The sequence below is a fragment of the Hylobates moloch genome, unplaced genomic scaffold (genome assembly GCF_009828535.3).
Source record: "Hylobates moloch isolate HMO894 unplaced genomic scaffold, HMol_V3 SCAFFOLD_9, whole genome shotgun sequence".
NCBI classification, from domain to species: Eukaryota; Metazoa; Chordata; class Mammalia; order Primates; family Hylobatidae; genus Hylobates; species Hylobates moloch.
In genome coordinates this window covers 61753336-61814283 of record NW_026652284.1, presented here as the reverse complement: position 1 = coordinate 61814283, position 60948 = coordinate 61753336, and the positions used below count along the sequence as shown (strand labels likewise).

Here is a 60948-nt window from a genome sequence, read left to right as displayed (position 1 = left end):
GCTACTGAAGACCCCTTCCACAGCCCTAAGGAAACACTCTGACCTGGTGTGTGCATGTCTATGCTGTACTGGGGTACGTGTGAATAAAAGTATAGTCACCTCTGTGGGAATTCTTTTCATAGTCAAAGGCAAATTGTCTCCTATGCACCTTGTTTCTGAGTACTAAGCCCCTCCAAAAGGGAAGGAGTGTCCTATATACTTTCTATATTGTTTCTCAGTATCTTTCACTGCTACCCCATTGTCTCATTTCATTGCCCTTGCTCAGCCCCCATCATCTCCTAACTCTTGCCTTCTGAGCAGATTTACATCTGCTCACTCTATCCTTTATAATCCACTCTGCCTAGGACCACTGGATTCATTGTTCTAAAACGGAGACAGGAGCCCATGGGGGATTTTAAACACATACACGAGCATTAAGCATGAATATGTAGTTTAAATCCATATCTTATTCCTTTTGTTAATTAATTTATTAATTCAAGTATTTGGTGAGGAACCAGGTGCCAGGAACTTTAAGTCATGCATGGGATAAAGTTCGGGAAGGAGAAAGGAAGTCAGGAATGAGGTTAGATCGGGAATGCGGTGAATGTATCTCTTATCTTGTATACATTACATGCTAATGAAAGGTGATAAAAGTGTAAAAAAAAATTGGAAGAGCTACAAGTGCCTTCTGTACAAAATATGCTAATATCAAGAAGACTATCTAAACAAAACACCTTTTAAAATGCTTTGTACGTTATTTTGGTCCCAGGCTGGTAACTAGAATGAGAACATAGATTACAAAAGAGAGACACAAATTATGTCTTATTTATTATTATATTCCCTTACCCCTATGAAGTACAGTGCCTTAAGCATAACAGGCTTGCAAAAAAAAAGATTTTTTGTAAATTATTTGCCAGCATAAACTTTATACAATGAAACTATGTTTGAAAATGCCAATAGTATAATTTCTACTAGTTTTCAAGAAAGGATGACCACCAAAATTTTGATGAAGTCCAGATTCTCTTCATTAATGCTTAGCGATGATTTCCTTCACAGAGCATTGAGGCCAAGGTCGTATAATATTGAATTAGTTTTTTCATGTGATTCTCCTTATTTTGTATTGCTTCATTCACATAGCAATCCATCAACATTGTGATGAAAGACGATAGTAATTTGATGAGCGAATATTCAGTTTTCTCCATGTCAACAAGAATAACTCTTAGGTATTAAGATAAAAATAATTTCTTTAGGAGCTGAACAGTTGTTTACATTCCTGTTTATACTGCAGAGCAGGAGTTTTCGGCCTCTGCATTCAATTTCTGGACAGCTTATCATCCAGAAAGAGTTCTCTATCCTACACGAGACAAAACCTAGTGGACCTTTGCATAGTAAGAATATTAGTATTCCACAACATGTTTCATGTGTTTAGGATATACATTGAGCTGCTTTTAAGGGCAATATCTCTCAGGTAAGAAACTCTGCCAAGCCTTGTTACTCTTTTTTTTTTTTTTTTTTTTTTTTTTCTGAGGCAGAGTCTCACTCTGTCGCCCAGGCTGGAGTGCAGTGGCGCAATCTCGGCTCACTGCAAGCTCCGCCTCCCGGGTTCACGCCATTCTCCTGCCTCAGCCTCTCCGAGTAGCTGGCACTACAGGCACCCGCCACCACCAAGTGATCATATGAAAGGTCTTCCTGTGGACTCAACTACCTTCTCACATCTTACTTCTCTCATTGCTGTTTAAGTTACCAAGATCCTTTACTATGAGTTACTACTATTCTTGTTTATATGAACTCTAAAAGAGCCAGTAGTTGTTTCTAGGAAATCTCAACTATGCCATTTCTCCAATGATGATCGGGCACTGAATATGCTGGTATAGAAGATAATGCTACTGGCCTACAAATATATTCTTCAAGGTTTTTTTTGTTGTTTTTTATAGGCGTGCTGGTGGACTCTCACTAACCAATCGAAGAAGGATTTCCTTCAGGCATTTTATTGAATATGTAATTACTTTGTATCTAACAATGAATTAATCTGAACAAAAGTCCCTTCCTTAATGGACCTTGGACTTTGCTCACCGGGAACATATGTCTGTACATGTCAGGATGGCTGCGTTTGGGTGAAATTGTTCTGAAAGGTAATGGAACCAGCAGCTCCTGCAGTTTCCTGTGCCGGAAACAGTCTCTTTCCTGATCTTCCTGTGGCTGTCTTCTTCTCATCATTCAGCTAACAGCTCAATTATCTACCTTCTTTGACAGACTTTCCCGGATTGCCCCATCTAGTGCTCCAACCCTCACAGTGGTCATTACATCAGAGTACCCCATTCTGTCTGCTCTAAAACACAGCACTACCTGTGATTGGCTTATTTATTTCATATTTCATGCACAAGGTCTCTTTGTATATGACCTTCTCCAGTACTAGAATATAAGCTCCATGAGAGCAAGCAAATGCCTGCCCTGGCTGGCTCACTGTTGAATCCGCATTGGTTAGCACAGTGCCTGATCACATGTTGAGTAAATAAGCGAAGCTTGCTGTTACTATGGTACTCTAAAACTGCACTGCCCAGGAGAAATATAATCTAAGCCACATATATAATCTAAAATTTTCTAGTAGCCACATTAGGAAAATAAAAAAGAAATAGGTTAAATTAATTTTCATAATACATTCTATTTAACCTAACATATCTAAAATGTTGTCATTTCAACATGTAATCAATGTAAGAAAATGAATAATATAGGATATATTTTTATATTATCTTCAAAATCTGGTATATATTTTATACTAACAGTTCATCTCAATTCAGATTCTAAATTTTCTTTTGAAATACTTGTCCAACATTTAGATTTCATAAAATTTACAATTGAAAAAGTAGATTGACATAGCCAGATTGGTTCAAACATATTTAAAAGTTTTTCAATAACTGAATTGAGGATCACTTCTTACATTTTAATTAAAATTAAGTAAAATTAAAAATTCAATTTCTCAGTCATACTAGCCACATTCTAAGAGCCACATGTGACCAGAGATTACACTACCAGACGGTCAATCTCTAAAACAATTATTCACAATAAAAAAGTCATGGAATCAACCTAAGTGTCCATCAATGGATGACTGGATAAAGACAATGTGATATATATTTACCATGGAATACCACTCAGCCATAAAAAGGGATGAGATCATTTCTTTTGCAGCAACATAGGTGAAACTGGAGACCATTATCTTAAGTGAAATAAATCAGAAACAGAAAGTAAAATACTACATATTCTCACTTATAAGTGGGAGCTAAACAATGTGTACACACAGACATACAGAGTGGAATAATAGACAATTGGAGACTCCAAAAGGTGGGAAGGTGGGAGGGGGCAAGGGATAAGAAATTACCTATCAGGGCCAGGCACAGTGGCTCACTCGTGTAATCCCAGCACTTTGGGAGACTAAGGCGAGTGGATCACCTGAGGTCAGGAGTTCAAGACCACCCTGGCCAACATGGTGAAACCCTGTCTCTACTAAAAATATGAGGAAAAAAATTATCCAGGCAAGTGGTGGGCTCCTGTAATCCCCGCTACTAGGGAGGCTGAGGTAGGAGAATCTCTTGAACCTGGGAGGCAGAGGTTGCAGTGAGCCAAGATTGCGCCACTGGATTCCAGCCTGGACAACAAAATCAAAACTCCATCTCAAAAAAAAAGAAAGAAATTACCAATTGGGTACAATATACACTATTTGGGTGATGATTACACTAAAAGTCCAGACTTTATTACAACTCAATATACGTATGTAACAAAAATGCACATGTAGTCCTAAATCTACAGAAACAAAAATTTTAAAAAACCAAATTGCAGTGTTACAGTAAACATAGTATGTATTCAAATTCAATCATTTAAAAACCTGTCTGAAGCAAATTAATTTAAAACATTATCAAAAACATCCGTCTATTAAAATTTGTCGCTTTTATTTACTTTCCATCTGAATAGTCTTATTCAATGGAAAACAGGTGGATCACTAATAGCAAGCCCACCTGGATGGTACATCACCACAGTCTGTGTATCTATGCAACAGTCCAGAATAGATGAGTGTTATTACTGTGCCATTAACAAATGCAAAACCTAACTTTATCAGGCTTTCATAGCAACTTGCTTTCCTACAGAAAATCCTGTTGCTTACAGAATTTCCTGCCACAAACATTTTTGGGAAGCCCTCAGGATACTTATGCAGGCTTGTGAATCAATCACATGCTCAGGAGGTACTGTTCAGTGGGATACACAGTGTAGAGATGCATCACTCTGAAATATTTTAGTTTCTTTTTTTTCCCCTAAATCTGGGTATGTTCGTGGGAATTTGCAGCACATGTGAACAACTTCCGTCATTCTTGCATGGGGCAAAGGGAATTGAAAACCACGATTACTTTAGAAAACTAGTTTCACAGATTGGTCACTGTATAAAAGAAGGGTATTGGTTTTGGTAGCTTGCGACCACACCACTTCTGATCTGAATAAATTCGGAACTTATAATACAGTTCAGAAATTGAATGCACTTTCTCAGTATGAGGAAAGTATTTTAGAATGAGGCCTATTTTTCAAAGGATCTGTGGAAATCAATGCTATGCTCTCATTTAGGAGGTGGAAAGAGTGAGGTTAAATTATCATTTCGATGAAATCTACAGTCCAGATTACTGGTGGATGAATTGAATGTACTTTTTTATTCATATAAAACATTCAAAATCAGAAATCTGGATTACTTTTAAATCCCATTATTTATTTTGTTTTAATTGCCAGGTAATTCCTGAGACAGTACTATCCCAAAGAGCCTTTGCAATTATGTAAGAATCTCCGAGGCAGTTCTTAGATTCCTTAATTCAAAAGAACCACATAACTGCAATTTAAATACCCCCCCCAATAAGGTCAAAGTTTATCTCAAAATAATTTCCCCTATCTACACTGGGATAAATATGTATAGGAATAATAGGGGGAAATTCAGTGCACTGAGCATTAAGCTGTCAAAACAAGAATGTTTAAAATATCCTGTTAGTGGTTTAAAAATAATTTGTACTCTAAGTCCAATGACTGTTTGCCAGGGAGAACCAAAGTTGAGAAACTTCTATTAAAAAACATGACTCAGAGAAAAAAATGCAGAGGCCGGTAATGAAGGAAATGATTGGATATCATTCCCAATTGGTCATTCCTAAGGTCACATGTTCTGATCATCTTTAAAAGGAAGTTATCTGGACTCAAGAGGATCACAGCACCCTCCTGAAAACTGCAGCTTCCTTCTCACCTTGAAGAATAATCCTAGAAAACTCACAAAATGTGTGATGCTTTTGTAGGTACCTGGAAACTTGTCTCCAGTGAAAACTTTGATGATTATATGAAAGAAGTAGGTAAGGAAATGCGTTGTGGAATGACTGGATTTATAATATTTTCTTTTGGGAAAAAGAGTTTATAGCTGTGTTTATAGCAATGTCTGGAACCCTGACCAGAAATGAAAATGCTGCTTTCTATAGAAAGGCTGCACACATAGCAAGTGATAATCATTTGTTTCTAGAGAAATTCGGAACCAAAGCTACAACTAATGCTTCCTAAAGGTGTACCAATATAAAAAGTGTCTAAATGAAATGTTTATGGTCTTTAGAAATGATAAGATTTGACTTTAATTGCAAAACTTGGGTATCCTTGGTTTACTTAGCTTTTTGCCTGTTTCTCTTTCATCCCCTTTTGCATATAAATTAAGCAATAACTTGGAAAAAAGTCAATATGCAATAATTTTCATTTCAAACTGAAAGCACTCTAGTTCCCTTAATGCAAGGTTCTTTTTCAGTAATCGTATGTTAGCCAATTATTTTCTTGTCTCAATGTTAATCTATTAAAATATGTGGTTGTTTTATGATAGACAAAAATTTTAATTTCAGAAAATATGTTTCTTAAATGGCTTAAATACTTCTTTTGACTAGAAATGACATAGTATGCCATAGAATTATCAACAAATTTAAAAGGAGAATGTTACGTATGTAACATACCTCTTCTTTGACAGTAGAGGTTTTTAATTTTTTAGACGCTCTTAACTTTGTCAGCGTGTCATTGGATGAATGTCTCTCAGATAACTATGGAGGTAAAGCAGAAGAGGCAACCTCTCACTCAGGCAGCTTCTACTTTGAAAGCCTTTCTCCCTCAACCCCATGCGTGACAGTCCAATAAAGTCAGAACTGGGGTTAGCAAACTGGGGAGGAATTTTATGCAATCTTAGGGTTTAGAATGTAATCATCAAATCTCAAAACACTTAACCCTCCTGTAAATAATACAGTATATATTTTTTTGCTTGTCTGTAATTATGTTTCTTGTTTTCAGATGATAGGGAAATTGGTGACTTCAGCAAGAGACTTTCTAGAATAAACTAGAGTGATTCAATAAACTAATTAATATGCACTGATGCAGAAAAGCCAGGATTTGGGGCCATTTAACTATTTATTTTTAGAAAAATGTTATACTTTTAATATTTATATTTTCTAATAACACTGTTTTTAAATTATAAAGGGCTGATTATAATTAAAGTCAATAAAACACCTTCTGCATGAAATTAGCTGCTGTGGGCAGGTATTGTGTTCATCGTCAAATAGAAGCAAAATCAAGCAAATGGAGACTGGTTTTTCCCAAGGTCAACCATTCTAGAATCACACTCAGTTTTGCCTCCATTCACGAAGTGGACTCACTCCATACATTTAATGTTATATTTTGTAACTGAGCCAGGACTTGAAGACACACCTGTGGCCATTTTTCAGACAGACAGCCAAATTGGAGCCTCAGTATTACTCATTTTGCACCATATATCTCTCCCAGTGCTTCCCAATTTCTTTTTTTTTTGTTTTGAGACGGAGTCTTGCCCTGCCCCCCAGGCTGGAGTGCAGTGGCGCCATCTCGGCTCACTGCAAGCTCTGCCTCCCGGGTTCACGTCATTCTCCTGCCTCAGCCTCCCGAGTAGCTGGGACTACAGGCGCCCGCCAACACGCCCGGCTAATTTTTTTTTTTTTTGTATTTTTAGTAGAGATGGGGTTTCACAGTGTTAGCCAGGATGGTCTCGATCTCCTGACCTCGTGATCCGCCCGCCTCGGCCTCCCAAAGTGCTGGGATTACAGGCTTGAGCCACCGCGCCCGGCCTTCTTCCCAATTTCTAACCATTGGTTGCCTTTAGTCAAAGAAAGAGCTTAGATTTATATGCACGTTTAAAAATTTCAACACATCTATGACTGTCATAAACTCTGCATGACATACACAGTGTCAGCAAGTTACTGCTATGTTAGGCTGTAAATTACTCATTCCATACCTTGCACAAGAAAATATATTCTCCTTTTAAAGAAAGAAAAAAGTTCACAATTTAGGTGATTGGAAATCAAAGTATTGGCTTCTAACCTATTCTAAACTAAGAAATGGTGATTTCTTAAATGTTAAAGTTTTCACAATTTGATGACTAGTCCCTTTTTAAATATCCCCTATAAATTATTAGCAATGATATCACCACTCTAAAATGTTATAAATGTAGGAAACATTTTGCCTTTTGTAGAAATTCATGAAAATCTTCATTTCATCGTGGAGTAATTTGAGAAAGAAGGACAGAAAAGTAGACTTGGCAACAAATGCTATGAAATGTGACTTTTGTCACACATCAAAACAGACGAAACTTTAACTAAATAACTCTACATTAACCCCCAAAATTCTGTTGAAAATTCTGTCTTTGTGCCTTCTTAAATGTAATATTGAGTATCTGAGATGGAATGGTCAAGTAGCCTCAAGTATTTTATTAAGAGAGAAAAATAATAGTGGCTAACATTTTAAATATATATCTTCCCAATGACTTAACCTTTATACATATTTTTGTTGAAAATAAACAATGGGTCTCCTGAGAAGTTGTATCCAGACCAGAGAAAGGAAAGTTTAAAGAATAGGCCTACACCTATTGTTTCTCAGAGGTTGTGTTTTTGTTTTCTTTGTGGGTTTTTTTTTTGTTTTTTTTTTTTAAGTATTAGCCTGATTTTATCTGCAGGAGCTGTTTAAATTAGGCCTTTAAGAAACTCACTGTGTCTTCTTCCTCTTACACATGCACCTGTGTGCGCACACACATTCTCTGACTTGGATAAGTACGTGACAGAAAATGTAAACCTGACATCTTTTCTTTTCCTAACTGTAGGAGTGGGCTTTGCCACCAGGAAAGTGGCTGGCATGGCCAAACCTAACATGATCATCAGTGTGAATGGGGATGTGATCACCATTAAATCTGAAAGTACCTTTAAAAATACTGAGATTTCCTTCAAACTGGGCCAGGAATTTGACGAAGTCACCGCAGATGACAGGAAAGTCAAGGTGAGAAATAAGGAAGTGGCACAGAGTACATGCCTGGTTTCTAAATCGCCATTGCTATAAGAAATCATTTTATGATAAAAGGAGGGAAACCATTCTATCATAAGCTAGAGATCCCTGAACTCCTACATCTAAACTGTGTTTCCTTAGATACAGAGTTGGTGAATTTTTCCCCATTTTATTAAGTTGTCCTCATGTTAAAAAAGTATTATTATTTTTAGAGACAGGATCTCACTCTGTCAAACAGGCTGCAGTGACATGGCACAATCATAGCTCACTACAGCCTCGAATTCCTGGGCTCAAGTGTTTCTCCCACTTCAGCCTCCTGAGTAGCTGGTAATAGAGCTGTGTGCCATCACACCCAGCTAATTCCTTAATTTTTTTGTAGAGACAAGAGTTTTACCATGTTGCCCAGGCTGGTCTCAAACTCCTGGCCTCAAGCAATCCTCCTGCCTTGGCCTCCCTAAGTGCTGGAATTACAGTTGTGAGCCACCACACCTGGCCTGTCTCCATATTAACAAAAAAATTATTAACATAATTTATTTGAGTCACACAATACATAGAGTATTTAAAGTGAATTAAAATACTATAACAATGTATGAGAATGTTTATAAAAATGGAAGAAAGAAATAGAAAAACCACCCATACTACCACCATCTCAATGTAAATTTCTTTTTCATATTTCTTCACAGTATTTTTCCAATTATGTAATTTGTATAACACTCCGGGCATAATGTATCTATCAGTGGTTATGTTGTTGTTTTTGAGACTCATTTTTTTCTTGTTGCAATATATTCTTGTCATTTAGAATTACTAATGACCTCAAAATATTCCTTTGAACAAAGGCACTCTATTTTAAATTTTTTTCTGCCTCCATATGCACATTGTCATTACATTTTCTTATGCCTACAGAGCACCATAACCTTAGATGGGGGTGTCCTGGTACATGTGCAGAAATGGGATGGAAAATCAACCACCATAAAGAGAAAACTAGAGGATGATAAACTGGTGGTGGTGAGTATCTTCTAGCTACTTAATTCTGGATCTTACTGCTAGTCATCTCATGATCACTATTCTACTTAAGGAAAAAGATTTTCCTTTTGATTATCTAAAACAAAAAGAGGATTTTATTGGAATTATGCTTCCACTCTGGCATTTGCCCTTCATGCTTTTGAGTTCAACAAAGGCATGCTGTCTTGTAGGAAGCATTCTCTGCCTGCTTCCAGGCATCCTAAGGCTGTCTCCAGTGGTACCTCCACCACATTGTATTACCTATCTCTGCTTATGTTTCTCAGTCACTATACAGATTTTAAGGTACCTGGGGGGGAAAACTTGTATTTTCCTGGAGTTTGTATCTCCCTACCTTATTACAATATATGGGTACATATATAGGAGTCCAGAAATGAATATCTTTTGAATGAATATTGTTTTATTCCCAACATTGAGAGAGACAATAAATAAATCCATGGTTTAGTCCCAGTGATTGACCAAGAATTGTTTTTTGTGTCTAGGAATGCATCATGAAAGGCATCACTTCCACGAGAGTTTATGAGAGAGCATAAGCCAAGGGATGCTGACCTGGACTGAAGTTTGCATTGAACTCTACAACATTCTGTTGGATATATTGTTCAAAAAGATATCGTTGTTTTCCACAATTTAGCAAGCAACTAATTTTCTCCCAAGCTGATTTTACTCAATACGGTTATGTTGGTTAAATAAACTTTTTTTAAGATTTAGAAGGTGATGTAATGATATATTCATTGTGCTTATGACGTATTCTTAGTCATAATTGAATGAAAGAAATGGGAAATTTGCATTATTTCTTTGTTCTGATATAAATAATAACATATTTCATAATAATTCAAGGTAAAAAGGGATATCTATGAATTTCCCTAGGTAGGAGATAACAAGTATGTACCATCACTGAATATTAAATCCTTCTTTATCATAGCTACAGTTAAGTAGGTGTATCTCAGAAACCTAAGGTAGTTTTAAATGTAGTGAAATTGTCCACAGCCTGCTGGCCCAAGTGCTCACGTTTTATACCTGCTCTGTCTTAGTGCATTGCAAGAGAGGAGTATATACAGTAGTTTCCCCTTATCCACAGAGGTACATTCCAAGATCCCCAGTGGGTGACTGAAACCACAGATAGTACCGAATCCTATAAATACTATGTTTTTTTTCTAAACATAAATACCTACAATAAATTTTAATTTTTAAATTAGGCACCATAATTAATAATAAAACAGAACAGTTATAAAAATATACTATAATAAAAGTTACGTGTATGTGATCTCTCTTTCTCTCTCTCTCTCAAAATATTTTGAATATCTCTCCAGAATTCAGTGCAAATAATTCCATCATATTCATTTCAGAAAAGTGAAGATAGTCTTGTACATGAGTAGATTCAAATTTTATTGTCGTGGTTTCCAAAATTTTATTTTTCTCACCAGTGGAACTTTTGATTCAAATAAAATATCCAAGGGATTTCAGCTTATAAAACACACAAAAGTGATAGTGAGTTTTCCAAGGTACTGTGTGTGTGAATGCGTATGTCTGTGTATGTGTGTGTCATCTGTATGTTTTTCCCACCTCTTGTAGAAGCTATGAAGCACCTTTCCAGATTATTGAGGTTTCCTGTACGTGGACTGAAATTTACAAATCACATGCTTACATTTTATAGTAAGACAAAATCTGCCAAAGTGTATATTGCTGTTGATATAATTCTGTTTGTGATTCTCTCTTTAAAAATAAATCCAAAGATTTTCATTTTCTGCATACTTATCCTATACATAACACCATGATATGGAGAGGCCAGAAGAGATGGACTAGTTCCCTGACCATAAGAATTTACTTTTTTAATAAAAACATAGAGTTAGACTCTCACTTTGGGTTTGAGGAACCTAAATATAGAAGATGTATAAGCATTGATTAGGACAATTCTTGGTAAACAAATATTTATTAAGCACTAATGATGGTGCCAGGCACTTTGCAAGCTTTAAATCATTTGTCATCAAAATAATCTGACAGGAGGATTTGGATTTCTGTTTACAGATAAAGAAATTGCGGCACAGAGCTTAACATCATAAAACCAAGTGAGAAATAGATATAAGAATCTGAAATTCAAGAGAGCTATCCTGTCTTGAATATAGACCTGGAAGCCATAAGTGTCCAAGTGGTAACTTCATTCAGAAAATGTGATAAAGTCAATTTGAAGAGGATTCTGGAAGATGGCAGAGTAGGATGAGCAGGAATATGTCTTCCTACCTACACAAAAAATGCACTGGCAGAATCTGTCTAACGTATCTATTTTGAAAGCCTGAAATCTATTGAATCCTTGCAATATTCAGGGGAAGTCTTGGATGATAAGTTGCAGTTAATTTTGGTCAATTTCAGCTCTTAACCCAGTTGCAGATACTCATACCCACCCACAACCCTCATAGGAGGCCACTGTGCACACGTTCCTGGAGCAGATTGCAGTCATCTTGCAGGAACTAGGATGGGCAATAAGAACCAAGTTTTCCAAATGTTATGGATCTGTGTTTTGATTGATGATTGCTGCTTCTGATCACAGAAGTGCAGACACATTGGCCAGCAGCTATTGTTGCACACATACACACACACACACACACACACACACAACACCCCTTATTGTTGTAAGTCATTTCTTCTTGGGCTAAAGCAGCTTCCAGTATATTTAAAAAGTCAGCTCCTTCCCTACTTCTCACATCATATATTTTTTTTCTTTTTTCCTTTTAGGATCCAGACATTAAAGACGAGGACATTCAAGCAACCACATGTATGAGGAAAATTAAAAAGTCAGTATGCATGCGTAGGGAAGTCACAGGCTCAGAAAGAGCCTGAGAAGACCTTAATTTTATTCCTTAGGCTAACTCTGTAGATAGCCTACAACAATAAAAAATTAAACAAAATAAAAACTGCAATTCTTCATGTGGGGAAGAATCTGATTACCAGAGTTATCACAATATTAGATTCAGATATTCAGTTTTCAACAAAAAAACACAAGACATACAAAGAAATGGGAAAGTATGACCCATTCAAAAAATAAATTAATATACCAACAGAAACTCTTCCTGAGAAAGACCAGATGGTAACCTATTAGACAAAGACTTTAAAATTACTTCCTTAAATATGCTCAAAGAATTAAAGGATGACATAAAGTCAAGAAAATGAGGAATAGACAAAATGAGAATATCAGTAAATAAATAGAAAACCAAAAAGGAAACCAATGGAAAATCTAGAGCTCAAAAGTACAACAATGGAAATAAAAAAATCCACTAGCAGGATTCAAAGACACATTTGAGCAGATAGCAAAAAGAATCAGTGCAATTGAAGATGGGGCAATGAAAATTATTGAGTTTGAGGAACATTTAAAAAAATTCAAGAAAAATGAACAGAGCCTAAGGAACATGTGAGACACCACCAAGCAGACCAACATATGCATTGAGAGAGTCTCAGAAGGAGAAGAGAGAGAAAGCGGCAGAGAGAATAAGAGATTATGACCAAAAACTTCCCAAATTTGGTGAAAGGCATGACTATAAACATCAAAGAAGCTCAACAAATTTCAACTAGAATGAACTCAAAGAGACTCATACTGAGATACATTTTAATCAAACTTAAAAAGTCAAAGACAAAGAGAGAATCTTGAAAGCAGCAAGAGAGAAGCAACTCACCATATTCAAGGGATTCTTAATAAGATTATCAGCAGATTTTTTATTGGAAACTTTGGATGTCAGAAGGCATTAGACTGATAATATATTCAAAATACTAAAATTAAAAGAAACTTGTTAACCAAGAATCCTGTATTAGGCAAAACCAGCTTTCAAAGTGAGGGTGCAATTAAGACTTTCCCAGAAAAACAAAAGCTGAAGGAGTTTGTTACTCTTAGACCTACCCTACAGATGCCCTACAAATGCTAAAGGAAGTCCTACAGGTTGAAATGAAAGGATACTCCATAGTAACTTAAAGCCATATGAAGAAATAAAGATCTCAATAAAGGTAAATATGTGAGCAATTCTAAAATCGAGTATTGTAGTAACAACAGTTTGTAACTCCACTTTTTATTTTCTACATTATTTAAAAGACGAATATATTTTTAGTCTAAAACTAAAAATATTTAGACTTTTAGCCTAAAAACTAGTATTATTTTAGCTTTGGTTTGTGACTCTATATTTTGTTTTTTACATAAAGAAACTGATGCATTTTTAACATTATGGTTTTTGCGTTTGGACATACAATGTATGAAACTGTATTTTTCTGACATGAATAATTGAACCAGATAGGACAGAATTGTAAAGAAGCAGAATGTTTGTATGTTACTGAAGTTAAATTGGTATAAATTCAAATTACAGTGTTATAACTTTAGGGTGTTAAATGTAATCCCCATGGTAACCAGAAAAATATAGTTATAGAATATACACAAAAAGGAATAAGAAGCAAATTAAAGTGTTCACTATAAAAGAACCAAGTAAACACAGAACAAGACAGTAATGCAGAAGACGAAATACAAAAAGCTATAATGCATATAGTAAACAAACAGCAAATGACAGAAGTAAGTGAATGGATTAAACTCTCCAATCAAAATGTAGAGATTGTCAGAATAAAGTTTTAAAAAAGATCCAACTGTACACTCTCTACAAGAGACTTATTTTAGACCCAAATACAAAAATAGATTGATAGTAAAAGAATGGAAAAATAAATTTCATGCAAATGGTAACCAAAAGAGAACAGGGGTTGGTATACTAATATCAGATGAAATAGACTTTAAATTAAAAAAAAATTACACACAAGAGACTAAGAAGGGCAATATATATTAAGTTTCAATACATCAAGAAGGTATAACAATTATAAACATTTACTCACCTAATGACTATAAAAAACATAAGCAAAACCAAACAGAAAAGCAAACAGTTCTACAGTAATAGTTGGAGATTTCAATAATACCCTCCTCCTCCAACCCCCATGGATAAAACCAGACAGAGACAAGTAAATAAATAGAGGATTTAAACAATAAAATAAACCAACTAGATACAACAGACATATATAGAACATTCCACCAAATAACAGCAGCATGCGCATTCTTCTTAACTGTAAATGGAACATTTTCTAAGATAGACCATATGTTAGGCCACAAACTAAGTCTCAATAGATGTTATAGGATAGATAATATGCACAGTTTCTTCATGAAGTCAATAACAAGTAAAACTAAAAAATTCACAAAATTATGTAAATTAAGCAATACTCTTAAAAAACCTTTTATTTTAAGTTTAGGGGTACAAGTTCAAGTTTGTTACACAAGTAAACTTGTGTTATTGGGGTTTGTTGAACAGATTATTTCATTAGCCAGATATTATGCCTAGTACTCATTAGTTATTTTTCCTGATCTTTTTTCTTCTCTCACCCTCCACCCTCTGAAAGGCCCCAGTGTGTGTTGTTCCCCTATATGTGTCCATGTGCAACACACTTTTAATAAGTGGATTAAAGAATTAATCAAAAGGGAAGTGTGAAAATACTTAGAATTGAATAAAAATGAAAACACAACACACCAAAACTTATGGGGTACAGTGAAAGTAGTGCTCAGGAGGAAATGTAGAGCTATAAATACTTAAATTAGCAAACAAGAAAGATCTCAAATAAAAAATGCAACTTTACAACTTAATGAACTGAGAAAGAACAAAATAAACTCAAAGCTAGCAGAAGTCAGAAAATAATAAAAATTAGAGCAGAGATATACAAAAGAGAGATAGAGAAAACAATAGAAAAAAATCAATGAAACCAAGTTAGTTCTTTGAAAAGATTAAAAAAAAATTGACAGAGCCAGGTGCAGTGGCTCATACATGTAATCCCAGCACCCTGGGAGGCCGAGGTGGGCAGATCACTTGAGGTCAGGAGTTTGAAACCAGCCTGGCCAACATGGCGAAATGCCATCTTTACTAAAAATACTAAAATTAGCCAGGTGTGGAGGCACACACCTGTAGTACCAGCTACTTGGGAGGCTAAGGCTGGACAATCGCTCAAACCTGGGAAGCAGAAGTTGCAGTGAACCAAGATTACGCCATTGCACTCTAGGCTGTGTGACAGCGAGACTCCATCTCAAAAAAAAAAAAAAAAAAATTGACAGAGATAAATGGACTAAGAATAAAAAAGAGGGAAAACTCAAATTATTAAAATCAGAAATGGAAGTTAGTATATTACTACCAATTCTACAGAAATAAAAATTATTAGAAGAAAGAATGATAAAAAAATTGTACACAAATGAAATAACCTTATGAAATGGACAGATTTTGAGAAACACAAAACTTATCAAGACTAAATTATAAAGAAATAAATTTTAAAATCTGAATAGACTTATAGCTAGCAAGGAAATTAAATAAAAAAATCTTTCAGTAAAGAAAATCCCTCGACCTCCTGTCTTCACAGGTGAATTTTGCCAAATATTTAAAGAATAACTAATATAAATTCTTCTCAAAGTTTTTTCAAACTATTGAAGAGAAGGAGACACTTTCTAACTCTTTATATGAAGCCAGCATTACCCTGATGCCATATCCAGACAGACACACTACAAGAAAATAAAACTACAGAGTAATATCCCTTATGAACATTGATACAAAATCTTCAAGAAAGTACTAGCAACATAACCAAGCAGGATTTATTCCTGGAATTCAAGGATGGCTCAAAATATAACAATTGATTGATGTAATACATTCTATTAACACAATGAAGGACCAAAAAACACAATTATTTCAATTGATGCAGAAAAAGCATTTCACAAAATTCAACACCCTTTCATGATTAAAAAAAAAAAAAACTCTCAAAAAACTAGGAATAAAAGGAAACTACTTCAACGTAATAAAGGCCAATTATGACAAGCCCATAGCTAACATCACACATAATGGTGAAATACCTGAAGGCTTTTTCTTTCAGATCGGGATCAAGGTAAGGATGCCAGCTTTCACCACTTCTATTCAGCATAGTACTGGAAGTCCTAGTTAGAGCAATTAGTCAAGAAAAATAAAGGGGATCCAAATTGGAAAGAAAGAAGTAAAATTGTCTCCACATATGATCTGATCTTATGTGTAAAAAACCCTGAAGATTCCGCACAAAATACTGTTAGGAAGAATAAATAATCTCAGCAAAGTTTCATGTATAAAATTAAAGTAAAAATCAGTTGTAATCCTATACACTAACAATAAACAATATAAAGGAAATTATGAAAAGAATTTCATTTATAATATCATTGAAAATAATAAAATATTTGGGAATTATTCAATGTGATGAAAAACTTGCACAATGAAAGCTGCAAAATTTTGCTGAAATAAATTAAGACATAAATAAATGGAAAGACATCCTATGATTATGAATTGGAAGACTCAATACTGGTAAGATGTTAATACTACCCAAAGCAATCTACAGATTTAATGTAATCCTTTTCAAAATTTCAACAACATGTTTTGCAGAAATAGAAAAATCCATACTAAAATTCGTAACATTTCAAAGGACCCCCAAATGGCCAAAACAATCTTGAAAAAGAATGTATTTGGAGGGCTCAAAACTCCCTGCTGTCAAAATTTATTTCAAAGCTATAATAATCAAAACAGTATAGTCTTGGCAGAAAGGTAGACACAAAGACGACCTTAGTCCATTTAGGCTATAATAAATCAACACAAACTAGGTAGCTATACATAATAGAAATGTATTTACCACAGTTCTTGAAGCTGGGAAGTCTAAGATTAAAGTGTTATTCAATGTCTGGGAAGAGTCCACTTACTGCCTACTCATTGTGTCCTCACATGGTGGAAGGGATAAGCTACTTCTCTGGGGTTTCTTTTATAAGGGCTTGAATCTCAATCAAGAGGGTTTCACTCTCATATGTAATCAACTCCAAAAGGCTTTTCCTCCTAATACCATCAACTTGGAGATTAAGATTTCAACATATGAATTTTGGGGGCACACAAGCATTTAGACCATAGCAAAGAAGAAAACATAGAGCAAAATATTCATGCCATTGGATTTGGCAATGATTTCCTGACTATGACACAAAAGGGACAGGCAACAAAAGAAAAAATAGTCAAGTTGTACTTTTTGAAAGTTAAACATTTTGTACATCAATAGACACTATCAATAGTGTGGAAAGGTAACCCATCTGTAGACCTGGAGAAAATATCTGTGATATGATATGATATGATTGATATGAAAATATCTGTGATATGACCTGTGAATATGATATGATTCACAGAGATGTGAATCATATCTCTGAAAAGGGATTAATACCCAGAACAGCTGGGCACTCTGGCTCATGCCTATAATCCCAGCTACTCACTTTGAGGCTTCAGTGAGCTATAATTCCACCACTGCACTCCAGCCTGGGTGACAGAGTGAGACCCCATCACTAAGAAAAAAAAAAAAAAAAGAACATCTAGAGAACCTCTAAAACTCAACAAGAAGAAACAAACAACCTGATTTACAAAATGGGCCAAGAACTTGAATAGACATTTCTCCAGTGAAGTTATATAAGGTAGGGTGTGGTGGCTCACACCTAAAATCTCAGCACTTTGGGAGGCTGAAGAGGGCAGATCCTTTGAGGCCATGAGTTTGAGACCAGCCTGGCCAACATAACGAAACTCCATCTCTACAAAAAATACAAAAAAATTAGCTGAGCAAGGTGGTGCATGCTTGTAGTTCCTGCTGCTCAGGAGACTGAGGCATGAGAATCACTTGAGCCTGGGAGGCAGAGGTTGCAGTGAGCTGAGGTTGTGCCACTGTACTCCAGCCTGAGTGACAGAGAGAGATTCTGTCTCAAAAAAAAAAAAAAGAAGATATATAAATGTCCAATAAGCACATGAAAAGATGCTCAACATCCTTGTGACTATATGAAAAATATGATATATATATATATGTATAAATTTATTGTTGTCCATGGTTCTTGGCTGAGAACTTCCACAGCCTTGTTATTTCATAAGTAGCTAGGTATTCGGCCTTCTGTCTTTGATCCCTGAAGCAACTTCTGTAAGTGTCAGAGCAATAAACATGAAGGACCGCCTTTTGTTATAATATTGGCCTCAGAAGCAGGCCTCAGAAAACAGAATCTCTGTCTCTATCTCTCTCTCTGACCTTTTCCTGCCCTCCTTTCATATGCTCCTTTTGTGGCAGGCTAGGTCTCACTAATGCAGGCCTCCATTACAACTGTCCCAGCACTGACTGAGTAACAAGGTTAAACATTAAAAGATGATTGAGCCAGTGCCCTTATACAAAGGCTGCAGTGTAACAAAGAGCCCACCAAGAGTTTTTGCCTAGTCTTTTCCTGGGCCTTGAAGCATGACAAGATAATGAAGGAATTACTAATAGGACCCTTTTAGGATTTAACAAGTTTTATTGGGGGTCTGAAGAAACACCCCAGGCCTCCACAAAAAAAGTTTATTGGTGTCTAAAGGAACTCCCTAAACCTTTATGATTTAGCAGGAGACAAGATAAAGGTAATCACCCCAGCACCTAGACCCATTTAGATTCAGTAAACTAAGGCTCCAGAAGAAGGTCTTCAGGACTCAGACCTTAGCTATAGATTAAAAGAAGTTACTCACTTATGTCTTTAGATGAATGCACACTTACACATAGACATATAGCTTACAAGGTATAGAAGCTCTGGAAAACTTTGTAATTTTGAGTTGGTCTGGCAATAATTTCCAGGCCTTCTCCCTGTAACTGGTTACAGAAATAAAAACTTTCTTCCTTCCCACTTCTTCTGCATCTTGTTATGGGGCCACGAGAAATGGCAGCTCAACCTTCGGTTTGGTCCGGGAACATTTTTTTCTCCCCAAGGCAGGTCATAAAAGCTAAAAATATACTCTCCTCTTACCCCACCACTCTGTGTTGGAGCTGGCCATGAAGAAATGCTCTGACTTACTTTGTCTGATTGTAGGTCATCATAATAAAAAATCTCACAACAAAGATAATCTCTGGACCTCTTGGCTTCACAGGTGAATTTTACCAAACATTTAAAGAACTACACCAATCCTTCTCACATTTTTCCAAAATGTTGAAGAGAAGGAAACCCTTTTTAATTCATTCTACTAGGCCAGCATTATCCTAATAGTAAGGCCAGGCAGAGACACTACAAGAAAGGGGTCCTGCTCCAGGGGACCGAAGAAGAACTAAACAGGTAGGCCTCGCTGGGTTTCCTCACTCAGTCTTTTGTATTTTAATCATACTTTTTTGGTCCAATTACATTTCTACATTGTTGTCTATGTTTCAGTCATGACTGTCCAATGACATCTGCTTAAAGTCTGAAGAGATGGGTTACAGAGAGCTTCCAGTAGCTGAACACAGGAGGTTTCTGGAGGGTGGAGTACCTGGGGAGGCTTCATGCCCCTGACCCCATACCTCACCCTATGCATCTCTTCATCTGTATCCTTTGTAATATCCTTTATAATAAACCAGTAAACATAGTGTTTCTTTGAGTTCTGTGAGCTGCTCTAGTAAATTAATCAAACCCCAGGAGGCGGTCATGGAAACCCCAACTTGAAGCTTGTTGGTCAGAAGTTCCAGTGGCCTGGACTTGCTACTGATGCCTGAAGTTGGGGGCAGTCTTGTGAGATTGATCTTACCTTCAGGGAGATTGTGTCAGAATTGAATTGAATTAGAGGACACTCAGCTGGTGTCTGCTGTAGAACTTATTACTAGCTTGTTGGTGGGGAGAAATCCCCACATATTTGGTCACAGAAGTTTTCAGTGTTGATTGTTGTAGTATGAGAGGAGAGGAAAAATAGTTTGTGTTTTTTCCACTCAGAATCACTAATTATTAGGGAAATGCAAATCAAAACCACAATGAGATGCCTTCTCACACCTATCAGAATAGTGACTATTAACAAAAATTGGAAAATAACAAGTGTTAGCAAGGATGTAGAGAAATTGGAACCCTTGTACACTGTTGATAGAAATGTAAAGCCACTGTAAAAAACAGTATGGCAATTCCTTAAAAAATTAAAAATAGAATTACCATGTGATCCAGCAATTCTGCATCTGGATGCATACCCCCCAAATTGAAAGCAGGGTCTCAAAGAGATATTTGTACACCCATGTTTATAGCAGGTTATTTGCAATAGCTAAAACATGGAAGCAACTCAAGCATCCACCGACAGATGCATAGATAAGCAAAATGTAGTATATAGACACAATGAATTATTATTACTCAGTATTAAAAAGAAGGAAATTCTGACATATGCTACAACACAGATGAACCTTGAGGACAGGATGCTAAGTAAAATAAGCCAGTGATGAAAGGGCAAATACTATATTATTTCACTTACATGAGGTACCTAGAGTAGTCAAAATCACAGATAGAAAGTATTAATAGAACCATGGTTTCCAGGGTCTGTGGGAAAAGGGGAATAGAAAGTTACTATTTAACAGGCATAGAGTTTCAGTTTTGCAAGATGAAAAGAGTTCTGGAGATGGATGGTGGTGATGGTTGCACAACAATGTGAATGTACTTAACACCACTGAAATGCATGCTTAAAATGGTTAAGATAGTAAATATTTTGTGTATTTTACCACAATAACTCTCCCACCAAACAAAGGTGATTATATAACCAGAGGAGAAGGGAGAGTTGAAAAGAGTTAAAGGTGTACAAGTTGATGTCCCTGGCCCCTAAACCCAAATTTATCATGAGCACTTCCTTCCACCCTCTCCCTTAAACTTGCTCCTCACTCTCTTTTCCACATCTCAGCAATGTCAGAATGTTCCATCTTATTTTTCATTTCAAAAATCTTAAAATCATTCTTGAATAATCCTCCTTCCTCACTCCATAACATTTATTTTTTTAAATATTGATTATATTAACTTCAAACTTCTTTACTATATTTGCTTTCTTCTTCACACCACCAATATTACCGTAATTTTTTCTTTAATTACTTCAGAGTTCTGTCTTTAGGTCTCTATTACCTCCAGTCTTTCCCAAGCCCTGTAGACTTTATGAATGATTAGATAATGGAAATCTGACTGGGACATTCACTGATTAAAACCTTGTAGTGACTCTCATTGTAGGCAGAAAATGTCCAATCCCGTTAGCATGGCATGTGGAAGCTGTCTTATGCTTGCCTTTTTTTAATCAAACTCTCCAGTTTTATCATGTCTCTGTTCTCTTCATATTTCTTGCTTCCATCATACCAACATGCATCTTCTTTCTTGCCTCAAGGTTTCTGTTTGTTTTGTACTTTACATTCTGCTTCTTCCTGGGCAGAATTCATTTTTTCCCACTCCCTTCTTCTCGAGCCTTCCTCATCCCTAATGGTGCCTCTGTGCTAATCCTTTACAAAGTCCATTTATGTAGGTATATTTGTGAATTTAGTTATTTTTGAAAATGTAGTCTTCAAGTCTTATTATTTTTCAATTGGTGTGGAATCATAGAATAAGAAGATCCAGTTCAATATAAATTTGATAGATAAGTCAAATTCACGTTCCTATATTTTCACCATAAAACTAAGTCCATAGATACACCCAAGAAAGATCTTCAAGTGACAGCTCCCCAATTTATCCCATTTACCTTGCCTGGGATCTCTGTGAAGCTCATATAATTTTCCACTTTTTGACATTGTTTCTATCAATACATACATAGAGGCATAGAGGACACTGTACTCTGAAAGGAAGAGAGGCAGGATTAAGTGGGTACCTCTCCAAAACCCACAGTGTGGTCATAGAGTCCATCTGTATCTTGAAGCAGATATGAATCGTCCAAAAAGCCAGTCACTCCCTCTTTAGAAACATAGGATCAGGTTAAGTAATGAGCTAGGTATCCTCTCTTCCCTAATTCCCACTCTAGCCATCAAGGGGCTACAATTTCTGATTTAGATATACTCCTTTCAAAGTCTGAAGCATTACTGACCTCAGTTTTCATGTAAAAATTACTTGTCAGTTTTTAGCAGATGACCCAGCCTCTTGCTTAGAACAGTGATTTTTTTCCCAGTGTCTCCAGTACTAAAAGACGAGGAATGACTAAAGATCTGTTCCTGATTGAAGGAGACTAAAGAGACGTGATGGCTGAAAGCAACGCATGATCATGGATAGGATTCTGGGTCACAAAGGCTGGGTTTTTTCCCTTTTTTTTAGTAGGAAAAGGAAAAACTGTCAGGACACTTGGTAAGGTTTGAGTGGGGTCTGTGGATTAGATAGCAGTATTGTCATCAGTGTTGATTTCCCGATTGAGATCCTTGTTTGGAGAGGAGTGGGGCAACATTTCTCAACTTACTCTCAATGACTGAGCAACAAACAGCTTGCTTCTTATGAAGAGAGAGAGGGAGGGAGGGAGAGAGAGAGAGAGAGGTAGGGACAAAAGTGTTGGAATGTTGACAATTGTGGGATCTGGGCAAAGAGTATACATGGGAGTTTTCTGTGTTGTTAGGGAAGTGTTTTTGTAATTATTTCAAAATTAAAAGGTAACCAAAAAGAAAAAAAACCCAACCAAATAGAATAAAGTTAGGGGAAGGAGGTGGCATAAAACAAGAGAAAGTATCAATTGCCAAAAAATGAATTTGCCTAAAAATTCTTTACATGTTAATAAATATGATATGCATAACTCCTTAGAAAGAAATTGCTGTTGTTTAGCGAAGACTTGGAACTAACCCAAATGCCAATCAATCATAGACTGGATAAAGAAAATGTGGCACATATACACCATGGAATACTATGTAGCCTTAAAAAAGAATGAGTTCATGTCCTTTACAAGGACATGGATGAAGCTGGAAGCCATCATTCTCAGCAAACTAACACAGGAACAGAAAACCTAACACCACATGTTCTCACTCATAAGTGGGAGTTGAACAATGAGAACACATGGTCACAGGGAGGGGAACATCACACACTGGGGCCTGTCAGGGGGTGGGGGCCAAGGGGAGGGAGAGCATCAGGACAAATACCTAATGCATGAGGGGCTTAAAACCTAGATGACATTTGATAGGTGCAGCAAACCACCATGGCACATGTATACATATGTAACAAACCTGCACATTCTGCACATGTATCCCAGAACTTAACATAAAATTAAAAATAAAAAAAAAAAGAACAGTCCTACTACAGGTGAATTTTCAAGGTGGTCAGCCGCCTCCATATGCCCTTAAATAGTGAGCACTTCAAATAATAACCTTCACCAAAACAAAAGAAATTGCTGTTTTTATGTATACTTATTAAGTAGTAAATAATAGATAAGAGACGGACTTATTTCATAACTAGTAAAAATGAACTGGAAGTTGTCATATTAAAAGAATTATTTGCTCAGAGTTAATTTGGTATGGTTGTTTTAAGTAAAATTTTTATTATAAGCGAAGTGATCTAGGAGTAAAAACAATGTAAAAATTCTCTTAAAAGCCCCATATATAAAAAATTATTGGAAAAAGTGATGTTTTAAAAAAATATATCATTTATGTTAAGCAAAGTCTCTTGAAATTGTAACATCAATTTCTCTAGTGTAGAAAATACTAGCAAATGGAGAACTATTTCAGTGATAAATATCACATTCAGACTATTTATTAACCAAAGTTAATTTCAAAATACTTGTTTTCCTTATTGGATAATATAATATCATCTTAAAAAGAAAAATTTTAAATAATTACTTTTCAGAGTCCTAGATTAAATGTACACTTTGAAAAGTTATTATATTATTGCATCTATAAAATTGAAATCGGATGATGAACACAGTAAGGAATGTGATACTTAGAGGTGTCACTGCATGTGGAAATAAGAATCTTAGATGCTTTATCAAATCCAGCTAAAGTACTATATGTGCAGCAATAAATTATCAGACATATTTCTGAATACTTGTGTAGCTTCCAGTATATGTTCAACTTTACCAGTATCCATCGTCAGTGGTGACCATAGCATCTCAAAATTAAAAATTATTAAAAACTACTTGATGTCTTAAAATGTCACAAGAAAATCAATACAGAAAACGAGATGTTGAAAGATCATAGAAAAATGACATATTGGAGAAATAAGCCTTGAAACTGTCATAAAAACAAGACATGTGACTATTCTATAACAGATTACAGTATTCTACTTCCTTTACTAGGATTCACATTAGGAACAATCTAATTTAAAATTTTTTTTCTACTTGAGGAAATGGTGCTCACTTTTTTTTTATAATCAAACCAAAGTGCCAAAGGCTAGCGGTGGTAGCAACAGAAATAGCAGAGAACTTTCTTAGCTGAGAAGGGAGACTTGTGCTATGTAACTGAGAAAGATGAAGAGAGTCTGAGCATCCCTCCACCATCTGATAATGACCAGAATAAAAGGCCTGTCATAGGACCAAGTCAGGAGAAGATAATGTACTAAAACTCTGTCTTTAGTCACTGTTAGAGAGATAAAGAACACTAATGAGAATTACCAGTTAAAAAAATACTATTTATTTCTTTGGTCACTCATCCATAAAACATTTATTGAACACTTATGATATGCCAGATACTGTCTTAAGGATACAGAAGTGAGTGGAAAATATTTTCTTTTTTTGATATAGAATAGCTCAGGAGACAGCTGGGAAATAGCTATTTGCAGTACTATGAAATAAGCTGTCTAATATACTTCTCTTAAATGTTTATTTCTATCTTCACGCCATGGGGATTATCTAGCTCTGAACCAGACTCACAGAGAAAGAGATGTTTGAGTTGGTTTGGGAAGATGGGTATGTGCTGTCATGAGGCCAGCTCTATGTGATTCATGCAACTGGTTGTTGCGAAGGTCCAAATTCACCATTTGGTGAAGCTACTCACAAAGGCATAGTAATTATGAGGACTTCTTCAGCAAGTAACAAAAGCTCAGAGACAAAACTGTTTAAGTAAGAATGGAATTTATTAACTAACATAATATGAATTTTTGAAATAAAGTGGCCTTCAGTTCCTTCCACGTTTCTGCTCTGCTATACTCAGTTCTGGCCCCATCTTTGAGGAGGTAACACAATGGATGCAGCAGTTATAAATATCATGTGAGATAGAAAAATGTGTAGAGGCAAAAGAGAGACTGTCTCTCCCTTTGGTTCTCTCCTAGGGGTGGGGAATTTTACAGAAGCCAGAATTTTTATTTTATTTTAAGTTCTGGGATACATGTGCAGAACGTACAGGTTTGTTATATAAGTAAATGTGTGCCATGGTGGTTTGCTGCACCTATCAACCCATCACCTAGGTATTAAGCCCCACATGCATTAGCTATTTATCCTGATGCTCTCCCTCCCCCCATAGCCCTGGCCCCAACAGGCTCCAGTGTGCATTGTTCTCCTCCTGTGTCCATGTGCTCTTATTGTTCAGCTCCCACTTATAAGTGAGAACATGAGGTGTTTCTCTCTTCCTGCATTAGTTTGCTGAGGATAATTGAAACCAGAAATCTGATGTTAGCTTTTGTCTCATGGGCCAACTGAGTTCTAAACGGACCACAGGAATATCATTCTGTGACAGGAGAATCAAAACAACAAGGAAGATTATGCTCATGGGAGAACTTTGCTACACTACCCAGCTGGCCAACAGGCATAGCAATGTATGCTTGCTTTCTTTAAAGCAGACAGTGCATACACATCTCGAACCAGTTAAGCAAACGTTTAACAACTTGCTCTGTATTTGAACATCACCTCTGAATGCACTTGCAACTGCTGAGGCACTTATTTTGAGCTTGGGTCTTAGTTTCCTGAAATTAACTCCAGGATTTTCACTTACCCTGTTTTGCACTACAGATAATTTAATAATTGTTCCACCTATAAAGATACCACATTATATGTTTCTTCTTTATATGTTTTCATCAAAAACAATCCTTTATTCCACTTAAGTTACTGTTTTATAGTACCAAAATATCAACCTCTTGTTTATTTTGTTCACAAACAATATTTTCTGAATTAAATAAATAATTCATATAAAGCAGGTAAAAATATAAATACATACAAAGCAGGTAAAAATATAAATACATAAAAAGCAGGTAAAAATGTAAATATTCTTCTTCTGGTCCCTGACACTAACTTTCCAACATCTTCTAAAGTTAACTGGAGTTCAAAACCGTAATGTAAATTGACAGCTACTGAATCTACTCCTTCTTACTAAACTCAGTACCTGCAAAGTCCACTTCCATTATTGGGGTTGCAGAAGGTGGTTTCAGAAGTAATTGCACAGAGATTGAAACTATTTGCTGCCTTTGTCTTTCTTTTAGAATGCAGATTCCAAACATCTTTTCTACATGAGACTTGCCAAAATTTTTTCTTATAATTTAAAATATCTTTTAATGTAGAGTTTACTTTGTAAGCCTGAAAGACGAATTTTCTAGGCATTAGCTCTGCTTCCTTTTTAGAGCTTAAATCATATACTATTATTCAATGATAATTGTCACCTTTCTTTTCTGTCCTCAATTACATTTGATTAACAACAATGATAATATATTAATAATACCCTCCACTTCCCTCCAAGCAATTATAGGCATTTCAGTTACGTTAACTAATATCAACCCATCAACCCTGTAAGGAAGGGAAGGGAAGATATTATTATAATGAAGAGGATGTTTGAGCATTGTGACTTACCCAAACAAAAAACAGCTGAGGTGGACCAAGGAAGGATTTCTTGTCTTAGGTAGGAAAACATCTCAGCCAGGTGTTTATCAATTTGTCAGGATATTCCTTCAGGGTTGACTCAGTATTCAGTGTTCAAAAACCTGATGTCTATTGAAAATTGTCTCCGTTCCACAAGTAATAATTGTCAGGTGACTTGGGTGTAAATCTTTTTGCTAGAAGCTAAAATCATTGACCAGTATTTAATTTTACGTGCTAATTTTCTGTCTCTTAATTTGGAGGTAAATAAAATGAGTCAAATGCTGGTGCCTAGAATCTTTAGTCTTGCTGTCATTGCCCATTGGCCATTTCAGAAGAGTCACGTGATGAAGATGCTCTTTAAATTAAACTACTGGCAGCACCGTAATGCCTGTATTTCTTTGGTTTTCAATTACGAGTGGCTCTTCTCAGCAAGTGTTCCATGATGGTTGAGCCCTTCTTGGGAACCTGGAAGCTGGTTTCCAGTGAAAACTTTGAGGATTACATGAAAGAACTGGGTGAGAAATACCATTACAAATTTGGAAATTGGCAAAGCATTTTGTGATGTGATTGAGTTTGTACTTTACCATGAATTTTCCTACAATTATCTTCCTTTTGTGATCCTAGGGTATATTCCTATAGACTAACATAATTTATGCTTCTACTTTTGCTTTTTTAAATTACTAGTAAGGATTGTCTCTTTGGAAGACTAGGCTCACAGACACCTCTGTCCAGTCATAATCCATATATTTAAGCCCATTTATCCTTTTTGAAAATACTTCACCTAACTTCTAGACAGAATTTCATTTTAGCTTGGTCATTTCATTTAATAACATTTTTCCCAGCTTCAAATTTATAGACAGTAATCGCTACCTACAATTAAATTGATCAATTAAATTTGTTTCAAGGTTTGCTTTAAGTTATAGCTTTAAAACAGCAGTATCAACAAACAAAATTTCTAGTTGGTTAATTTTTAGAGTTCTCATACATGTGAGAGATATTTTACAAACATGATTTTGAAGAATTACAAATCTGAAGAAACAGAACATTTTTACCCATTGAATGTCTCACCACTGGATAGTCCTCAGAATTATAAACCCTACCTATCCTTTAATCTCTAACTCAAGTCATATAGTTACACATTAATTATAATGATTTGGGTGTATAATAGCTAAACTGTTCTTTACTAATAGAAGAACAGCAATTATTTCATATTTTCCATGTTTAATTAAGAGAAACCTCCCTTGCAATAGTAAACTGTATACAAAGCCAAGGACTTTCTTATCTTTACTTTTTTTTAACTTACATAAAATGCTCAATGGATGCTTACAATTATTAATTATGTTTACTCATTCTAGACAATAAAATAACAATACCTTATCCCCATAATAAGTCAATGTGCTTATAAATGTAATATTTATTTGTTCCTCTGATGTAGTCAGTATTAACTTTCTCAGAGGGTCATAAGAAACAAGTTTTTCTATCTCTTCATAGATTTATCGACTCACTTGTTTTGAATAAAAATTGTGGGGGTATATAAAAAACTTGGGCCTTATGGCCAGAATAGCACTTGTGTTGACTGGGAGCTGGGTTTAGGCATAATACAATCAAGAATAACAGCTGAGCAGTTTCTATGTGCCAGTACCATGCTAATCCCTTTCATTTAGACTTTTAAAACATCTGCTGGCTGGATACAGTGGCTCATGCCTGTAATCCCAGCACTTTGGGAGGCCAAGGCAGGCAGATCACCTGAGGTCAGGAGTTCGAGATCAGCCTGGCCAACATGGTGAAACCCCCATCTCTACTAAAAATACAAAAATTAGCTGGGCATGGTGGCATGTGCCTGTAATCCCAGCTACTCAGGGGGCTGAGGCAGGAGAATCGCTTGAACTTGGGAGGCAGAGGTTGCAGTGAGCTGAGGTTGTGCCACTGCACTCCAGCCTGGACAACAGAGCGAGACTGTCTCAAAACAAAAAACAAACAAAAAACCTGCGAGGTTAAGTGTACAGTTATCCACACTTTACTATTGAGAAAACTGAAGGTTAGGAGAGGTAAATAATATGGCCAAGCTAGCAAGCGGCCAAGTTAGAGCCTGGGTTTTAACCATCTCACTCTTCTTTGTGATGCAAATGTCTAACACTGCTTCTCTACAGTGAGATGTGCCATATCAGTTCCACAATCTAAATGTGAAATGGAGTTTGATACCAGGACAGAGGAGTCAGCTCTTCTGCCCACCAACTACAGGAGTCAAGTTTGACAATGGGAAATTCCCATCCAGAACAACAGGGCCAGGCTCTAAGTCAAACTCCTCCCGCACCCACTTGGTTGTCGTAACATTCCACAAGGTGAAGTACAAGCATTTGATCTCTTGAAAGGCACCATACAAATTTACATTTTAGAGGAAGTGTAATAGTCTCAGAGAGTGAATTTAGCTTTTCAAAATGTCACATATATACCTTATGACTGGGAGGATGTAGCTCAACCCAGATATCACAGAAAACATAAAATAAGTTACTGTGCATTATCCACAATTTCAAAATAGGTAAAGTAAGCATTCTTTGAAAATCGACTTCCAAGGTGATTGTTAACAATGTCTTAATAAGGTCCAAGGCTGTCTCTGTCTTATAGGAGTGAATTTTGCAGCCCGGAACATGGCAGGGTTAGTGAAGCCGACAGTAACTATTAGTGTTGATGGGAAAATGATGACCATAAGAACGGAAAGTTCTTTCCAGAACACTAAGATCTCCTTCAAGCTGGGGGAAGAATTTGATGAAACCACAGCTGACAACCGGAAAGTAAAGGTCAGAACTAATTCTTCCTGGTGTTCAACAATCAGGAAAAAGTTAGAAGGTGGTTAGGCATGGTTTACTTTGTAATTTGATTTATCACCAAGTCCGTCTGGGCTTGTTCTGTCAATAGTCTCACATCTCTAAAGTTAATCCTTTTGCTAATTATTTTGATGGTTAACAATAGGGCTAAAAAATTCAAATTGTTTTCATTTCATTTTTTCTTATCTCTTTGTCATTATATGAAAGAGCACATAGAAAGAAACAATTAAACACAAATAACTTATGCATTGTTTGCCTAGGAAAGAGCACTAATTGAATCATCTCTTGAGACTTCTTCTAGTTTGATAGTACTAAATCATGACAAACCAAAGTGAGGATTTTTAGAAAAGAATTTCAATAGAAATTAAAAAGTAGATATGTGGTCTCATGTAGGTTAGAAGGTAGTGAGTTGCTACTTCTGATTTCTTTATGCATTTACAGAGCACCATAACATTAGAGAATGGCTCAATGATTCATGTCCAAAAATGGCTCGGCAAAGAGACAACAATCAAAAGAAAAATTGTGGATGAAAAAATGGTAGTGGTAAGTTTTCTTTAAATTGAAGTCTTTCTATGTTCCTATTTGATACATGCCTTTCAAGTTACTCAATTGTTTTTGCATCCTGTATTAAGGGTTTGGCCTGAGGAGAAACGGGCAGGGCAAGTTTAGCCTGTTATCTACCAACTCTAATAGATTCCTCTTTGCTTTTAGGAATGTAAAATGAATAATATTGTCAGCACCAGAATCTACGAAAAGGTGTGAAGAAAAGTCCACAGCAACGAAAATTTGTTCACTGACAGGGAACCGGTACTCGAAGAAGATATGCCTCAGGGCTAGTGATTTTTAAAAAATGTCTCAATATAAATTTGCTCAATAAAAGCACCAAATTAAGTGCAGTTTTGAAGCTATTTGATAATGAGGATTAGGAACAGACCAATGAATTGATGAGGCAAGAAGCTACTTGCCTGTGGTGTGATTGTAACTGCACCAAAGTCCCCTCTGTCCTCTGCCCACCTGACTTCCACAGTCCTTGAGCTCTCACTGAAGGACCCGCTCCGTTTAGGTTAAGGCATTCTATCAAAGCCTTGTGGAAATTCAGGTGATCTCCTAGGGAGCACAGATTCTAAAAACCAACATTGCTGATTTTTTATTTTTTCAGAAGTGTGGCCCACTTAAAGCAGATACATAGATTAAATGATGATGATATAGATAGCACTAAATAGAGACTGGATGTCATACACTATGGATAGTTGCTATAAAAGAGCATTTAAAACAGTCATCTCATTTCTCCATAAATCCATTTAAAATAATCAGGCAGGTGCATCTGTCACAACTGTTTACAACTTAGCCTTTGCCATATGACATTTTATTAAATGCCAGTCCTGAATTTCTAAATGTCTAGCAAGAATGTGATTGTTAGAGCTGCACACAGTCCCTTAATAGTTTCACCAAAGGCTGTTGGTAGAAATTGATGTTCTCAGGCTTAGGGTAAAACAGCCTAATGGAGATAAAATTAAAGGACAAAGCCTAAAATGTGGTGGGTACCTATAGCAGTGGGAAAAGGAGAAAGAAAGGGGGAATTTTGTAAATAATCATTTTGTGCCTTAAACTGAAACACAGACAGTATTCGGTCAAATGTAAGTCCTTAGAGTCATGTCTATTCACTAGAGCAGAATGTCTATGTAATTTGTCATCCAAACTGGATGAGAAATTAAAATTGAAAAGGGGCACTATTAACAATTACACTTGGAGAGTAGGTATAACCTGGGACTGCTCGAGGCAAACTGGGGGTTACTGGCACCTTAGTAAGGGTGAAATTGAAGGGTTATGAACAAAAGGACTACAACATGGGGTTGAGACATGAACTGAATCCCTGGCCAAGGAAAGAAACTAGGGTTGTCACATTAAACCCTGAAGATGTCTGAGGTTTCAGCTGTGGCCAGAAGTAATGGGCTTGGTGCTGGCTACGCAGCTGCTGGATGTGGGCAATGATGGTCATCCCAGCATGCCATGTCCTCCTCCTTCCTAAAGGACTTGAGTGTGTACAAAAGGTAACCATGTGTGTGTTCCAGAAGTCAAGATGGTGTTCAGCCCCAGAAGTGGTGTCTTGCACAAAGGGGAGCATGGACCAATGCCTCCTTAATCAGCCTCTGCAAGGGAGCTGGAAATGACAGCTGCTTTAGTGACGTCTCAGAGCAGGGTCAGAAAGTTTTCCACAACTGTTAGGAAGAAGAAATTATGCTAAAAAGCACTAAGCACTTACTCACTTAAATCTTTGACTTTACACAGGCACGATTAAGAAAAGAATAATGCTGTTCCTAATTTTCAAAATATTTCTCTTTTCATGTATGTCAAAGCTCAAACTACAATGAGCCTGAATAAGAAACAAAACCCCTATGTTGAGTATTTTAGTAGGTGGAGCCAAAGATACTGCTCCTGAGGAAATCATTCATTCATTCATCCACAAGTTCTTCTCGGTGATCACTGTGTGTCTGATGCTGTCTTAGGGACTAGAAAACAACAGAGTTAGGTATGGTGTTCACAACTTCCCTTTTATATTTGATAGAGCAGAGTCATCTTGAAACATGAATCCTTTTAATTTCAGTCAAATTGTGAAAATTTTCTTTTAAAAATACATTAAACGGTATACTTAGAATCGTTGTCTTTATTAAGATCTTTCACATAATCAATCTCTTGGTACATCTGACTTGCCTTCAAAAATTATCATCTATCTCTAAGTAAATGATGACGTGATATTTGTTATGTTGTATTAGATTTATTATAGAAGAAAGATAATGAAAGAGGGACTTTTCATTATAGTGAGTTAATGTAAAGCCATTATTTGTTTACTTTCTAAGCAGGTGTAAAATAAAATAAGTGAGAGAAGTTTCTATTCTCTCACATATAAATATAAATAAAATATAAATATTAAATAATCAGATTATAAATATTCAGAATACAATATTTATATTCAGAAACTAGGGTTGTCACATTAAACCCTGAAGATCTGTGAGATTTCAGCTGTGGCCAGAAGTGATGGGCTTGGTGCTGGTTACACAGCCGCTGGATGTGGGCGATGACAGTCATCCCAGCATGCCATGTCCTCCTCCTTCCTAAAGGACTTCAATGTGTGCAAAATAATATAATTCAGAATATAACATTAAGAATATTTATATATATTTTTATAATCTATAATTTATAAATATATTTTATTCTGAATATTTATATTATTGTATGTCAAATCCACACTGAAGTTTGTAGGAAAGTATTAATTATTTAAAGATCAATCATACTGATGCCATTATTAAGATATGAGTCAAGAATCATTCACCAGATTTTCCTTGCTATTTAACACTATTAATAAATTACTGAATAATAATTATTAAAATTAATTAATTAAAGAAATTAATTTAATTAAGTAAAAATTAAATGATTACACTAATATATAATATAGAGACAATTATACATTATATTATGTTATATGTTAATATAATAAACATTTATATTGTTAATTATATATTATATTATGTTACATATTATTAATACAATAAGTCATTAATATAATTTATTATTAAAATTAAAATTAATTTGTTTTAAACATTTTTAGTAGTATTTAATTTTTATACTTTTTGCATAAAAATGCAATAAACATAATGGACATGTTTTCTTCACTGGCTATAAAAAGAGAATGGACTATCCCAAAGATAGTAACCAAAAGTAGATGAAACATTAGGATGAAGTATCAGGACATAGTCTAGTCCCCAAACATACACTCTTATGATTTCTATCCTGAACATTTAGGCCGAAAATATAGTCTATTCATTTTGGAGTTTGGTATCCAGGCCCTTGTGTCCCTTTTTCCAGGAAGGTGGGGATTGACCATCTAACTACCAGCCCTGCTCATAGAACGGAACTCACCTGTTGACCCAGAGAGGCACGCAGTGAATGGAATGGGATTGGAGGACCAGTCAGACCTGGACTGGAATACTGCTTCTGCCATTGGCAGCTATATGAGCAAGCATGAGCTGCTTAATCACTTAAATTTTCTCCTTTGCAAAATGGAGACTTATCTACTTCTCAGGGTTGTGAGAGTAAATGAAGCCTTATAAAAAGGACTGACACAGAGAATCCCTCAGGTCTTCTCATTTTTTCCAGATCCCCTTCTGAGGTTATAAGGAAATTAGAATGCAAAGAGTAGGAACAATGTAATTGTTGAGCATGTGCACTAAAACAGCGAGCAGAGATCCAGAGGGTCTCAGCAGAGGTAAGCTTAGAGCAACTAATTGAGAAAAATGAGCAGGGAATGTGGATTCTAGTTTACTTTGTAAAACAGAGTTTGAATACGAGTAGATGCTTATTAAAAACAATATCTTTCAAGACATGTTACAAAACAATTTCCCAAAAGTTATCTTTCTTGATCCTCAAAATAATCAATATTTTACAGATAATAAAACTTCAGCCCAAATGAAATCCATTTATTATAGTAAGTGATAAAGCTAAATGAGAACTTACTCCCAATTCACATTTCACATTCACAATTCACAATTCACATTCACTATCACATTCTATCTTCCTAAATTAAGAAATAGTGTCAGAACATGATGTACCACAATTTGAAAGCCACTGTGACAGAGATGGTTAACTACCCAGTAGGAAGCTGGGGTTACGCTTTCATATTATGGCATTGTTGCTAGAAAGAGTCTGCCAGCCAGGCACTGCATTGCCCAGTCCCTCCCCTGTCTCCCTGGGGCCTTATGACAATTTTTCATTAGAAAATGAGTAGAAGTAATATGTGCCACTTCTGGGTCAAGGAAATCTGTGCCTGCCTGCTTGTAGGAGAGGACTCTGAAACCTGAGGTCATGGTGTAGGCACAAGATAAATGGATCCAAGGCCTCTGAGTCGCCTTATGGAAAAAAGCTACCCATAGGCCAGGAGCACTGATACTGGACAGGACATCAAGCAAAAAATAAACTTCCAGGATAAGCCACTGAAATCCTGGAGTGTATTACAGCAGCTAATATTGCTCCGAATAAGTGTGAAATTTAAGAGATTTCATTTTTACAGTTTATCTCCAGTCACGAAACGAACATGTTATAAGCTGGAATTTAACTAAAAAAAAAAAAAAAAACAAAAAACAAAAAAAACTAGTTTTCAGTTATTTGAGGAAATAAAGAATGGATTGGCATGAATTTAAAAAAAAAACCACCACTGTTTAAACATGAATTTAATTGATTCTCTGATCTAACTTTACTTAGTCTGAAATATATATATATAGATGTAAAAAGTTCATATGTAAATTATACTTTCAAGCCATCATACCATCTTAATTGTTTAAAAAAATTGTAAGACACAATCAAAGAAATAAAGCAGAACACAAAGTAGGCTACCTGGATACCACATGATTAGAAAATCCCCTGAATTTTTGAGTTTGTATTTTCTCCTGATGAAATCAAGCTAGGCACATACACACACATTGTTCATTACGTTTTGCAAGGGAATTATTTTTAAGGGATTCTTTTTTTTTATAGCAATATGGAGCAAATGGCTAAATCCTAAAAAGTGTCTCCCACAGCTCTTTGTGCTAATACCTGAAGTACAATCTACTTGGATGTCCTGTATCTGGAAAGTGTTAATATCACCTTTTCTCTAAGACAAAATGCAAATGAGTAGAAAAATGGGGAAAGCTCAGTTTATGTTATCATGACCAGAGAAAGAAACTCAGATGCAGAAATCTTGTCTTCTGTTTACTCCCCAGTGAGTGAGTAACTCCAATTCTCAGGTGTTCTATTAGCAATAATGATGTGAAATCTTAGACTAGCCTTTGGAAAAGAGGACGCAGTGTGTTAGATTCTAGCAAAAAACAAACAAAAACCACTGATTGAATTGTTTAGAGGAATCACAAACTACTTCTTTCGTCTCTTTATTGCCATTCAACAAAAAACTATTAACTACCTTTGGGGCTGCATAAATGTAATTGTCACCATAGTAACCAAAAGACCAAATATCCACTGGTAGCTGAGAAAGTTGCATGAAATGGTTTGCATTGAGAAAGCAATTTTAATTTGACATTGTTAAACTTAGAGCAAAACACTTATTTGAAACATGGAAGAGGAGATTATCAGTCCTGAAGTTCCATTGTCACCTTATGCTAAATAGCTGTCTGGAAAAAGTACTGGCTGCTCTAGTAGCTGACTCCTGAAGATAAATCAGATCATTAGTCTCATGATGGTGTCTAAGAAATTTCATAGGGTATCTTCCTAGATTGTAAGGGTCAGTGGGCTCTTAATGGCATTTTCACAGTATCCATCTGCAAATGACAAAAAGTAATAATTGGATATCATGTGTCTTGATTGTTTTCTTAATGTCTGTCTTCCTAACTAGAGTATAAGACTCATGAGGGAAGGAGCTGTTGCTATTTCACTCATCATATTATCTCTAGTACTATCACAGTTCAAGAAATATATGTTGAATAATTGTCTGCATTTATGCTTGTGAGATAATGTACAATGAATCTTAGAATGATCTTATATGCACTTTCCTAGTATCATAATAAGATTATGTCATACTGAACATGGAAACAATTGCCTGCTTTTACTGCTGACTAGAGGAAAGACCAAATGAAGGAATGAGTGTCACTTAGTTATCTCCCAAGTCTTGCTCTTTCTGTGTCTCCAGAAAAAGAAAAAGAGAAGGCAGGGGAGGGAGAGGGGAGAAAGAAGTTTAGAAGAATAATACTACTGATCATAAGCACTAATTTTTGATGCTTTCATAACATTTGTTATCTGATTTGATGCAAACAAATACCCTTGTAAGTAGAAAATTTTCTATTTTCTTCATTCAGTCAGTCAACAAATGTTTATTCATTACCTACCATATGCATGCATAGTGTTTTGCACTTGGGATACTACATGAGCAAAATCACACATTGTCCCTGATCACATGGAATCAAGACATCAGTTAAGCTATTTATCAAGTTATATTCAAAATTTATAAACATTGCCATTGCAGTAACTGTTAAATGATGATATACATGGTAAAGAAAATTTTAGGAAAGATGGTTGAGTTAATATCAAGAGAATGTTGCTCTGAAGGTCCGAAAGGATGATTGAGCTGAGAATTAAGGATTAAACATATGGGAGTGATTATGTATTACAGGGAAAGAGACGAAGGGAGGTATTGCCGGAAAGGAGAACGACATGGGCAGAGATCTTGGTGGAGGCAAGCTGGAAACTATGACCTTTTTTATTCTCTAGAAGAGTTTGTGTAACATTGGTATTATTTTTTCCTCAAATATTTGTAAGAATTCATTGGTGAAGGCTATTGGGGCATAGGGTATCTTCGTGAGATGGATTTTAAATATGGATTTAATGCTAATAGATTTGGGAGTATTCAGGATTTTTACTTTTTCTTGCATCATTTTTGATAAACTGTGTTTTCTAAGAAACCTGTCTCTTTTAAATTTTTTTATTTAAAAAATTTAATTTATTGACATGAAATAGTTTATAATATTGTTATGATCTTTTCAATATCTGTAGGATATATTAATATGCTTTTTTCCATTCCTGCATTCAATAATTTTGTCTTCTCTATTTTTAATCCATCTTCCTAAAAGTTTATCAATCTTACTAGTCATTAAAATGCTTTTGCGTTTGTTGATATTTTCTATCATTTTTGTTTTTATTATCTGCTCTATGAATTATCTATTCATATTGTCCATTGTTTCTTTTACCTTTTAAGTATATATTTTTTTCTATTTATTTTTGATTAGCAATGTATATAAAAATTATATAAATAAATGTAGACCTTGGGTGACATTATCTTCTTTCTCTGAAGAGGGTTTATGTTCATTTCTTACTAGTAGCTCCATTCACTAGCTATCCCAGATCACAGTAATCTAATTTTAAGAATTGACTTTATATTAGCACAGGTATATTTTGAGCTTATCCTTACTCCTATGTTGCAAAAGAGTCCCAAGACAAAGTGTGATGATTAACCAGGATTCTTCTTCACTTCTCCCCTAACGCTGTAACATTGTCATAAATGGTCCTTGGATTTTTTACCTCTAACCTGCCTCTTGCAGAATTCATAGATCCCTAGAGGAGCAGAAGCTCCAAATATGAGATTTGTCTCTCCGGACTTGCCTTTCTTTCCCAAGTCTTAAGCCCTTAGTTTTTCTCTGCCTTTTTATCTCTCTGATGCCTTGAAGATTTTTTTTTTCTAATTTTGTTCATCTTTTTACAGTTGAAAAGTTAGTTTAATTTCCTCATCTATCATGACTGGAAGTGAAAGTTCTAAGTTCTATTTTTATTTTCTTCCCAACTGTTTATTCAAAAATGACACTTTTTAGAATGAGATTCAGTCATTTGCAACGACATGGATGGAACTGGAGCACATGTGAAGTGAAATAAGCCGGACACACAGAGAGAAATATCACATGTTCTCACTTATTTACAAGATCTAAAAATCAAAACATTTGAACCCATGGAGATAGAGAGTAGAAGGATGATTATCAGAGGCTGGGGAGGGTAGTGCAGGAATTGTGGGGGAGTAGGAGGGAGGTGGGGATGGTTAATGGTTACAAAAAAAAATAGAATAAATAAGACGTAGTATTTGATAGCAGAACAGCTTGACTATAGTCAATAATAATTTAATTGTATATTTAGAAACAAGCAAGAGTAAAACTGGATTGTTTGTAACACAAAAGATAAATGTATGAGGGGGTGGATACCGCATCTTCCATGATGTGGTTATTACCCTTTGCATGCCTGTACCAAAACCTCTCATGTACCCCATAAATACATATACCTACACTGAACCCACAATTTTTTAAGTGACCCTTTTAGGTTGATTATTTATCTTGGTATTCTATGGTATGCTTCTCCTGTCATCAGTTATGATCACAATATTTCTACCTTACAAATAATTTCAAATTCATTACAATTAAAACTTCTTGCTTCAAGCTTTTATCAAATCATGAGTAGAATGTAAGTTCCATGAGGGCAAGGAATTTGATTCAATAATGTTTAACCAGCACTTTTAACAGTGCTTGGCACTTAATAAGCTCTCAACAAATATTTTTGCGATTGAATAAACAACAAAAATTGAGTTGGATCTTTGGCATCCAAGTGGAGGGTCAGGAATTCTTTGTTCATTTGCTATGTAATGATTGATTATTTTATTTCTTTTTCAAATATATAATTGAATTTAGCTTGAAGACAATCTATAAGGAGCACTTACATGGTTTGTTATATAGAGTAAGCTTTCCTTATTTATTTTGTTTGGACATTTGGATCTTCCTTTCAGTGTATGAATCAAAAAACTTGCTGTATCTTGAGAATTTACATGGACGATAAATTGGTGAAGAGAGAACTGAATACACATCATAGAGAGACTATATGTATTTTACAAACATGTAGTTCAGTCTAAATATACACATCTAGTTATAATGTGGTTCTATGCATTCTTTCTTGTTACGACGCTGACGACTTTCTTAGCTAGGAGTGATGTAATGTTTCAGGCCTAGTTCAGTCTGGGTCTTCTCTCATTGCTTTGATCTGTGCCTTTGGCCCATATATTGGCCTCAGAATCTCATCATGGTCCAAACTCATCTGGTCAGTTCTATTAATAGCAGTCAGGTACAATTGCTGATAAGCCTTAAGTAGAAAATTTTTCTTTTGGTTTAATATTGCTTCAAAGTTATAAGTTTTCTGTCTTGGAGATATATGGCTTAATGTTTATGTCTTAAACTCCACTGCTGTTCCTATGTGCAATACAGAGTCAGCTTAAAATTCACACAGCTTTCTTGTAGCAGTCCCACTGAATACAAGGTCTCAGCTCTAGTGTGAGGGTTTGAGAGTCCTTCATTTATTTAGGCAGAAAACCTAAATGTTGAATGTTATACTCCTTAATAGCGTACAGCTGACAAAAAAAAGTTTTGAAGGTACAAGTGATATCATCACTTTTGTAAAATGTTTTGGAAAATAAAATAACATATCCACTAATCAAAAGCTCTTTCATATTTGTTTTTTCTATCCCAGTACAATGTACTCCCTCCAGTTACATTCTCTTGGGTTTAGGATTGGGTTAGTTGGTTAGCTGAGGAATTTCCCTATTCACTATTTCTTTCCCACCTTGAGCTATTCAGACTCTGGGAATGTAAATGAAACTTCAGCCCACTTTATATGATTTCACACGTTTTACTCAGCTTGAACTCTAACTACATAACTGCAATAGTTATGTCACAGCTATGGAACTGGGTTTCCTGAGCTCTTGTTGCCAATGATTCTACCTGCTATGAGCAAATTCATTATATTTTTGTTGTTGTCAACAGTGCCAACCTGTTTATTAAATGTATAAAACTTGGTAATATCAGTTGTCTCCAGCCAGAATTAATGCTAAGGCAAAAACAAACAAACAAACAACAAAAACAAACAAAAAATACCTGCTAGGAAAGATATAGCAGTAATCAGAGATTCTCGAGAGCAACACTTATGTTGTAAGTGGATTTACATTTGTTCCCCTTGGCCAAAGACTGGGGCTTTGATGTAATACAGTAGGCTGTATCTTTTGATTTTTTACCTCTCTTGATTTTTGAGAAGAGCAAGAGTGTTTCTAGCTAATCATGGTGCTATCAGCATCAGGTGATCTCTGGCCAGGGTCTCTATGCATGTAGCATGTATGGTATAGTACAATAGAAGCAGGGTAAGATCATGGTTCAGAACCCGGGCACTGGCAGCAATGCTGGGTTCAAACCTGTCCTCTCCTTATTCAACTTTTGGGAGCAATTTACCTAATGTCCCCAAGCTCATTTTTATCATTGGTAAAAGGGGTATAATAATAGTTCCTAACTCTTGGAGTTAGTGATACAATTAAATGAGATCACCTGTATTAAGCACTTAGCACAGTGTCTGGCCCATAGTGAGTTGTCAATATAAATTAGTACTCTTTCTATAGAAAATCCTCTTTATAAAATTGTAGATTCATTTGAAATGACTTAAACACAAATGTTTATAGTATCCAGGAACCTGCTTAGTTCAGATTTTAAGTATTTTTAGCTGAAAATCTTTGTTGTGCTCAAAGAACATGTCATAGTGCTACTTCTTGTTTCATCACATGAATACAATTTCTGTGCTCTGCTGCAATAGACTGACTTCTTTGTCTGCCTACTCTGCCTGCCTGGGATATGTGAACTATGCCAAGCCTTCTTACCTATGAATACTTCCTCACACTGCTCCCCTACATTTCTCTCCCACAACATATTTGAGACTGTTATCATAATACTTACAGACATTTTCCTCTTTTTCTTCCCTTTCAATAAGAATTCTTAATTGTGCAGACTCAGGATTGAGAGTGACCGACCTGCCTAAACACACACACATTCATTCACGGTCACATAATTCATGCAGTCTTTTCCAAAGCTTGAAGGGTCTAAGCCTTCTTATAAATGGAAGATCGATCAAAAAATTTTTGAAGATTCAAATAGTAATCTCATTCATTTCATAAATTTTTTTGGAGACAAAGGGAAGTATTATGCGGGGTTTTCTTTTATCCTGTTGGGCGGGCAGTTGGCCATTGAAGAGCCATTCATTGCTTAGTCCCGACACTGCCTTTCCCCATTGGGTCTCTGTAAGAGTCACATGCTTTGGGCATCCTTGAAAAGAATCTTCTGAGGCCTCAGCATTTTATCTGAGTCTCCTGAATCCCACTTAGAACTGTGTTGAGCTCTCACCCATCACGATGAGCAACAAATTCCTGGGCACCTGGAAACTTGTCTCTAGTGAGAACTTTGACGATTACATGAAAGCTCTGGGTAAGAAATGCTTTTTTTTGTTCTGCTGGAAAGCTCCTTTTTAAGAAAGCTACATGACATTTTCATCTACTACCTTTAACAGGAGACTGGGGATGTTTGCAAGGCAGCAGTACAATCTTCTTTTAGGATTAATCTTTTGTTGTGTCATTCAGATAATTTATTTGAATTTTATTTGTGGTAATTTTTAATAGACTTTAACTTAAATGAGAGAGCTGCTTAAATGCATGGAACTCCCACTGATTTCAAGGGCAATTTCATACCAAGAGAATTTTGGTGGCAGGTTCAGAGGAGAGAAAGCTTAAAAGCATGGTCAACCCATTTTCTGGCTTTTCTGAGAGCTACGTTCATAGCAACTAAAGTGTTCATAAAATAAAGAATTCAATATATTGCAAATCCTAAAAAACCTCAATTTAGAAATTTAAGTTGTAGCTAAACTAACAGTTTTTTCTCTCTACCTCTAGGTTGTCCTTTATTACACAATCATGTAGATACAGAGAGTTTGAAAAACAAAAATACTTCCTAAAACACTGTGTTTATAGTCTAGGGAAGTTACTGAGAGAAAAAGAACTGGAGTTATGGCAGTGAATTCAAACTCAATTTCGCTGATATCAGACGTTTCTGGAGTTGGAGCAGAGAATGGAGATGGAAAACCGAGTCATTAGTTACAACAACTTTATTTTATACTATTTCTAGAGTATGTCCCATCAATATAAACACAATAGATATGAAGAGTCTTTGGGAATTTTCAGAACTATATAAATACAACAAAGAGTGATGCCAGTGACCTGAGTTTGCTGTGCTTGTCAAAGTGCCTACAGCTTTACTTAACTGTTCAGAAAGCTTGTATAAAACGTTCTGTTTTAGATAAAATGAGCAAAGTCATGTCCTTGTTGCCTGGAACACTAAGAGAACTTATGGGGATAAATTCATACTGTGAGATCGGTTAGATTTAAAGACTTCACTTTACAGCTGAGGAAGAAGCCAGATAAAAGAAAGTCTCAGTGAAGGATTTTCTAACTCCACTGTTTTCCAGTTTAGCATGCAAAATAACACCTTGGGATTTGGTAAATATAAGTTCTCAGGCTCTGCCCCAGAGATTATGATTTAACTTGAAAAACATTGTCCTAAACTGCATAAAATAACAAAAGATTAATCAGAATTTGAAGAAAGAATATAGTTTATAGTTTATTGGCTATAACTCTTAACTTCTTATTCAGTATATAAAAGTTTGAGATCTTTTTAACTGGAAAAAGTACATTCAAGCATTGAGACTTCCTGGAAAACTAGTTTTTCTTTCATATATTTTTTATTTGACATTTTCCTTTTTCCATATATTTTATAGTCTTGGTAATAATGGTAATAAACTTAAGAGTCTAATTTTGTTTCATTTTTGAAATGTAGAAGTTTTTTAAAAAATATTTTATATCTCTATGATCATTTATAATAGTATAGATGTCAAAGGTAGATGGATAGTTTTTTTCCTACCAGCTAGATATAGAAGCCACAAAATTTCACAAGTGAAATTCTATCAAAAATATGAGGGGAACATTTCTCTATATCCATAATATGGTATTGAGGGAAAATATCATGGAACAATATGTATATGCTATAGTCTCATTTTAAAAATATATCTATATATTTGTACATACAAACTAAAATCCTTAGAATGATTTATGCAAATCTATAATTAGTAATTTTCAATGGGGAATAGGATTGGATGTGGTAAAAATGGATGACTTGCACTAGCTATTTCAGCCGGAAACTTTTACTCTTGAAAATCTGCAGACATTGGCCGGGCATGGTGGCTCACGCCTGTAATCTCAGCACTTTGGGAGGCCGAGGTGGGCAGATCACGAGATCAGGAGATCGAGACCATCCTGGCTAACATGGTGAAACCCCATCTCTACTAAAAATACAAAAAAATTAGCCAGGCGTGGTGGCGGCACCTGTAATCCCAGCTACTTGGGAGGCTGAGGCAGGAGAATGGAGTGAATCTGGGAGGCGGAGCTTGCAGTGAGCCGAGATCGCGCCACTGCACTCCAGCCTGGACAACAGAGCGAGACTCCATCTCAAAGAAAAAAAAAAAAAGAAAAAGAAAAAAAAAAGAAAATCTGCACACTTGACTTTTGTAACAACAAAACCTAAAATGTTTGAGTCCTGGGCATGTATTTGCATTAGGAGTGAAACATGGGAGGAGATGCTTAGTAGTAAGTGATATTACCTGCCATCAACTCACCTGGGGCACCACTGAGCGTAGGATGTGGCCACCACAGTCTCTTTGGCTATGCTCTCTTGGTCAACATAATTATAACACTATCTTAATTTTCAGGTGTGGGGTTAGCCACCAGAAAACTGGGAAATTTGGCCAAACCCACTGTGATCATCAGCAAGAAAGGAGATATTATAACTATACGAACTGAAAGTACCTTTAAAAATACAGAGATCTCCTTCAAGCTAGGCCAGGAATTTGAAGAAACCACAGCTGACAATAGAAAGACCAAGGTAATCTTTAATGTTTCTCTTCAAAGTTGGCCCAGTGTTCTGCTTGAGAGAGAGGAATATTCCTGCTAGTGTTTAAAAGGGTAGACTCAATTCTGTTGAAAAGGAGTGTACCTCCTGAGACATCTATTATGAAAATGGTTCCATACTGAAAGAACTGCTTCTTTGATCAACAAATTTCAGGCAAGTCAATTGTATGACCTTGTCTTTGCAGAGCATTGTAACCCTGCAGAGAGGATCACTGAATCAAGTGCAGAGATGGGATGGCAAAGAGACAACCATAAAGAGAAAGCTAGTGAATGGGAAAATGGTAGTGGTAAGAGTATTTTTACTTCTAAATAGAGAAATAATGCTATATAAATAATTTGATTATATTGTTTTCAAAATATTCTTTGTTCTTTGGAATATGAATGTATAAGAATGACTAAGAATAAAGTAAGAGTTAATGCTTAAGTGATATTTAAACTATTACAGACTCATCTTCAAGTACTGACCCAAGATTTTAGAAATAAAAAAAGCCATTTGTTATTTTACAAATAAAAATACCTAAAAATGGTAGTAAGGTTAAAGAAAGTTTAGGTAAATCTTACTAGTTTGGGCTCACAAAGAAGAAAGCAAGTCTACATTTTAAAAGCAAAACACACTCTGCAAGGTGTATTTTGTAGACTATTTGCAAAGTCATTTGTAGACTATTTGCAGATATCCCACAATTTTGCATTCAAGAGTCCATAGTAACTTAGAATCAATCATGTCAATAAAGCAAGCTGAGCTCATTGGAGACTTCTAGTTGGCAGATGAAAATAATGACAAAGGTTGTATGTGATGACCTTTGATGATTTTTTTTTTAGGGTTAAGGCTTTATGTTCACTAATTAACACATACATTGAATGTAAATAGATTCATGTACTCTCCCGAATGTTTTTCTTTAGTACAGTGGTTCTTAGCCCTTGCTGCACAACAGATTTACATGGGGAGTAAATACCAATATGGAGGCCTCCAAACAGATAATTGAATGTAAATCTCTTGGGGGAGGAGGAACCATCACTATATTTAAATGTTCCCCAGGTAACGCAAATATGTAGACATTTTTGAAAACCACTGTCTTACTAGATTTAAATGCAAGTGAATTATACATAAAAACTTGCCACTTAAAAAAAATTCCTTTACAGCAACATAGATCAACTTTCAAATTGTTTCTTCTATTTCAATGGTCATAATTCTGAACCACTGGAGACTGACATACTGATATTTTATTCCTTTCTAAATTAATCTTATGAGTTTATTTTGAATTTCTATTTTTATTACAAATTCTCTGTTCTCTGGTTTGATCTTGAGATACTTGATTAACCTCTCTCTTTTTTAAGGAATGTAAAATGAAGGGCGTGGTGTGCACCAGAATCTACGAGAAAGTCTGAAAAATCGTTTCCTCATTGAAGTGGCTGTTGATCATTTAATGATGGAAATCAATTGCTTCCTTGACAAAACCTGAATACACTACAAATATTTGTTTTTGCTTTTGTCTTAATATATCAGATATGCAAAGGCCTAAACTGAGAATTAATCTAAAAGTCAGTGTTATTTAAACATTTTTAATGTGCATGCATGTTATTACTACATCAAAGCATATATATTGGCCAGACACGAACAGTTGATGATGTCATTTAATTAACTACAAAATTCTAATCTATGTTGAACTTTGTATACTTGAAATGATAATAAAAAGGATATAATTTGTTAGTGAAATGAAATAAAAGTATTGATCAGGGTAGCAAACTCAAATGCTGACAGGGGCCAGGGGAGTTATGGGGAAGGAGCATCAGAAATGAGGCAAGCTAGGAGAATGAGCTATTTTAATGTAAAGAATTGTAGTCTCAGTTAAAAGGGGTAGCCTCTACTCCAGCCAACATTTTAAAATTAATGGATAATTTATAGACAGTTAAATGCACAGATATTAAGGGTAGAGTTCAGACCACTGTGACAAATGCATGCACCCATATAACTCACATCCCAATCAAGACACAAAACGTTTTCTTTTTTTTTTTTTTTTTTTTGAGACAGAGTCTTGCTCTGTCGCCCAGGCTGGAGTGCAGTGGCGCGATCTCGGCTCACTGCAACCTCCGCCTCCCGGGTTCACGCCATTCTCCTGCCTCAGCCTCTCCGAGTAGCTGGGACTACAGGCACCCGCCACCACGCCCGGCTAATTTTTTGTATTTTTGGTAGAGACAGGGTTTCACCGTGGTCTCGATCTCCTGACCTCGTGATCCGCCCGCCTCGGCCTCCCAAAGTGCTGGGATTACAAGCGTGAGCCACCGCGCCCGGCCCACAAAACGTTTTCTTAATCCTAGTACATTTTTTCCTGTCCCTTCCCAATCAGTGTCCTTTTCTGTTCCACCCCTACCAAAAGCAAGTAGCGGTTTGGTTTCTATCACATAGACTAATTTTGCCTGCTCATATGAAGGGAATTACACATCATGCATTCTTTTCTGTTTGCCTTTTTTTAATTCAGCATCATGTTTTTGAGATACATCCATATCGTTGCATGCAGCTGTAGTTTCTTTTTATTACCAAGTACTATTCCATTGTATGAATATATCACAGTTTATCTATTCTACTATTAAGACAATTGGGCTATTTCTAATTTTTGGCTGCTATGAATAAAGCTGCTACAAATATTTTTGTACAAGAGTTTTTGTAAACATAGGAGTTCCTTTATTTTAAATAAATATCTAGTCATATCATTAAGTCCAGTAATTGTTGACAGGCAGGAATGGGGGACCATTGCATTGTGCCCAAGTAATAATAAAACTATTTCAGATGTATTATATGATTGAGCAAACGAGAAAACATGTTGATGTTGATGGGAGTCAGGATGTTCACTGTGGAAAAACAAACATTCAAATATGAAATGAGGGAAGGCAAGAAAGAACCATGTGGAAATGGAATAGAACTGATATAAATTCATAATTTCTAAACCATGTATATGTATGTTTATATGTATTATAATTGCATACACATGCCTGCATGCATATATATGTGTGATAATACACATGTATTTATGTGTGTGTGTATACACATGCATATATTTACTAATTCTATCTGCCAAAAGGGCTTAGACACAAAAACACCTCAGCAGAAATGAATATACCTAGCACTCAGATCTTCGTGTCTAATATAATTTGCCACTAAAAGGAACCAAGGCTACTTGGAAAAATGGCTGATTCCAAAGCAAGGGCAAGGTAGGAACAAGATGAGCCTGAAATATCTTGTTATGCCAGAAAGTAATTTTCAAAAAAAAAAGAGGTATACTGCCAAAACATAGAGCCAGCTTGAAGGGGCTCCCACTGGCCAAACTTGAGCCAATCTGAGAGCAAAATAATTGAGAAAAATAAATAACAAAATAATTGAGAAAAAAATAAATTCCCAATACCATCGGGAAAAAATAGAAATCCAAGAATCCATACTAATATAATGATAGATAATTGATAGATAGGTAGATGACTGACAGATGATAGATAGATTAGATAGATAGATAGATAGATAGATAGACAGACAGACAAATGAGAAGATGTCTCTTTTACAATAGAATGTCATGGACCAGTGTTAAATGTGAGTGGAAGGAGTTCTGGAATTGGAAAACCATCATTTTTCAACCATCACAGTAAATATGGCTCAGGCAAGAATTATCAATCAATGCTAAAGCTAGGGGGAAATTTCCATTAGGAGCAGGATATTAGGATATTTATTAGTCTGGGCTTAAAGTATCTCCTCACAGATTGTTGTTAGTTTCTGGGGAAAGAATAGTAACCATACAATGGAAAAAATGGACAACCTCTTGATTAGATTATCAAAATTAACTTCACCAATAAAGAGTGGATGTTCAACATGTGCCTTCAAATGTGACCCACTGAAAAGGAAAGAACGTCACTTTAACAACAACAACAAAAAACGACAGGGGGTTTTGACTGAATTCTTCAAAAATGTCAATGTCATAGAAGACAAAGAAAGGTTGTGGAAATGTTTCAGGTTAAATGATAGTAAAAACACCTGACAACTAAACATAGTAAGTAATACTAGACTGGATTCTGTACCAGAGGTAACATAAATGCTCCAAAGGACAATGTTAGGTCAACTGGCAAATTGGAATATAGACAGTCAATCAGATAAGAAGTATACTTTGATTAAGTAAAAGAATATCCCTATTCTTGGAAAATACACAATAAAGTATTTTGAGGTAATGGGCCATAATGTATGCAATCTACTCTCAAAAAATTCAGAAACATATATTTGTGTGCATTTGTGTGTGTGACAGTACACACAAACATACATAAAGAGAGCAATTGATAAAGCAAATAAGGTAAAATTTAACAATAATCTGATACACATAAATAGAGAAAGAGCAATTGATAAAGCAAATGAGGTAAAATTTAACAATAATGAGTAAAAGGTATATGTGTTTTCTTTGAGATAGTCTGATTCTTGCAACTTTTTCTGTAAGTTGGAATTTATTTCCAAACATGATTGAAAAAAAGAACCCGCACTTGGCAACTTCTTCTCTTTTTCAGCCTAGAAATGTCTGTGTTAAGTGGTTTTTTGTTTATTGTTGTTGTTTGTTGTTATTGTTGTTTTGTTGCCAGGCTCCAACTCATAAAATAAGAGTTTAAAAACTGCGTTGTTATTTTTAGAGATTTGTGATAATACAACCTGTTATAGAATTTATTCCTCAATAAATATAATTACTATGCAAAAATTATGAGTGCTTTTTATTTTCGTAACAGAAAATATTGAACTACACTGATAAGAAGGAAGGCAAAATAATCATTTCAGCAAACAGTATATTTGTTAGATTTGAAAAGGATTTTAAAACAACCATAAGAGAGGGAAAAATAAAACAAAACTTGATGTTTTAGTAAATTTGGGCTGCTGTTACAGCAAAACAAAAATAAACTGAATAGCTAATAAACAACAGAAATGTGTTTCTCACAGTTCTGGAGGCTGGGAATTCTAAGATCAAGGTGTGGCAGATTCAATTTCTAGTGAGGGCTGGTTTCCTGGTCCATAGATGGCATGTTCTGGCTGCATACTCACTTGGTAGAAGGGGAAAATGAGATTTCTCTGGTTTCTTTTATAAGGACCCTAGTCCCATTCATGAGGGCTCTACTCTCATTACCAAATCACCTCCCTAAAGGTCCCACCTCTTAATACCATCAGCTTGGGAGTTAGAATTTCAGCATATAAATTTAGGGGTACACAAACATTCAGACCATAGCACTTGAGTTCTGTAATATTCAAAAATAGAATCAGAATATAATTTTCCTTCTCTAATTCCTTTTTAATATAACACAGTTGTTAAGAACACTGTTAGAGGCAGGACTAGCTTGCAGCTCCTGCTCCAATGGACAGAGCAGTGTATAGACTTTTGCTTCAAGAACTACCACAGGGACATACCAGGAAAGCTGAGAGAATCCACAGACCCTCTGAAGGAACCGGATCATCACTGCAGGCTCCCTGAGGTGCCAAAAAACTGTGAGTCTGCTTGCTTTCTCAGTGGGGTGGCTCATGGTCTGGAGCAACTTCTCAGCCCTGGTCGCAGGCTTCCTGGAAATACACTTGGTGCTGTTGGAGGGCTCTGGTGGGATTGAGGCTGGCCTTTGGGACTGTAGGCTGCATGTGAACAGGGTGAGGCCTGTAACTGACAACTTTCCCCCACTTCCCTGGTGATGTGTATGACTCAACAGAGGCAGCCATAATCTCCCTGGAAATATAACTTCATTGGCCTGGGAACCACACCCCCATGCCCGACAGCAGCCACAGCCTCACCCAAGAAGAGTCTGAGCTCAGACACGCCTATCGCTACCTACCTGGTGGTCTTTCTCTACCTACCCTGGTAGCCTAAAACAAAGGTCATAATCTTTGAAGAGCTCTGTGTCCCTGCCCACCACCTGGGAAACCTGAACACTTAAACAGGGGTTCCTAGGGCAAGCTTGCATCCTCCCCATAAGACTGCAGCTAATGCACTCTTGAAAGCACCACCTCCTGGCTGGAAGCCAACCAACACAAAACCAGAGCAATAAACAAAAACAAAACCACAGAGTCCACTTTACTTCCTTGCTACCTTCCCCCAGAACAGGTGCTGGTATTCACAGCTGCAAGATCTGAAGACAGATCACATCACAGGACTCTTTGCAGACACTCCCTAGTACCAGCCCAGAACCCAGTAGCTCCACTGGGTGGCTAGACCCAGAAGTGCAAAAACAATCACTACAGTTTGCCTCTCAGGAAGCTCCATTTCTAGGGGAAGGTGGGGGACATCACATCAAGGGAGCACCCCCTGGGACAAAAGAATATGATCAGTCCTTCAATCCTAGATCATCCCTCTGACATAGTCCACCCAAATGAGAGGGAGCCAGAAAAACAATTCTAGTAATATGACAAAACTTGTTTCTTTAACACTCCCAAAAGATCATACCTGCTAACCAGCAATGGATCCAAGCCAAGATGAAATCTCTGAATTGCCAGAAAAAGAATTCAGAACGTTGATTCTTAAGCTAATCAGGGAGGCACCAGAGAAAGGTGAACTGCAACTTAAAGAAATCAAAAACGTGATACAGGATATGAAAGGAAAATTATTCTGTGAAATAGGTAGCATAAATAAAAAACAATCACATCTTCTGGAAATAAAGGACACACTTAGAGAAATGCAAAATGCACTGGAAACTCTCAGCAATAGAATCAAACAAGCAGAAGAAAGAAGTTCAGAGCTTGAAGACAAGGCTTTTGAATTAACTAATCCATTAAAGACAAAGAAAAAAGAATTTTAATAAAATGAACAAAGCCTCCAAGAAGTTTAGGACTAAACCTAAGCGTAATTGGTGTTCCCAAGGAAGAAGAGAAAGTTTAGAAAACATATTTTGGGAAATAATCAAGGAAAACTTCCCTGGCCTTGCTAGAGATCTGGACATCCACATACAAGAAGCTCAAAGAACATCTGGGAAATTCATCACAAAAAGATCATTGCCTAGGCACACAGTCACCAGGTTATCTAAAGTCAAGGCAAAAAGAATCTTAAGAACTGCGATACAAAAGCATCAGGAAAACTGTAAAGGAAAACCTATCAGATTAACAGCAGATTTCTCAGCAGAAACCTCATAAGCTAGAAGGGATTGGGGTCCTATTTTTAGTCTCCTTAAACAAAAACAATTATCAGACAAGAATTTTGTATCCAGCAAAACTAAGCTTCATAAATGAAGGAAAGATAACAATATTTCCAGACAAACAAATGCTGAGAGAATTCACCACTACCAAGCCAGCACTACAAGAACTGCTAAAAGGAGCTCTCAATCTTGGAACAAATCCTTGAAATACACCAAGAATTTCATTAAAGCATAGATCTCACAGGACCTATATAACAATAACACAATGAAAACAACCAAAGTATTCAGGTAACAAATAGCATGATGAGTAGAATAGTGCCTCATATCTCAATACTAACATTGAATATAAATGGCCCAAATGCTCCACTTATAAGATACAGAATGGTAGAATGGGTAAGCATTCGCGAACCTGGCCGGGTGCAATGGTTCATGCCTGTAATCCAGCACTTTGGGAGGCCTAGGTGGGCGGATCACCTGAGGTCAGGAGTTTGAGACCAGCATGGGGAACATGGCAAAACCCCATCTCTACTAAAAGTACAAAAATTGGTTGAGTGTGTTGGCATGTGCCTGTGGTCCCAGCTACTCAGGAGACTGAGACAGGAGGACTGCTTGAACCCAGGAGGCAGAGGTTGCAGTGAACTGAGATCATGCCACTGCACTCCGGCCTGAGTGACAGAGTGAGACTCCATCTCAGAAAAAAAAAAAGAATTCAACAACCAAGTTTCTGCTGTCTTTGGGAGACTTACCTAACATATAAGGACTCACATAAACTTAAGATAAAGAGGTGGTAAAAGATACTCCATGCAAATGGACACCAAAATTGAGCAGGAGTAGCTATTCTTATATCAAACTAAAGAAACTTCAAAGCAGCAGTAGTTAAAAAAGACAAAGAGGGAAATTATAAAATGATACAAGGGCTAGTCCAACAGGGAAATAACACAATTCTAAAAATATATGCGTCTAACACTGGAGCTCCCAAATTTATAAAACAATTACCACTAGACCTAAGTAATGAGATAGACCTAAGTAATGAGTACTAAAACACAATAATAGTGGGGGACTTTAATACTCCACTGACAGCACTAGACAGCTTATCAAGACAGAAAGTCAACAAAGAAACAATGGACCTAAACTATACCCGACAACAAATGGACATAACAGATATTTACAGAACATTCTACCCAACAGCAGCAGAGTATACATTCTATTCATATGCACATGAACATTCTCCAAGATAGCCCATATGATAGACCACAAAACAAGTCTCAGTAAATTTAAAAAAATCAAAATTTTATCAAGTACTCTCTTAGATCATAGTGGAATAAAATTGGAAATCAAATCCAAAAGGAAACCCAAAAACCATGCAAATACATGGAAATTAAATAACCTGCTTCTAGTGATCATTAGGTCAACAATGAAATCAAGATGGAAATTAAAAAATTCTTTGAACTGAATGATAATAGTGACACAACCTATCAAAACCTCTGGTATACAGTAAAAGCGGTGCTAAAAGGAAAGTTCATTGCATTAAATGCCTACGTCGAAAACTCTTAAAGAGTACAAATAGACAATTTAAGGTCACATCTCACAGAATTGAAGAAACAAGAATAATCCAAACCCAAATAGAGCAGAAAAGAAATAATGAAGATTAGATCAGAACTAAATGAAATTGAAACAAGAAATATAAAGATAAATTAAACAAAAAGCTGATTCTTTGAAAAGATAAATAAAATTGATAGATCATTGGTGACATTAACCAAGAAAAGAAGAGAGAAGATCCAAATAAGCTCAATTAGAAATGAACAGGAGATATTATAACTGATACCACAGAAATACAAAAGATTATTAAAGGCTACTATGAAAATCTTTGTGCATACAAACTAGAAAACCTAGAGGAGATGGATAAATTCCTGGAAATATACAACCCTCCTAGATTAAACCAGGATGACACAGAAACTCTGAATAGACCAATAATAAGCAGTGAGATTGAAATGGTAATAAAATGCCAACAAAAAAACGCCAGTACCAGCCGGGCACAGTGGCTCATGCCGGTAATCCCAGCACTTTGGGAGGCTGAGGCGGGTGGATTACCTGAGGTCAGGAGTTCGAGACCAGCCTGGCCAACATGGTGAAACCCCATCTCTACTAAAAATACAAAAAATTAGCCAGGTGTGGTGGCACGTGCCTGTAGTCCCCGCTACTCGGGAGGCTGAGGCAGGAGAATCGCTTGAACCTCAGAGGCAGAGGTTGTAGTGAGCTGAGACCATGCCACTGCATTCCAGCTTGGGCAACAGAGTGAGATTCCATCTAAAAAAAAAAAAAAAAAAAAGCCCAGGACCAAATGGATTCACAGCTAAATTCCATTAAACATTCAAAGAAGAATTGGTACCAATCCTATTGACACTGTTCCAAAAGATAGAGAAATGGGGAATCCTCCCTAAATCATTCTATGAAGCCGGTATTACCATAATATCAAAACCAGGGAAAGACATAACAAAAAAGAAAACTACAGACCAATATCCCTGATGAACATTGACGCAAAAATCCTTAACAAAATACTACCAAACCAAATCCAACAGCGTATCAAAAACCTAATCCACCATGATCAAGTGGGTTTCATACCACGGATGCAGGGATAGTTTAACATATGTAAGTCAATAAATGTAATACCTCACATAAACAAAGTTAAAAACAAAAATTACCTGATTATCTCAACAGACCCAGAAAAAGCATTTAACAAAATCCAGCATTCCTTTATGATAAAACTCAGCAAAATTGGCATACACGGGGCATACCTTAAGGTAATAAAAGCCATCTATGAGAAACCCACAGTCAATATTATACTGAATGGGGAAAAGTTGATAGCATTCCCACTGAGAATTGGAATAAGACAAAGATGCGCACTTTCACCACTTCTGTTCAACATAGTACTGGAAGTCCTAGCTAGAGCAATAAGAAAGAAATAAAGGGCATCCAAATCATTAAAGAGGAAGTTAAATTGTCATTGTTTGCTGACGATATGATTGTATACCTAGAAAACCCTAAAGACTCATCCAAAATGCTCCTAGAACTGGTAAATTAATTCAGCAAAGTTTCAGGATATAAAACTAATGTACAAAAATCAGTAGCCCTGCTATACGCCAACAGCAACCAAGTTGAGAATCAAATCAAGAACTCAACCCCTGTAACAATAGCTGCAAAATAAATAAAACACTTGGGAATATACCTAACTAAGGATGTGAAAGACCTCCACAACACTGCTGAAAGAAATCATAGACGACAAAAACAAATGGAAACACATCCCATGCTCATGGATGGGTAGAATCAATATTGTGAATATGACAATACTGACAAAAGCAATCTACAAATTCAATGCAATTCCCATCCAAATACCCCCATCATTCTTCACTGAACTAGAAACAAACAATCCTAAAGTTCATATGGAACCAAAAAAAAGCCCACACAGTGAAAGCAAGACTAAGCAAAAGTAACAAATCTGGAGACACCACATTACCCCACTTCAAACTATAAGGCCATAGTCGCCAAAACAACATGGTACTGGTATAAAAATAGGCACATAGACCAATGGAACAGAATAGAGAACTCAGAAGTAAAACCAAATACTTACAGCCAACTGATTTTTAACAAAGCGTACAAAAACATGAAGTGGAGAAAGGACACCCTATTCAACCAATGGTGCTGAGACAATTGGAAAGCCATATGTAAAAGAATGAAACTGGATCCTCATCTCTCACCTTATACAAAAAATCAGCTTAACATGGATCAAAGACTTAAAAATCTATGACCTGAAACCATAAAGATTCGAGAAGATAACATTGGAAAAACCCTTCTAGACATTCACTTAGGCAAAGACTTCATGACCAAGAACTCAAGAGCAAATGCAACAAAAACAAAGATAAATGCATGGGACTTAATGAAATGAAAAAGCTTCTGCACAGCAAAAGAAACTATCAGCAGAGTTAACAAACAACCCACAGAGTGGAAGAAAATCTTCACTATCTGTACATCTGACAAAGGACTGATGTCCAGAATCTACAAAGAAATCAAACAAATCAGCAAGAAAAAAACAAACAATCCCATCAAAAAGTGAGCTAAGGACATGAATAGACAATTCTCAAAAGAAGATACATAAATGGCCAACAAGCATATGGAAAAATGCTCGACATCACTAATTATCGGGGAAATGCAGATTAAAACCACAGTGCAATACTACCTCACTCCTGCAAGAACAGCAGCCCTTGAATCCTAGATCTTCCATAAGAATGACCATAATCAAAAAATTTAAAAAAAATATTAGATGTTGGCATGGATGCAGTGAAAAGGCAACATTTTTCATTGTTGGTGGGAATGTAAACTAGTACAACCACTATGGAAAACAGTGTGGAGATTCCTTAAAGAACTAAAAGTAGATCTACCATTTGATTTAGCAATCCCACTACTAGGTATCTACCCAGAGGGAAAAAAAGTCATTATACGAAAAAGCTACTTACACACATGTTTATACCAGCACAATTTGCAACTGCAAAAATATGGAACCAGCCCTAATCCCCATCAATCAATGAGTGGATAAAGAAAATATGATATATACATACCATGGAATACTACTCGGCCATAAAAAGGAATGAAATAATGGCATTCACAGCAACCTGTATGGAATTGGAGACTATTATTCTAAGTGAAGTAACTCAAGAACAGAAAACCAAACATTGTATTCTCATTCATACATTCTCATTCATATGTGGGATCTAAGCTATGAGGATGCAAAGGCATAAGAATGATACACTGGACTTTGGGGATTTGGGGGAAAGGGTGGGGTATGGGGAGGAATAAAAGACTACACATTGAGTACAGTGTACACAGCTTGGGTGATGCGTCCACCAAAATCTCAGAAATCACCACTTAAAAAACTTACTGATGTAACCAAACCACCACCAGTTCCCAAAAACCTATTGAAATAAAAAAATTAAAATTTTTTTTTAAAAAAACACAGACTGTCTCATTCTAATTCCAATATGCTACTTACTAGCTGTGTGTCACTGGGCAAGTTACATGACTTCTCTCACCCCCAGTTCCTTCCACTGTAAAAATGGTGACAATAGAATATATCTCAAAGAGCTGTAAAAAAAAAAAGTTAATATTTATTTTAACTTCTATGTTAAATATCAGTTAGACATATTTAACTTATATGTCTAACATATGTTTAAGTTAACTTATATTTAACTTATAAGTTAAACATTTATTAACTTTAAATTAATATATGTAAAGTGCTTAGAACAGTTCTTGGCACAGAAAAAGCATTATAGAAATGTCTTTTTGTTACTGTTTATCCAGTAATATATATGATGTTCAAGTAGAACATTTTATTATATCTCAAAATGAAGAGAACATCACAAGATTTCAGAGCTGTTGATGTTTTAAGTGATTTGCATACCAAGTGACTAAATTTATTAAGAATATTATTTTCGGCCGGGCGCGGTGGCTCACGCTTGTAATCCCAGCACTTTGGGAGGCCGAGGCGGGCGAATCACGAGGTCAGGAGATCGAGACCACGGTGAAACCCCGTCTCTACTAAAAAAAATACAAAAAATTAGCCGGGCGTGGTGGCAGGTGCCTGTAGTCCCAGCTACTCGGAGAGGCTGAGGCAGGAGAATGGCGTGAACCCAGGAGGCGGAGCTTACAGTGAGCCGAGATTGCGCCACTGCACTCCAGCCTGGGCGACAGAGCGAGACTCCGTCTCAAAAAAAACAAAAAAACAACAAAAAAAAGAATATTATTTTCACAGAGGTAAAAACAATCAAGAAACTTGTTAAAATTAATCCTAGACAAACTAACAATACTGCTAGTCTAAGCAACTTCAAAAAATGGGAATTGATGATTATCTTCTCTAACCTAAGTAAGGCCTAAATAAATGCAATTTATCCCCAAAGGATAAATAACTTATCTAATATTAATCAGGTGATGATTGGCATGTCTGATCTAGTTCTTTTAGATGCGGTAGTACAATGAAGCTGGCTAAAATTGGCTTAGAGTTAAATTTTCAGAAACTTGGCAAGTCAGTTATAAAACCATTGGTAGCTTGAAATCAGCTGTGTTGGGAGAAACAGACAAACACAACCAGAGAAATAGACACAACTAAACAGAGCTTTGTTTCTTAGGGAGCTGGTTTTAAACATTTACTAACACATCACCACCCACAAGTAGCATAATACTTGGATTTCATTAATAAGAGTCTTATTTCATGCTGGCCATAATATTATAATTTTTAACAAATGATTTAATTTACAATTTCTTAAAAAGTCCTGATAGGACATGATGGCTCGTGCTGATAAGCCCAGCACTTTGGGAGGCTGAGGTAGGAGGATCGCTTGAGTCCAGGAGTTTGAAGTTACAGTGAGCTATGGCTATGTCACTGCACTACAGCCTGGGCGTCAGAGTGAGACCTTCTGTCTAAGAAAAAAGTCACTTCTGCTTAGCTTTTAGAGTGATATCCTCTAGTCCAAGTTGTAACTCCCTAAGCATAGCTGCATGTTAGAATCCCCTGGAAGTTTTTAAACATATGAATACCAAGCTTGCACCCCAGACCCACTGAATTACAAATTACGGGTGATGGGTGAGATCCAGGCACCAATATTGTTAAAAGGTAAACTTAGGCACACAAAAATTTTAAAGAGTTTATTTGAGCCAACAGTGATTCATAACTCAGGCAGCCCCAAATCACAAGTGGTGTGGGCTCTAACCAGGTAGGAATCGGGGAAAACTTTTATAAGGTATTTCCAGAAGTAAGACAGAAAATATTTAATTGGTTAAAGTAGAACATCCCTAGTTGGAGATTAGTTGGCAGTTTCTTATTGATAAAATTTCTAGTTAGAGGTTAGTTTGTGGTTTCGTGGTTTCTGATTGGTAGATTCTCTAATTAGACGTTAATTGGCAGTTCTGACTGGATAAGCTTAAGTTTCATTTTACTGTTTACACCAAATTGTGTTTCGGTTTGCTTAGGTGGGAACCCAAAGCACTCAGCCTAATAACTTCCTAATTACTTTCTTTGACACTATTTTTCTTAATCTCCCAGGTGATTACAATGTGTGGCCAGTTTAAGCACCACTGTGCCAAAGTCTTCCACAGTTAGAAATTTAACATAGTCTATTGTGTTGTTATCAATAAAATGGAGTAAAATATTATCAAAGTCAGGAGTACCAAGGGTTTCCAATGTGATATTAAATAATAGTAGATAGTAAAAATACTACCTTAAAAGCAATTTAGATGTAATCAAGTCCTTTGTTAAGGAAGCAGTGGTTTACGTCTTAATCTTTGTTATTTCCACACGCAGCAACACAATTGGCCATTACTCATGACAAAGCATATGGAAAAGTGAAGGTATAAAAATAGCAAACTGTGGATCAACAAGGAAAACAGATCTATAAAATAATGATACACCTTTGCAAAATATAAATCATCTTTCAGCAGAATTTTAAAAGGTCGAATTACTCAAAAAAATGAGTATGGAACTAATTATTTAAAAGGCATTTCCCACATTTTGCTATCTACTTTAAAAAAAATCAATAACGGAATGCAAAGTTTTCAGGTCCCAGTTATCTGGTTGGAATTTTGGCAGTCTTTTTGGAGCATGAGATCCTCCCTGTAGCTAACTGCTGTGCGACTATTTTAATTGGCCTGGTGGTACAGAGTGAATTTCCCAGTAGCACCAAAGGATTGATGTTTCTACCAGGAAAGGATTTTGAAAACTCCATCTGCAACAAGGCTGTTTTTCATCCATTAAGAAAACTAGATAGTATTATTCCCTTGTTGGAATTTAAGACGGACATAAATTTTTTTGCACAACCTGGCATTTGGCATTATAGTACTATTATTCTTGATCTTCTGTAATTACATTTTTCCAGATTATTAGTGCATCATTAATGCATATAAATTGCATTAAATAAATTAAGTAGTATAGTGTAAATTGATGATAGTTCAGTTTGGTGGTTTCCAAAATAAATCACCAATAGATTTTTATTTCTTAATGTAATTTGGCATCTGGGGAACACTTGCCCTTAAAGCCAGCACAAATTTAGATTTTTATTGAAATCTATCTTGTATTATGCCTCATTTTATTCATTTCAGTCACATCTTCCTCAGATAGATTGTGTGCTGTTGAAGGTAGGACACAGCTGTCTAAACTGCTTTGTGTCCATGAAAGCTCTCAGGAAAGTCTAGGTCACCGCAAGTATTACTGAAATACCAGGCTGACATGGGAAGCTGCATGGCATCTATTGCCTATTCTGTGTATTAGAGAAGCAAGAATACTGAAAGTATAGTGGGAAAACAAGGATTTGAACTCTGGCTTTGCCACTTATTACCTGTGTGGCATTAAGTCAAACTCTAACTTGCAATTTCCTAATTTGTACAATGGGGCCATAATAGGTACCCCACACAGTTGATATGGAAGAAAAATATATGATGCTTGTGAAAGCACTTTGTAAAGTGTAAGATGCTATTCGTACATAAAATATTGTTATTATTATGCCTGTGTTGCTAAGCACGCATGAATACAAATCCTTTTATTCAGCGTGGAGATTTTTTGTTTTGAGTGGCTTTCTTGTATGAGTGCTCCAAATAATGATTGTATATAGAGCCTTTTCTGTTTTTCAGGCTCCTGAATTGGTTGTAAAAAATAGAAGGAATAAAATTAAATATATTACACAGCCTTGATTTGTTCTAACTAATAAAGGGAAAGAGATTAGATAAGATGCTGTTAATATCGAGTTTTATTCAGCATCTGAAATCACAGACTTGGACCCTAGTTCTATCACCCGCTCCCACTTCCTGCCAGCCGGGTGACCTCACGCAGCTCATTCCATCATTGCATAGCCCCAGCTTCTCCATCTTTAAAGGAGGGGCTTATCTGGATAGATCCTAATTAGTTATAAATTTGATACTGTTGTATCTAATATAATTGGCTATTTGATATTGAAATAACATTATTTTGTTTGTGAACTTTTCTGTTCAATAGCTGTCTGCTTTCCAACACTTCCAGAAGTTCTATGTGAACAGAGATATGCATTTCACATATTTCCTTTCACACCCCACATTGTTTCCCATCCCATAGATACCTCATCATTCTTCAACAGACAAAAATTTCATTTCTGACTTCTCTGACCTGCACAGAAGGAGGTGCATTTAATAATTCTCTTCACTTTGCTAGCACTGCAATATAACAATTTATTTAAACCTCTAATACTAGAATGAGAGCTCAATTGAAAAAAATTTAAATTTTAAATTTAAAAAATTTCCAGCCTACAGTGTTTGATTTACAGAAGAGTCTTTGTAAATGTTTGCTGAATAAAGGAATGCATGAATAAGTACCAGTTCACCAATTCTGGCCACAGTATCCTGTACACAGAGGGCCCATCCATGCTGAGTCAGAAAACAAACAGATGGATAAATTTCCCAAAGGTTAGTCAAGGTAAATTCTTTTCCTTGGAATTTCGCAGACAAAGAGGAACAATGAAAGGCCATGATAGTATGCTGTCATGTCTAATTTTCCCCTTCTTTCCTTTTGAAATGGTTAGGCCTGGAATGTTAAACAGGAAATCTGTCTGCTTCTTTCTTTCTCTGGTAAGTCACATGCATAGCCCAGAGATTGTACCTAAAATAATTCCACAGGAAAGCCAGGGATTTTCTTATTTAAAAATCATGAAACACAGATGAATGAATGAGTCTATGAAATAGTTGTATGAATAAGATTTATTTCTGCTTGAACAAA

General features: G+C 36.0%; 3 protein-coding genes across 5 annotated transcripts; all 3 read left to right on the top strand.

Moving 5' to 3' along the window:
- The first annotated feature begins 1645 nt into the window (after window positions 1-1645).
- On the top strand, window positions 1646-10325 carry FABP4 (fatty acid binding protein 4). Of its 3 annotated transcripts, XM_058444480.1 has the most exons (5): window positions 1646-1662; window positions 1914-2111; window positions 8147-8319; window positions 9229-9330; window positions 9828-10013. In XM_058444480.1, the coding sequence occupies exons 2-5, from the start codon at window positions 2072-2074 to the stop codon at window positions 9876-9878; spliced, it is 366 nt and encodes a 121-aa protein (XP_058300463.1). In that variant the 5' UTR covers window positions 1646-1662; window positions 1914-2071; the 3' UTR covers window positions 9879-10013. The 3 variants fall into 3 exon arrangements, with proteins under 3 accessions (XP_058300463.1, XP_058300462.1, XP_032615816.1); XM_058444479.1 differs by lacking the exon at window positions 1646-1662 and having other exon boundaries at window positions 1682-2111; XM_032759925.2 differs by lacking the exons at window positions 1646-1662; window positions 1914-2111 and adding an exon at window positions 5210-5348 and having other exon boundaries at window positions 9828-10325.
- A 16946-nt stretch (window positions 10326-27271) lies between these two features.
- FABP9 (fatty acid binding protein 9) lies at window positions 27272-30596 on the top strand. The gene is made up of 4 exons (XM_032759924.1): window positions 27272-27394; window positions 29505-29677; window positions 30146-30247; window positions 30416-30596. The coding sequence occupies exons 1-4, from the start codon at window positions 27319-27321 to the stop codon at window positions 30464-30466; spliced, it is 402 nt and encodes a 133-aa protein (XP_032615815.1). The 5' UTR covers window positions 27272-27318; the 3' UTR covers window positions 30467-30596.
- Window positions 30597-41368: 10772 nt separating this feature from the next.
- On the top strand, window positions 41369-46033 carry PMP2 (peripheral myelin protein 2). Its single transcript, XM_032759923.2, has 4 exons — window positions 41369-41514; window positions 43844-44016; window positions 44228-44329; window positions 45378-46033. The coding sequence occupies exons 1-4, from the start codon at window positions 41442-41444 to the stop codon at window positions 45426-45428; spliced, it is 399 nt and encodes a 132-aa protein (XP_032615814.1). The 5' UTR covers window positions 41369-41441; the 3' UTR covers window positions 45429-46033.
- The last annotated feature ends 14915 nt before the right edge of the window (window positions 46034-60948 follow it).

What these genes read in the sequence shown, in the direction of transcription:
- PMP2 (XM_032759923.2), top strand. Translation starts at nt 41,442, where the DNA reads ATGAGCAACAAATTCCTGGGCACCTGGAAACTTGTCTCTAGTGAGAAC. An exon ending in CGATTACATGAAAGCTCTGG is followed by an intron (nt 41,515 to 43,843) that starts GTAAGAAATGCT and finishes CTTAATTTTCAG; the next exon opens with GTGTGGGGTTAGCCACCAGA. An exon ending in CTGACAATAGAAAGACCAAG is followed by an intron (nt 44,017 to 44,227) that starts GTAATCTTTAAT and finishes TTGTCTTTGCAG; the next exon opens with AGCATTGTAACCCTGCAGAG.
- FABP9 (XM_032759924.1), top strand. Translation starts at nt 27,319, where the DNA reads ATGATGGTTGAGCCCTTCTTGGGAACCTGGAAGCTGGTTTCCAGTGAA. An exon ending in GGATTACATGAAAGAACTGG is followed by an intron (nt 27,395 to 29,504) that starts GTGAGAAATACC and finishes TCTGTCTTATAG; the next exon opens with GAGTGAATTTTGCAGCCCGG. An exon ending in CTGACAACCGGAAAGTAAAG is followed by an intron (nt 29,678 to 30,145) that starts GTCAGAACTAAT and finishes ATGCATTTACAG; the next exon opens with AGCACCATAACATTAGAGAA.
- FABP4 (XM_032759925.2), top strand. Translation starts at nt 5,276, where the DNA reads ATGTGTGATGCTTTTGTAGGTACCTGGAAACTTGTCTCCAGTGAAAAC. An exon ending in CAGATGACAGGAAAGTCAAG is followed by an intron (nt 8,320 to 9,228) that starts GTGAGAAATAAG and finishes TTATGCCTACAG; the next exon opens with AGCACCATAACCTTAGATGG. An exon ending in AGGATGATAAACTGGTGGTG is followed by an intron (nt 9,331 to 9,827) that starts GTGAGTATCTTC and finishes TTTTGTGTCTAG; the next exon opens with GAATGCATCATGAAAGGCAT.